This window comes from Azolla caroliniana, unplaced genomic scaffold, assembly GCF_043228905.1.
Source record: "Azolla caroliniana isolate FFs.n. ecotype wild unplaced genomic scaffold, voAzoCaro1.0.p SCAF_7, whole genome shotgun sequence".
Lineage (NCBI taxonomy): Eukaryota > Viridiplantae > Streptophyta > Polypodiopsida > Salviniales > Salviniaceae > Azolla > Azolla caroliniana.
The window spans coordinates 17,792,180-17,864,268 of NW_028230442.1; the positions used below are offsets into that span (position 1 = coordinate 17,792,180).

Below are 72,089 nucleotides of genomic sequence, written 5' to 3' on the forward strand. Positions count from 1 at the left end.
TGCTTCATGATTCATAACATTAAAGTTTGTAAAGTTGGGTTTTTGCATGTATGGCCAGGTTCTAATGGGTGGAATAAGCCCTACATAGGCAAGGAAAGAATTACCCTTTGATGAATTAGGGGATTTAAGGCCCAAAACTAGATATGAAGGATACTTCATGTATAATCCTAAATTAGTTGAATATTTGTGCATTTCTTTGGTGTTGTAATGTACATAAAATGCAAATCTATCTAGATGTATAATTTATTTTTATTTGGTTAACCTATCAATTGGGTATAACACCAGAATATCCATTTCCTAACATTACTTTGATTTTCGTCACTATTAGTACACATTTACCCCTTATATCTATGGATTTGCTAGTGATTCTAGAATAGATCTTGATTCTTTTATTTAATCATGATTAATATCATTAGTGCAATGCATAAAGGAATAGATAAATGTTTTCTTTAAAGAATCTCATGACTATCTTTGTTAATAAGCCACACTCTTTCTTTATACCAATGCAAGTAATGGCTTATCTCTTTTTTCATGAAGGTATTCAAACTCAAAATTTTAGGTACAAAAATGATTTATCTTGATTTGGCCCATTACGATTGTCACTTGATGTGTGAGGTACAAAAACTACCATAACAAAAAAATTATTATTTGAATCAACTACAAAATTTAGAGGAATGTTTCTATGCAATGCCAACCATCAACTAACAATTTATGTAGATTTAAAAGTGCATGGATCTATACTCTTATCAAGATATGGCAAAAAGGATAATAGATTGAACTAAGTGATTATGAAATTTTTATTGATGGGTAGTTCAAGCCCAATGATGCTAATGTATGGCCTTTTTCCTTATCATATGGATTCTCTAGCGAACACATCTTCAATTTAATAGAATAGTTTATTAACTCTTGCTAAACTTGATGCTTGATGTTTTCGCAATCCATATATTTCTTGGGTTATTTGTTGCGACGATGGGTTTGAAGTTCTCTCTCATTTCATTCCAACAATGGACTCCCAAAGCCATTATTTGTAGCTCCATAAGAAGTTATCGATAATTAGTTTAATGAATTGAGATAAAAAGTTTCAGTTTTGTTTTAATAAAATTACTTGGTGTCACAAACGGGTGGTTGAGGCTAAATACTAAGAGAGAGCGAGAGCATAAGCAAGAGAACAAGACTGTCACGAACAAGTAGACGAGGCTCAATACTAAGACAAGAGAGAGCATAGACAAGAGAACAAGCAAGAGAGAGAGAAAATAGATAAAACAACAAGAACTAAATTATATGCTTTCATAACTAGTGTTGTTCACCTTGATTGTAATCAAGGTGCACCCGAGTATTTATACAAGAATGTGGAGGTATGCATGAAAGCTAGAAAACTTCTAGAGAGTGCATGAAGATGCATTCTCTAGAAGGTTCTTTGAAAGTTCTCGTGATGAATCTACAATGTAATAAGTTGAATCTTATACAATACAATAAGGCATAGATGGATGTAGCTTAATTGGTAAGGTTGCCCAATAAGACGAGAAGGTCATGGGTTTAACCCCCACAATTCCATGTGGCATACTGTCTATGACACCTAGTATCAAATATTTGCACTTCCTCGCTTAAATATTTTTCCAACACAAACTCATGTTCCAAATTCAAGCTCATGCATCATAGTTCCCGATTAACAATGAGAAAGATTTTGGACTTAGTATTGTATGTGGTTTATGAATTTGACTTTTTAGTCATAATGTCACTAGGCACCATATATGATTCTAAGGATGATCCGATTTTATTATAGTTAGCATGCCATGTGATATGTAGAAATGTTCAAACCTTCCATGTATTGCACTTCAACATCTCCAATTTCTTGTCCCCATAGATATTCCCTCGATGAAAGGGAGTTAGGAGAAATGATACAATGGAACCTATGCACGAAATAATGAGGAGACATGGAGTTAGATTGAGGATTGATCACATGCCATTCAAGAATCCCCTTGGGAAGTTCTATGTTTGAGTTCGAGTTGGAAAGAGAGCCATGGGTATGGGAGACATCCTCTTGGGGAGCTCAATGTTTGTGTTTGTGTTTGTTTGTGTGTGTGTGTGTGTGTGTGTGTGTGTGTGTGTGTGTGTGTGTGTGTGTGTGAGAGAGAGAGAGAGAGAGAGAGAGAGCATTTTTACAAGTGGCTACTAATCTCTAATTAAGGATTATGGTAGATTTTGATACATAATTGACATTCTAAATTGCCACTTGTAATAAAGGTCTTCAATGGGAAAGCATTGATTGGGGTTTGCCTTAGGGATTAGCTTTAAAATGACAGGGAATAGCAATAGGAAATTGTTTCATTTGCATTGTTCAAGTGGAAGATATTACTCATCCTTCCATACAATGCTTGATTGCTCGTTAGATCTGGATTGATATTTTTCAAATTTGGCAAGTTTTTCAGGTTGTTATTTGATGCGAAGTCGGTGGGTATTTGCAGAATTCACACAAGTTGACCCAAAATTAGAGATGGTGATTGTTTTCCTATTTTTGAGATATTGGGGATTGTGTCATATTTGGGATATGTGGAATACTTTTGTATTTGATGGTAGTTATGGATGGAGTCAGAGAATATCTACTAAAGTTAAAGGGAGTATTGATGTGGCAATTTTCTTTATTAGAGCAAGTAAATTTTATGTTATTACAACATTTAGAAGAGAATTTAGTTCTAAAACACATTCTTTTGGTACTATTCTCGTGAACTTTTTCATCAATCAAAGTTTGTGATGAGATTTTCGTAATCTCTTAAGGTAAGGTATTGAAGTAATAGAAAGTGAAGAAGCACACAAAAGGACAAAAGGCAAATTGATGATATCATCCAAGAGCCAAATCAATAGGTTTAGGCTCGCCGTTCTCCTGGTAATTACAAACATTTCTTAGTTATTGAATCACGATATGATTGGTGACAATTGAGAGTGAAGGATCCCACAATGTGTGTGTGTGTGTGTAACAAACTATACTCATAACCCACGCATGTTCAACCTCAAAACAAGAATTTAAACTCATGAGCCAATTTTAAGTATCATGAGTCAAACAAACACATTAGCCACACCTAGACAACGAGAAATGTTAAATGTGAAATCATGTTTGGGTTGATGTGCTCAAATTTAAATCTTGGACAAATTAACAAGTTCACAAAAGGACATTTCCTATCATTAAGGTGTTGGCTAGACCATACAAAACACAACGGGTATGGTTGACATTGGGATGGGAGTTGAACTAGACCTAATCCAAGGCAAAGGCATAAACCAACTTACCTCAACAAGCATCACTATGACCCCTATATACAACACTCAAAACATAAATGCAAACCTCAGCTTGTTAGGACACAATAGACATGCCATCCCATTAGAGACAAAAACTGTAGAAAAAGGGATAGACCTCTTGTCTATAATGGGAAGAGTTAGAACTAGAAGCTATACTACTTGAAACAAAACTAAGAACATAACTTTGTAACATACAACGTCCTATGTAAGTTGGAGTCAAGTAAACGTGAGTTGACCAAAGTAATGGGACACCAAACACCTAGGAGGTTTGTTACTAGCGAAGATTCATAACTAGGTACAAGAACTTTGATACAACATGCTCCATTAAAGTTTACCCTTCTAGACATTGTCAATCCAATCCACTCCCCCCATACACATTCCTCTCACGTTCATAACATGCACTTCCGATTGCAACATTTGTCAATAAAATTCTTGAATGCTAAGAGTCGCTACTCAATTCCACACTTACTATGTAAAAGTTATTCAATGTTAGTAGAGTCCCATATGTTATATTTGATCTATGAGCCTCGAGGAGTCCAATAATAAAATCGCGTTTCCATACGAGCTTATGGCCAATGCGGCGCTGGTGGCTAGCAATGGGCCAGAGTTCGGTTTCGGTTTCGGTTCGGTTCAAGCCAGAGTTTAGGAGGCACATCAGCTTTTTGATCACCTTCCATGCCGCACTATTTGTGTCATGGACTGCACTCATAGCTGGGTATGCTTGACAATGGGTTTCATGCTGAAGCCCTAGAATGCTTCCGACGGATGGAGGAGGATCCGAGATTGATCTCCCCCAGTGCTGGTAACATATGGCTCTGGTTTAAAAGCTTTGTGCTCACATAGGCTCTCTTGAGGTTGGAGACAAAAATCCATGCCAAGGTAAGAAGAGATCAATGATTATTGAACCCTAATTTGGTGCTTGGCATAGCATATAATTTGATATGTAAGCCAAATGTGGTGCTCTTGAAACTGCACATCATGTGTTTAATGAGCTTCCACATAGAAATGTTTTTTGCTGGAGCGCGCTTATATCTGGATATGCCAAGGAAGGGCTTGGTTATGAAGCTCTCGAATGCTTTAGACAGATGGTCGATGAGGGAGTATCTCCTAATTGTTGTTTGTTACATATGCGTGCATTCTGAAAGCTTGTGCTGCCATAGGGTCTCTTGAGATTGGGGAAGATGTACATGCCAAGGTGAGAGAGCAAGGATTACCAAAGGACAGCATTATCCTTGGCACCACATTGATCGATATGTATGCCAAATGTGGTGCACTTCAAAGAGCATGTGAAGTATTCGATGAGCTTCTAAAACAAGATGTTGTGGCATGGAGCGTTCTTATATCTGGATATGTGGAGTATGGTTTTTGTGATAAAGCCATCAAATGCTTCAGACAGATGGAGGTGGAAGGAGTTCCTCCAGACACGGTGACATGTCTGCATTTTAAAAACTTCTGCTGCGATAAGATCTCTTGAGATTGGGGAAGAAATACATGCCAAGATGAGGGAACAAGCATCGTAGTTGGAAATGCAGTAATTGATATGTATGCCAAATGTGGTGCACTTCAGAGAGCATGTGAAGTATTTGACGAGCTTCCACAGCGGGATGTTGTCTCATGAACTGCCCTTATAGCCGGATATGCTAACCATGGGCTTGGTTGTCAGGCTGTTAAAATTTTTAAACAGATGGAGGATGAGAGAATCTCACCAAATGCATGGACATATGTTTGCATTTTAAATGCATGTGCGGCTATAGGTTCCCTTGATATTGGGGAAACAATCCATGACAAATTGAGACAGCAATGGTGATTGAAAGACAACATTGTTCTTGGAAATGCATTGATTGACATGTATACCAAATGTGGCGTGCTTCAAAAGGCACAAAAAGTATTTGATGAGCTTCCACAACGAGATATTGTGTCATGGAATGTGCTTATAGCTGGTTATGTTGAGCACGGGCTTGGTGACCAAGCTATTAAATGCTTCAGGCTGATGGATGATGAGGGAATCATCTCAGATGACATCACATATACTTGCATTCTAGATGCTTGTGCTGCAATAATGTCTCTTGAGATAGGGGAAGAAATGTATGCCAAGGTGAGCAAGCAAGGATTATTAAAGGAAAATGTCGTGCTTGGAACGGCATTTATCAATATGTACGCAAAATGTTTGGCCCTTGAAAGAGCGTGCAAAGTGTTTGATGAGCTTCCAGAACGAGATACTGTAACATGGAGTGCACTTAATAGCTGGATATGTTGAGAATGGGCTTAGTGATCAAGCTATTGAATGCTTCAAAAGGATGGAGGATGAAGGGGTCTCCCCTGATGTGCTGGCATATGTTTCCACTTTAAAGGCTTGTGCTAGCATAGGATCTCTTGAGGTTGGGGAAGAACTTCACGCTAAGGTTAGTGAGCAAGGAATATTAAAGAAGAATATTGTTGTTGCCACTGCATTAATTGATATGTATGCCAAATGTGGTGCACTGCAAAGAGCATGGAAAGTGTTTGATGGGCTTCCACAGAGAGATATTGTTTCATGGAATGTGCTTATAGCTGGATATGTGCAAGCAGGTCAAGTGGATATGGCTTTCAGTACATTCAGAAGAATGAGGATAGAGTGTATCCAACCAAACCTTGTTACATTTCTCGCATTGCTGAATGCATGCTGTCATTCTGCTCTATTGAATCAAGGAGAACAGTTATTTCATGAAATGATTGTATTGTATAACCTCAAACCTATAATAGAACACTATACCTGCATGGTTGATCTATTTAGCCGTGCAGGAGAATTTGAAAAGGCAAAACATTATTTGGTTGATGATGTGTCAACGTCATTGGCTTTTCTAGGTGCTTGTCACAAATTGGAAAATTTTGATCTTGGGAGATTAGCATTCAAGAAAATTGTGCAATTAGATGAGAAGTGTGCCGCCGCATATGTCTGTATGGCAAATATATATGCTTCAGCTTCCATGCATATGGAGGCACACAATTATTCAAGCTTTGATAGTGAAAAATAGAAGCATGGAATGTACCAGCAAATGCGAGTGGGAGCATGCATTCATCTGTAGTAGTTAACGAAACCCATTCTCAAAGTATGATACCATTCAAAGCTCAAGGGACTTGGCAAATATGTTGGCGCTGGAAGGTTATTCCCCAACCTTTCTTTGATTTTAGAAGTGATTCCAGAGAATGGGAATGCAAAGATTTTGTGCGGGCATAGTCAAAAGCTGGCTGTCATATCTGGGCTGATCAACAAACCTAAAGGTGAGGCTTTGTGTGTTACCAAAACGAGTATATTTTTGAACACTACCATTTTTCCATATCAATAATGACAAGATTCAAGTAGTGGATGCAAACAATGTTCATACTTTTAGGATGGAGGATGGAAGATGTGCAAGTAAGTAGTTTTGAAGCTGAACATACCAAAAAATTGTTATCGCCTGACAAACTAACAGGCAGCATCATCATTTCCTGATATCTGCAGCAACAAATGGAATGTACAAGCCTTGCTGAAGTTCTCTCACAAATGATGAATATTGGTGTATATGTTTCCTATGAAGCTGATAGACGAGGTCCTATGGATGTATATGTGCATATATCATGTTATTTGCCCCTTGACTGCAGATGCAATTGTGTATGATGCTCATCAGGTAATGGTAGGGATCATTATTGAGGTGGTGGACCTGTAGAAAAGTTGATCTGCCTGAGGAAAGAAGAAAGTAGGGTGAGGGAAGTGATAAGATATCAGTAATAGGTGGATGGGAGAGATATATATTCCCCTCACTGGAAAGTTTGCATCAAGGAGGAGCAGAAAAGTTATCAGAAATTGAGTTGGTGAAGATGGCTGAATTGTTCTTCATTGAATATGCTTGCATCTTTGACAGAAGCTCTCTACTCAGTTTTTTTTAAAGGAAACATAACATCACATTGGTAGAAGCATCCTACTCTTCTTCGGATTATGTGTTTGAATAATGTTTTTGGTGGTATATACTCGTAAAATATATCGAGATTATGTATGCTTAGAATTGCCATTGTCCACATTATCTTTTTCTAAAATATAAGACTTTCAGTCTTTATTATAGCATTCAGAGGCAATTATTTTGAGGAGTTTTGAGACATGCCTTGATGATGTCAAGTTTTATGCTTGGGGTTTAGTGCTTTATTGAGTGATAATGTTTAGTGTTTTAGTGCCTCGAGTGCATTACTAATCTGCCACGACAAAAGATTGTATATTTCCACTCACTTTTGCCAACCAGTCAAAAAACATCATCATATTTTCTATGATGTACTGAAAAATCTTCAAACTATTCTGCCTTTGTATGGCACCGAATGTATTACTCAGAAATAAATAACACATGGAAAGTTCCAATAATTGATTTGAGATGCTCTCCAAATCTAGTACTATTTTGATGTATACTGAAAGTTACTACTCAACATGTCAAACTCTCCAAGCACATCCAACAACAAAACAAACCAACATTGCATCTTCTAATCCGTGGGTATTAGTTTAAGCTATTTAATTACTTATCGATAATGAACAATTAATTTAAAAAAACTTAGTAAACACTTAATTTAGCTATGTACCAAATCACTAATAAAAGAATCGTAATACCGTCACAAATAGAAAAAGAATGGGAGTAGTCATAATTCAAAGGTGCAAATCAAGTAACCTGTTTGCTTTTGATACCAACTATTTGAGCACTTTTAGCCAATTTACTCAAAAGTTACTGACATATATATATATATATATATATATAAATTTTCCATAACTAGCTAGATAAGGCAGATTTCCATATTGGGCTCAAACGAACATCACTTTTCATTAGATTTGGATTACATGAAAATGGCGATCCATCACCATTCTCTTTATGTCCACTTTGCTTATTAATGAATGAATGTTGTGCTTTTATGTACAACTAGGTAGATGTTCGTATAGAATGTATGTAAATGGTCATTACATTCCCGCACAATAAGTGAGCCCTGTTACTATCCTGCACCAAGAAGACTTGATCCTCAAATCCTAATGCTTTCTTTTAGCCCAAGGAGTGATGACTGTCTTCTGATCTTGATGTTGATGCCTCCACCATCGGAACCTAAATCTCGATGCATAGATATTTGTTTTCATCAAATCCACAGACACATGTGTCTCAACCTTAGTTGATATGGAATCTGGAGAATTTGACGAGGACAACTGAACATCAGAAGAATCAAGTATCTGGAAATCAGCTTCGTGCGTATCATCATCACCAATAATATTTTTTGGTGTCACTGCTGGACATGGCTGTTCACCCTTCGGAATCACCATTGTTGATCCTAAGCATTGATCTTGTGTTGGTTGATGAATTAAAATATTCCCTGCATGCACTTCTGCACAGCACGAGATGTAAACCAAGAATTGGACCTGAAATAAATAAAAAGAGATTCTTCATAAATACACTTGATTAAAAATAAATCCAACAAAAATACAAGCTTTGCACAACTTACACTCTTCAAAGAATGAATTGTAAATTCCTACCACAATTTAAACATTTTAAAGTTGAAATTATGCTTACCACAGGATGAAATGTCACGGCATTTTCACGAATTACTTCAGTAAGCTTCAGCTGCATGGCACACAATGCTTTGTTGCATAGAGATTTTGATATCGCCACCAGTTTATTCCTCAAATGAACCTTCTTCTGGTCCAAAGATTTTGAATGCTTACAGAAGAAGGGCTCTATGTACGTTTCATAGATATAGTCTGTACCCTGAGAACAATGATATTGTAACAGTTAATACTATGAAACATCTAACACTTTTTGTGCCCACAGTGACCAAATTTGAGATTATGCTTGCCTAAAAAACATCCCAACATAATCTGAAGTTGAAACCCAGGAAAACACCATCATATACCATAGCGTTATATATATTTGTATGCCTAAACATGTGACTTCCAACAACTATGACTAACAGAAACATGTATTACAGAACTGGCTTGGATCAGTTTGCTGTTTTTTTACTAGCATATAAAATCACTCGAACTCATCTATACATCTCAGAGGGAAAAAATGATTTATTCCGACGCACCCTTGGAAAGCATTACAGTCTGACAAAATTTGTCAACATTTTCTTAAAGGGAAGAGAAGACTCAGAAACAAGCAACGTTGAAATTTAAGGCACAAAACGGAATCTCTATCCTTGTGAGAAATATGATAATCGATTCTAAATTATATTCCTTGCTTCCAAAAGTAGTGAAGAATCCATTACGAGATATAAACTCTTTGATCATGGCAAAACATTTGTCTCATCCACAGTTTAGTGTAATGACTATATACATACTATGTTTGTGACTGATCATACCTTTGTATTTGGGAGCCATAGATAAACTATCAGAGCTAGTTTAGTTCCACTATAGAATGGTACCCTGCAAAGGCAATATACAGAGATTAATGGATGTCCATAACCACCTTGCTCCTATAGAATTCTGAAGAATAAATACCATGATATAAACGTGTCTGCTACTCTCTCGACTCCAGTGAAAATGGCCATGATCATCCTACAAGTAAAAAACGACCATCATCATATATTTAGAGAGAGCAAGAGGGAAAGACTTGAAAACAGAATCAAATACGAAAAACAAATCAAAATAGCAGGCTTCCTGGAGATATACCACAAAAGCTACACACATAAAACATAGTCACACCTAATCATCAAAACTTAGGTCTCACCTAACATGCCTAGATGATCTAAGAAAACAGAGATGCAATGAAACAAAGTAGGTGCTTAATACTCCATGAATTTTGAGATTCGAGGATAAATGATAGATCAAGAAGAAACAAATATTCCGTAATATAGACAGGACAACTCTTCTCCTTTACATGATACGAATCAAGAGATTTATTTCATACCAATATCGACACCATGTCCGCAGCTGCTCGAATTTTGGCTTGCTAGAGTTAAGCACCGAGAAGCACATGTAAGCTGGATACAGGTATCCAAAATATATACTGAGAAAAAACACAAATAATCAACATACGAAATAGTTTCTGAAGGCGCGCAAATTCTAGTCGAAGAACAAAGATCTAAATTCATAGTTCCCTAATGTTTGTTCATAACAACAATAAATTATATAATAAGAGGAAATGTAACTTGTACATAGAATTCTCAATAACAAGAAAATTAGAGTAAAGTGGAGGGAACGTTAGAACAACTCATACAAAATCATGAGAACATGACTTCCATCACCTTAAAAATCAGAATTCCTATTCATTCTTCATAAATTGGGAAATTTCTGCTCATTGTCTCACAGATTCATACGAAGAAGAAATGTTGGAGTGAGAACGGCTTGCACCAAATGGAAAAACACATTTCCATATCGTTTCTTGAGTAGATTTAACTAAGGGAAGTTACTGTGTTCTGAAAGGGAATTCTAAGAAAAAAGTCCATTAGATTCACTAAAGCTTATGAGTAAGAATGAGAGAGGGATTTTTATGGTTTGAAGATGAACGATTTGTTATCATTTCTTCATTGAACGAACGAAAATTGTGACAGATGAAAAGGAGATGAGTAAAAGGGGGGAAGAGAGAAAGAGAGAATTATATCAGTTCCAATTCACATTTCATGAAAAAACGGATTGATTTAAATGAAGCTGTGATCAACATAGAATTATGATAAAGAAGTTCATCAGATTGGCTGAAACGAAGGAGAAGCGGATCAATTGAAACGAATCCCATCAGGTGAATAAGATGGACATAGAATTCTGAAGGAGAAGCCCCTCAGTTGAAACTCGAGTGATGTCAAATTATAACACAAAAGACTGTGAACAAGAAGTCCATCAGATTGGCTAAAACGAAGGAGAAGCGGATCAATTGAAACGAATCCCATCAGGTGAATAAGATGGACATAGAAATTCTGAACAAGAAGTCCATCAGGTGAAACTCATGTGATGTCAATGACATAAAAGGCTCTGAACTTACATGAAAATTCTGAACAAGAAGTCCATCAGCTGAAACCGCAGGCAATATCTTTGCAGGAAAGAAACGGATGAAAGGAGAGACAATTGAATGAAGCACTAGAGAAATCCTGCAGAGAGAAACTGTAGACATATCATTCATGATGATGATGATGATGATGATGATGAAGGCGACGATGATGATGATTGAGCGTCGATGATGATGATGATGATGATGAAGGCGATGATGATATGATTTAAATGTCGATGATGATGATGATGATGAGAGAGATGATGAAGAAGTGGAAGAAGAAGGCGTATGATAATGGCGATGGCGATGGCGATGGCGATGGGGATGGTGATAAAGAAGGAAAAGAAGAGAAGAAGGCAGGCAGGCGCACAAACCCTAATTTCCCCTAGTGCTTTTGGTCGCTGTTCAGAAACAAGAAGGCAGGCAGGCAGGCGCACAAACCCTAATTTCCTTGTGTGCTTTGCGTTGCGTTGGGGCGTTCAGCTCTTTGGAATACAAGAAGGAAGAAGAAGAAGATGAAGAAGAAGAAGAAGAAGAAGAAGAAATGGAAGGAAATGAACAGGAATTTCCCTCTCTTTCTCTTACATATTGATATAATATGTATACGTAAGTTATTTTGAAAATACGAAGCTAATTAATTAAGGCTTAATCAATCGTCTCTTCCAAAAACGCAATTATGTATGTATGCATGCATACATGTATGTTTATGTACATATGTATGTGTGTGTGTGTGTGTGTGTGTATGTATATGTTTATGTACATATGTGTGTGTGTGTGTATGTCAAAAAAACAAACAATGGGGTCACCTTTGAATTTGTGGCCTTCTTAGAGAGAGAGAGAGAGAGAGAGAGTATGTACGTAATGTCTGTCTGTCTGTCTAAATCGTGGAGAGGGACGGTGTAGGTCGCACCGCTAATGGCGCATTCGATCTCAACGGTCCAAGATGAATAAAAAGCTGACAGCGTTTGTCACCAGGAGCCCGACTTTGTGAAAAGGAGCTCGACTCTCTGACATCCTCTATGAAAAGGAGCCCGACTCTGTCAAAAGGAGCCCCGTTGTTAGACAACCTCTCTACGCAGGAGCCCCACTGTCTGACAACATCAGTAAGAAGGAGCCCGACTCTGTCAAAAGGAGCCCCGTTGTTTGACAACCGCTGTCATCAGGAGCCTGATCGACTCAGGGAAGGAGCCTGACTTAAAAACAAACATCAAAAACTCCAAAAAATGGTAAGTGTACAACAAATATTTGCCATGAAAATGATCATAAAATTTCTCAAAAAATCAAATAACAAGTCTTACATAAAATATTAAAACGTCAAATGTTGACAACCCTAAAATGAAATATGAATATACACGTTACATATTAAGATTATGGCTCATGTCGGGATGATTGCAAGATGCAACCACAATTTTTACATGTAACATTCGAGTCCCTTGAAGTCAAGGTCAAGTCATCACAACGCAAACACCAAACCTTCTCATGGTCACCTATTGGCAATCGCCTCCTAGCCCGACTTGCACCTCTTTGTAGTTTTCCGGAGTGGGATTTGGAAGTGTTTGGGGAACTGCCAATAAGTTCTTGCAAGATGTCTATTGTTGCACTTCTTTTGGCACCGATTTGTTGGTTGCGACTTGTTGATCTGCCATCTTCTTCATTGGTTGATTTTGGTGCACCAATGCGATACACCTTCTCAGCCACATCTTCCAATGTTTGTATACCTTCGACAATAGTTGCACGGTCGAAGGTTCCTAACCCTTGCTCGAGACATTGAAGTGCTTTCACGACCGTTTGTATTTTGGACTTGAATGATTCAAGCTCGGATGTTGTGGGGTTTGTCTCCTCGACTCGTTCTACCTCTGCCTCCACTTCTATTTATGTATTATGGTCCATTCGCATTTGGGTCGCGTGATCTATAAAAGGCAACGAGCCACTATGCCTCTCAATAATCATTCGGATACTGAGTAAATGCTTACATTTACTCACAATGTCCTGGCAATCACAATATGAACATTGGAGTGAGACATTATACCATAGAGCGGGAGTCGTCATGCTCATGATTCTAAACCAATATCGAGCCTCGTCGACAATTTCCATTGTGGAAGTATCGTCGACATACCTTTCCAATATTCTCTCCGCTTCTTTAAGTCGAGACCTTTGATCCCTACAATTTGCACGGGGTGCAAACCGACCACTCTCACATATTTCTTGTCATTGCTTGTACCAATCTATTACCGTTCCTCCTATGCAAGTGCCAGTTTCATTGTCCCCGATTAAGACATGCAGAAGGTCGGTAATTGATCGGTTTATTCTTCCTTTCAAGGCAGTATACTTGATAAACGGCCAATGTCTTTCCACAATATTGGTAGTGTCAACGTTGTCGTGAAGATTTTCGTCCATAGGCGGAAACTAGGGTGGAATAGGCAAATCGGTGGTGTGCACCATGTGCACATGTATACTAGGAAATGGTGTATAGAAATAAGAGGGGGAATTTTATCCCACATTGTAAGGTCCCTCCCTCCTTGGGCTATAAAAGGAAGGGAGGGGTCACTTATGAAGGGGTTGCCTATTTTGAGGAAGAGAGGCATACCACTTAGGTCGAAGGTTTCCTATTTGGTTTTAGGGTTTCGGTTAGGGTTTTCTTCTTGGGTTTTCCTTTAGGGTTTTCTGATAGTCGTTTGGTGCGGCCATGGCGGCCACCATTGTAAAGCGTTTATGTTTCCGTAAGCTAACTTGTTGAGCATCTTGCCCCGTCTATTCTATGTTATTGTCTTATTCTTTCTCACCTCCTCTTGAGCTAAGCTTCCATTTTGTGTCTTATTCTTTCTCCTCTACTCCCTAGTCCAAGACCCCCGTGGTCCTGCCCCTTCTACACACATGCGCGTAACAACGCGACATCTTTGGTGAACCCGACGTGAAGGGCGGCAAGGGAGCATGGAGATGGAAGAAGACTTCGACTTCAAGGAGATGATGGCAAAGATCGTGATGGAAGCCGGACGGAAGATGGTGAAGCGAGATGCGGCTCAACAAGTCGTCGAAAGGGTGGTCGATTGAGTCGGCTGGTTCAATGGGAATGAGGTCCTAAAAATTTTGGGAGCCTACAAGGCCGATATGGCGAAAGGGGGCGTAGACGAGGCAATGCGGCTAGAGTATTTTCCTCGAGTGGCGGTCGTATCGATGACCAAGGAGGTCAAGGAGCTACGAGAAGCTCATGAGTCGTGGGTGTCCTTTGAGGGAGCCCTATTGGAGGCGTACGGGTACACCGAACCGGAAGGAAGAGGTCGACATGAGTTCGATCGGTGGGTGTGCCGGCAACATGATGCGAGGCGGTTGGCCACAACACGGCCCGCGAGCGACGGAGAAGAGAGAACGGCGAGTGAGTACGCACTACCGCCGGAAGAGAGCTCAACGCAAAACGGTTTGGAGGAGCTCGACCTAGAGGTGCTAATACGGGAGGCATGCGAGCTTGTGAAGGCGAAAATCGGAACCGAAGAAGGGCTTATTATGGAGTCGGGCCGGAGGCGATCGAAGGATGCGGAGGAAGAAGCCTCCCTAAGCGTAGAAGACAGGGCCTATACGGAAGTCGGAAGAGCGTACGACGGCGACATAGGAGAGGGTGCGGAGCAAGCGACCCTCTTGCCTTGCGGTGAAGGGACGGCCATGGAGGCTGGTAACTACAGATTCGGGACATGGCGGCCAGAAACATCGAGTGGGGAGGAGACAAGCGGCGGTGCCACGACCTTACACACATCGGTCCTAGAGGCTCCGGCGGTTGGCCCGAGTGCTGGCGTGAGACCTAGAGCGACGGGCGGTGGCGGCGGCAAGGCGGGAAACCGAGACGTTGACATGGAAGAGACGGCGACAAGCGTAATCGAGGCTTGCGCGATCAGAGGTGGGGTGGCCGCAGACAACTATGTCCGGACGGAGGCGGCTACGGACACAACAAGCGGTGGTGCCGGGTCCTTACCCACACTGGTCATAGAGGCTCCGGCGGTCGGCCCGAGTGTCAGCGTGTCCTAGAGCGACGGGTGGTGGCGACGGCAAGGCGGGCGACTGAGACGAGGACAAGGACGAGGAGGTAGCAAGCATAACCGAGGCTTGCGTAACCGGGGACGAGATAGCCACGGACCACGGCGTCCGAACGAAGGTGGCTACAAACATGACATCGTCGAGTGATGGTACCGAGACTTTTCCCGCACCTATTCTAGAGACTTCGACGGTCGGCCCCGAGAGCCCACGTGAGACCGGAGAGACGGAAGGTGGCGACGGCAAAGCGGACGATCGAAACGACGACGACGAAGGTCATAGCGGACGGAGGAGAGACTCCTCGACACCAGGGCCGGAGACTAACGGCGGTTGCATTCGAATGCCAACATAAGACCGGAGAGAAGGGCAGTGGTTGTGAGGAGGCGTGGCTCGGAGCGAACACGTACGAAGATGAGGATGCGAGGCCCGGAACAGGCATGTACAAGAGGACCGACAGAGAGGCCGAGAGCGGAAAAGAGGAGAGAGTCGGGAACCGACCCGACCGAAAGATGAACCGGTCGATAATCCGACACGATCGGAAGACGACGTGGAAGAAGATTGGAGCGGGGTCCGGTCAACCGGGCCCGAACCGAAGAAGAGCCGGCAAGGCCGGATTTGTTTGGACAAACATGTACCGGCCGGTTACGATTACGGAAGGGAGCCGACCAAACCGGAACTCGATCGGCCGAGACCGATCCGGGCGAAGGCTAAGTTGGCATGATTGGAGGTCGAGGTGAATGGGCCACAACACCCGGTGGGAGCCGGTGAGCGCGAGAAGGAAGCTAACCGGGCACGGTGATTACGGCTTGGCGGAAGACCGAGAGCAAGAGGAACCCTCCACACCTATTCTTGAGACTTCGGCGGTTGCGGATCAACATAAGACCGAAGAGACAGCGGGTGGCGGCGAGGAGTCAGAGACCGGAACGGACGAGGCTACTGGAACGGGTACCCGGTGCGTGAAGACGGACGAGCACAGCCCAGACGGCAAGCCGGAGTCGGAAGGGGCTACGGCAACAAAAGACGAAGAGATCGACGCAGAGGTCGGGTCTACAGCGGATGAGGCGCGTAATACGAAGTATGCACTACGACGTAAAACGGAGCATGCAGTACGGCCGGCAAAGGGCCAAGAAGTAAGCATGCACCCGGAAGAGCGGCAATGAGTGACCGACAACGACGGACCGGTCGAGCCTTTGAGAGGCAAGCATGCGGCGAGAGACGAAGCCGTAAGGTGCCGGGATTGGCGGATGGGTGGCGAGAGCGAAGGATGGTGCGCGGAGAACAACGGGGTACACACTGGGAAGAGAAAACGCGGCGGCTTCCCAGAGGGCATGCAAGGCCAAGCGGGCCAAGAGAGCGCAAGTCGAGGCGAGGCGGTAACGAGAGCCTCGAGGGACACTGACACGGAAGTCAGGATGACGGTACGCTCTACGGCGAGAGAGTACGACGGGCAAAGGAGAGGCAAGGAACGCGGAATGGGGTCGCCTAAGGGCCAAAGAATGAGCGCATATTCAGGGGACAACATTGGTGCACGAGAAGAGCCTATGGAAGGCAAGCGCGGAGTAGGAAGAGTCGACACGCCGAGGTGTTCGGCATGTAGAGACGATAAAACCAAAGGAGGAACATACGTGCCATGAAAAGGGCGGAATCCAGAGTGCGATCGGAGAGATCGGGAGCACACCCGGAGGACATACGAGCCTTTGCGAGGAATGCACGCAGCGAGAGATAGAGCGGTGAGGTGCCGGTATCGGCGAATGATCGGCGAGCATGGAAGGCTATGTCTTGAGAACTGGAGGAGGTTTGTGGAGAGCAACGGGCTACGCGCTGGGAAGAGGAAGCGCAACGTCCCGGAAGGCATGCGAGGCCAAGCGGGCCAAGAGGACGAGAGTCGGGATGAAGCGGTAACGGGAGTCGCGAAGGACACAAGCATGGTGGTCAGGATGACGGTATGCTCTACGACGAGAGAGCATGGCGAGCAAAGGAGAAGCGAGGAGCGCGTAATGAGGTTGCCGAGGGACCGAAGAACGAGCGCATGTTCAGGAGACAACAAGGGCACACGGAAAGAGCCTACGGAAGGTGAGTGCGGAATGGAGGGAATCGGCACGAGGTGTTCGAGACGAAGAGAGGATCGAGCCGGAGATAGAACACAAGCGGTACGCGAGGGGTGGAATCCGACGAGCAAACGGGGTGACCGAGGGCCTAATCGGAGGACCTACGTGGCGGACAAAGAAAGAGTGACCGGATCGGCAATGGCGTTCGGGAGGACCGACCGGGGAGGAAGGCGCGTGCGGTGGATATGGCGGTTCGGATGGAGTCTATGTTTCGGGGACACACGGTGGACGTGGTGGATCGGTTGGAGCCGTCGACTCGAGGACGTGCGATGGATACGGTGGAACAGGATGCTACGACGGTTCATGTGGAAGGGACGGGCATGCTCGAAATGGAAAACGAACCCGAGCAAGGCCAACGAGGACACGACGGACCTCTGTTTTATCACCATGGCCGAAAAATCTCACCTCTTCTCCTTTCTTGGCACATACCGGTGGATGTGCGGTTTCGTGGGGGCGGATGTCGTGAAGATTTTCGTCCATAGGCGGAAACTAGGGTGGAATAGGCAAATCGGTGGTGTGCACCATGTGCACATGTATACTAGGAAATGGTGTATAGAAATAAGAGGGGGAATTTTATCCCACATTGTAAGGTCCCTCCCTCCTTGGGCTATAAAAGGAAGGGAGGGGTCACTTATGAAGGGGTTGCCTATTTTGAGGAAGAGAGGCATACCACTTAGGTCGAAGGTTTCCTATTTGGTTTTAGGGTTTCGGTTAGGGTTTTCTTCTTGGGTTTTCCTTTAGGGTTTTCTGATAGTCGTTTGGTGCGGCCATGGCGGCCACCATTGTAAAGCGTTTATGTTTCCGTAAGCTAACTTGTTGAGCATCTTGCCCCGTCTATTCTATGTTATTGTCTTATTCTTTCTCACCTCCTCTTGAGCTAAGCTTCCATTTTGTGTCTTATTCTTTCTCCTCTACTCCCTAGTCCAAGACCCCCGTGGTCCTGCCCCTTCCACACGCACGTGCGTAACAACGCGACATCTTTGGTGAACCCTAGTTGAACATTCTACCAAACTTGGGCTAGAGTTTCCTCCACACACATGTTAAACCACACCATCCTCCTTCTATATATTGCCAAACACTGGGTTTGTCTGCATGTTCTACCTTTAACTCCTCACATATCACATTGAATGCGGATTCAATAATGCATTGCATCAATTGGCATATTCGTTGATAAATATGGCTTCTCTGAGTTGCACTTACTTTTGGCAACAAGTTGTCTACCCATGACTTTTTGGCGTGAAACTGACACAACAAAAGTTGACAATGTCTTTGCAATCATTGCCCATTTACAACAATCCAAGATTGACGGTCTGTTGCAACCACATTAGTTATGGCATTATATGATGTCCAACATTTATCAATCACTATTGCATTTGGCCTCACCGTGGGCATCCTTGCGAATATGACTCTCAAACAAGTTTCTAATGCAACTTGCTCATGTTTTGACCCCTTATTAGAACTACAAAGCATGTACCATAATGGGATCCCAATTTCCATGGCGTTAGGGGTAACTGTTGCATATAATGGTTGCCCGAATTGGTTTGTTTTAAATGTCGAGTCAATTGCCCAAGAGTTGTTTAGGGTCAACCACTCACACATTTCCAACATCCGTTGATCTTAAAGTATCAAGATAAATGGTTGTTTGGCGGGAGATCCTTGTTCACCAGCCAGGAAGGGTTGAACATGAGCCACTTTCCCAAGATCTCAAAGTGCACAGGCATCTTGCATCATCAAAGCCCAATCAACTTTAGTCATGGCACTCCCGAATTTAAACCTATTTGCCATGTTATGGGCCTCCTTTGGTATCATAAAGAATTGATAGCTAACAAGCTCTAATGAACTAGCCTTGGACTTATGATATGCTTCCTTACGCATGCTCATTCGTGCCACATGCCTTGCACACCCAACATCAAATAGGTCATCTTCGCAACAACTTATGACATTGGGGTGTACTGGCAAATGGTACACATCCAACCCACTACATGGTACATGACCATTATGAGGTCCATATATTGAAATGGTAAGTGTCTCATTGTCAACACCGTCATTCATTCTAACGTCCACATGGAATGTGCACCAACATCGGGGTGTGCACCTGCGTCGTCGAGTGGAATTAGATGCAAGTCGAGATGTCCCAGCACGATGGCAACTATACCTAGTCACGCGCATACCCTTCTTGACTCCTTTCCTTAAACGTGTGTGGTACTTGGTTTGCAAATCTGTGAATGCATCATCTAATTGGTGGGTTTCTACCTTGATCACTTCTATGGGTAGGGTCTTGTTATATTTGTCCATGCTTGATCCCAAACCTTCTATCGGTCTGACCTTCAATACCATTTGGAAACCACAACTTGTAATGAGTGCTTTTACGCACTCCGATGGGATGCCATAATCACGTACATCAGTCGCATAAACTAGCTTAAACTCTTTAAGAGTCTTTGAAAACGTGTGGTGGGATGTGTCACCATATGACGCTCATACTACTTCCCTCCATTTCTTGATGTATAATACTTGAAGATTAGGTGATACTTTAAGGTAAATTGCACTCTCATTCCCGAGTATGAGACGACTCTTCATGCGCTTCCATGCATGAAGTGAAAGAGGTGCTCCCCTCGCGACATCACGTAATGCTTCCAATGTTACCTTAACTTGTCCCAATAAATCTTTAACCATCAAATTATGCATACCTCTTGAAAATGCAAAATACCTAGGGGAACAATACATGAAGGGATCGACCGCCTCATCCTCGTGATCGGAATTTGATGACTGAAAAGGAATCTCCAATTCATCCTTAGATACAAATGATGCATTGGACGACCATGACGTTGTCGCGGAAATCCACGCGTGCTTGTCGGATAGGATGGGACCACAGGGGTCTTGGACTAGGGATTAAGAGGAGGGAGAGAAGCTTGGGAGTTCAATCGAGAAGGAAGAGAAAGGTTAAGATTCAAGAGATTAAGATTCAAGAGAATAAGATCTAAACAAGACAAGATACATTATGGAAAGCACCACACCAATTACAGCCGTGGCCGTGTAGGTCGAATGTAAACCCTCTAGATGAAACCCTAAGCGGATAGGGGAAAAGAAGAAGAAGAAGAAGATGATGAAGATGAAGAAGAAGAAGATGAAGATGAAGACGAAGAAGAAGAAGATGAAGATGAAGAGGAAGAAGATGAAGATGAAGAAGAAGAAGAAGAAGAAGAAGAAGAAGAATGAAACCCCTAAAACAAGATCCTAAAACCCAAAATTCTGAAACCCTAATGGCAACCCAAAGAAACCCCAAAAGTGGAAGCCCCTCCTCACTCAAAATAGGTAACCCCTTCACAAGAGACCCCTCACTCCCTTTTATATAGTAGTAAGGGGTGAGGCACATTACAAAAGGAGAGGTTAAATCCCCTTCTTTCAATGGGGAATATTTTTCCTTGATCTTAAATCAGTGGGCCTTTAACTCTCTCCCCTCTCACATTCACACTCAATGCCCACTGTCATAACTAGACTCGAACCCATAACCTTTTGTTACACGGGTCGAGACTTTACCATTAGGTTATAAATTGTAATTTGAAGGATATTATTTTCATTTAGGTTTTATTGGGAAATTGATGTATATTCCAGATTTCTCTGGAACATTCTAGAAACTTCAGGAGTATTCCTGAAGACACTATAAAAGGAGGCGCAAGGCATTAGTTCGAACCAAATCGGTTCAACGCCAGTCTTAAGCCTTCTAACTACTGTTGTATATCTTCCTTCATATAATACATATACCTTTCGCATCATCATTCTCTCTCTCTCTCTCTCTCTCTCTCTCTCTCTCTCTCTCTCTCTCTCTCACTCACCCATTCCTTCTCTCAAAGTTCGACACCTCTCATAGTACTAATCCTTCTCTGTCTTAGTACTATTCCCCGACAATAGTACTAATCCTTCTTTTAGTACTAATTCCTTCTCTGCCTTAATAGAGTTCCTGACAGTTTGAACCGATTTTCCTCGGTGCCTGTCTGGTCTTTTCTCTCCCTCTTCCTTCTGTCTCCCTCCTTTCCTATTAGTCTCTTATTTTCCTTTTCCTTCATCCCATGGCCACCGTTAGCGCTGAAGAGTATCAATCCGTTTTCTCGGAATTTCAATGCTTGAAAGAGAAGTTTCATGCTTTGGAACAAGAAAATCAACGCTTGTTGGGGGATCTTCAGCAAATTTCCTTAGAAAAGCAGCAAACGCAACAACAGCATGGGGAACTTGCGTTACGCGTGCAACAACTCGAAGCAACCATCGTAGCAATGCAACAACAAGGGCACGGAGCACAAGGGATTCATAAAGAACCCAAGATTGGCCTTCCCACGAAGTTTGATGGAACGCGATCGCAGTTTAGAGGGTTTCTTAACCAGGTACGGTTAGTTATTCAAATGCATCCGTCCCGATATCCCACCGATGCATCACGAGTGGGTTTAGTAGGCACGTTGTTAAATGGCTCAGCATTAGCATGGTTCGCTCCGCTACTAGAAAAGGAATCTCCAGTACTAAATAATTTTGAAGAATTCATAAATGAGTTTAAAGCATGTTTTGGAGATACTGACAGCATAAGGACTGCAATCAACAAAATCCGGCGATTACGCCAAGGTGACCGTCCAGCCTCCGCATATGCTGCAGATTTCCGCCTACTCGCCGCCGATATCCCCTGGGATGATCAAGCATTGATGGAGCAGTTCCGCTATGGTCTACGCAACGATGTCAAGGATTTACTCTTGACTTTCCCTGAAGAGCCAAAATCATTAACAGAAGCAATCAGTCGAGCGGTCAGATGTGACAACCGCCTCTTCGAGCGACGTTCGGAACGACAATTTCAGATGCCGAGGGCAAGATCCGAGCCTACCTATGCCTCAGTGGTAGCAAAACCTTTTCAAAGGGAGTCACATAATGCGCCTCCAGTAAGTACTCCAACTCCAATGGAAATTGACACTACACGTCGTCGTGGGCCGCTATCGGAGGAGGAAAAGCAATGACGCCGAACAAACCGATTATGCCTTTATTGCGGTGGACCAGGGCATATCGCGATAAACTGTCCCCATAGACCAAGAAGGCAGGTAAACCAAGTCGTTGTTAGTTCTGACTATACTAAACCCGAGTCTATTTCAGTAGGAATCTCTGATAGTCCTCATAGTCATAATAGTCCTAATAGTACTAATAGTCCGAATCTCGCAAACAAATTTGATGTCCTTAGCCAATTAGAAGAAGAGTTAAACGACTAAGTCCAGCCAAAATAGGAGCCGTTTGGTTGGACAGCCCTAGATCTGTGCAGCCCATTAGTGGTTCCATTCCCTCTAAGCAAGTTAGTGATGTGTTCGTAGCCCAAGTAGCAGTTAGTACTAAAAGTACCCCTCCAGTACATACCTTAGCCCTTCTAGATTCCGGAGCTAATTCTTGCTTCATGGATAGGAATTTTGCCCGAGCTCATCAGATATCTCTCAGAAAGCTCCCATGTCCAGCCTCAGTAGTAGTCATTGATGGTCGTCCCATTGCTTCTGGTAATATCATAGAAGAGTCGGAACCCGTTAATATTGTCCTAGATAACTTAACATGTGTAGTATCATTTAATATTATTAGTATTCCAGAACATCCCATAGTTTTAGGATTACCATGGTTCGAGTTACATAACCCAGACATAGATTGGAGGACAAGGGAAATCCGGTTGCGACAAACCCAAGGATCTACCCAGAAGGTTGCAACCATTTCGCTACGTCAGTTGCGTGAGGAAGGGCGCAAGGAGGAAATGTTTCTCTTCGCAATATCAGTACAACCCTCCAGTACCACCAAAGAGGAGTCCACCGTTCAACTTCCCGAGAAGTATCGTCAGTATGCTGATGTGTTCGATAAAGTACAAGCCAACACACTTCCTCATCATCGGCCGTACGATTGCGCCATCGACTTACAACCGGGAAAAGAGCCGCCATGGGGGCCGATCTACAATTTGTCACCAACCGAGCTAGAAGTCCTTCGAGCCTATATAGAGGAGAATTTGGAGAACGGTTTCATTCGGCATTCGAAATCTCCAGCCGGCGCACCCATTTTCTTCGTCAAGAAAAAAGATGGCTCGCTTCGACTCGTTGTAGATTACCGTGGCTTGAATAAGGTCACAGTAAGAAATAGGTATGCTCTTCCCCTTATCTCAAGTCTTTTAGAACGGATCAACGGTGCCAGGTTCTTCACGAAGATCGACTTACGAGGAGCCTATAACCTCGTACGGATCCGACCAGGAGATGAATGGAAGACCGCGTTTCGCACCAGATATGGGCACTTCGAGTATACGGTCATGCCGTTCGGACTCACTAATGCGCCGGCAGTCTTCCAGCACATGGCGAATGATATATTTCGAGATCTCTTGGATGATTTTTTGATCATCTACTTGGATGATCTACTGGTTTATTCAAAGACCCAAGAAGAACATGATTCTCATGTACTATTAGTACTAAAACGACTTCGAGAACATGGTCTGTATGCAAAGTTAGAGAAATGTAGTTTCGGGTGCAACCAAGTGGAGTTTCTCGGCTATGTCATCTCCTCAGAAGGCATATCTATGGACCCAGCCAAGGTCAAAACGGTGATAGAATGGCACACTCCGCGTTCGGTGCGGGATGTGCAATGCTTCCTAGGCTTTGCAAATTTTTACCGGAAGTTCATACAAAATTACTCAAAAATTGTGCTGCCTCTCACACAGCTCACCAGGAAGGGACAATCATTCCTTTGGTCTAAAGAGACGGACATGGCTTTCGAGAGTCTTAAGAAGGCGTTTACATCAGCTCCAATTTTAGGTCATGTGGATCCGGAAAAACCATTCATTATCGAAGCTGACGCATCGGATTTCGCATTGGGGAGCATTCTGTCACAACAGGGTAACGACGAGAAGCTACATCCTGTGGCTTTCCACTCCCGTAAGTTTGACGCCGCCGAAATCAACTACGAAATTCATGATAAAGAGCTATTAGCAATAGTTGATTCTTTTATGCAATGGAGGCATTTCCTGGAGGGATCTCCTCATCAGGTCACTGTATTCAGTGACCACAAGAACCTTGCCTACTTTCAAGATGCTCGTGTACTGAATCGACGTCAAGCTCGGTGGGCCCACTTCCTCACACGCTTCGACTTCAAAATTACATATCGTCCGGGGAAGCACCAAGGGAAGGCAGATGCATTATCACGGCGTTCGTATCTAACACCACGTCCCGGTGAGCCAGCTTTCGATAACCAGAAGCAAGTAATCTTGGGTCTAGCACGACTGCAAGCAGCACAGGTCTTTGACATGCCCGTGGATTCCGACATTACCAATACTATACGTGAGGACTTGAAGACTGACGCTTTCGCCCAAGCTATACTAGCACAAATTGACCCCTCTCGAGCGTCATGTTCACAATCACAATCACCAGGTACGGATTATCGGCAATTCAAATACTGTGATGGATTACTCTTCTTTAAAGAACTTTTGTATGTTCCTAATGGTTCTTGCCGCCTTCGAGTAGTACAAAACTGCCATGACACATATACAGCAGGACATTTTGGTAGTACTAAAACATTAGATTTAGTACAACGATCATTCTGGTGGCCCCGTATGCGACAATTTGTCGAAGATTTTGTTCGGACTTGCGATACATGCTGCAGAGCGAAAATGCCAAGACATCATCCATATGGTTTATTAGAACCATTACCAATTCCAAGCAAGCCATGGCAATCCATTGCTCTTGACTTCATTACAGATCTTCCAGTCTCTAAGGGATTCAGTGCGATTCTCACAGTGGTGGATCGATATACAAAGATGGCTCATTTCTTACCATGTACTAAAGAAATATCTAGTGAAGACACCGCCGCAATTGTCATGCGGGAAGTATGTCGGCATCATGGACTCCCTGATAATATCATCAGCGATCGTGGACCTCAGTTTGTGTCAAAATTCTGGAAGCACCTTTTTAAAATGCTGAAGGTCACTTGTCACCTCTCCTCCGGCTACCACCCACAAACCGACGGTCAAGCTGAACGAACAAATCAAACACTGGAGCAGTATCTGCGGTGCTTTCTCAACTATCATCAGAATGACTGGGCAGATATTCTTCAGTTCGCCGAATTTGCCTATAATAACGCTATCCACGCATCGACTAAAGTCACGCCATTCTACGCTTATACAGGATATCATCCCCGGTGGTGTGTCCTTGAAACCCCAGAAGTGTCCACAAATCCTTGCGCGGAGGATCGTTTGGAGCGGTTACGCAAGATACAAGCGGATTTATCTACTCAACTCCAGCAAGCTCAACAATCACACAAGGACTACGCAGATCGTCATCGACTTCCATCCAGTTTTAACATTGGAGATCGGGTGTGGCTGCTACGACGACACATCAAGACTACTCGCCCATGTGAGAAGTTGGATTATCGGCGATTAGGTCCTTTCCGTATTATCGGGAAGATTAATGATGTCGCTTTTCGTCTCGAGCTACCTCCGCAACTTCGGATACATCCGGTGTTTCATAGTTCTCTCCTCGAACCCTATCACGAGAGCACTATCCCAGGACGTACTATACAACCACCACCTCCTATCGAGCTCGAAGATGGACCTGAGTATGAGGTCGCTGCCATCCTCGATTCCAAGATTGTTCGCAACAAGCTCTACTATCTAGTCGATTGGCTAGGATATAGTCCCAGCGAGCGTACTTGGGAACCGATCGAGAATGTGACCAATGCTCGTGCTCTTCTAGAAGACTTCCATCAACGATATCCCGAGAAACCGGGTCCTCAATCCAAAACGACTCGTGGAACTCGTCGTTTTAAAGGGGGGATAGTGTCATAACTAGACTCGAACCCATAACCTTTTGTTACACGGGTCGAGACTTTACCATTAGGTTATAAATTGTAATTTGAAGGATATTATTTTCATTTAGGTTTTATTGGGAAATTGATGTATATTCCAGATTTCTCTGGAACATTCTAGAAACTTCAGGAGTATTCCTGAAGACACTATAAAAGGAGGCGCAAGGCATTAGTTCGAACCAAATCGGTTCAACGCCAGTCTTAAGCCTTCTAACTACTGTTGTATATCTTCCTTCATATAATACATATACCTTTCGCATCATCATTCTCTCTCTCTCTCTCTCTCTCTCTCTCTCTCTCTCTCTCTCTCTCTCTCACTCACCCATTCCTTCTCTCAAAGTTCGACACCTCTCATAGTACTAATCCTTCTCTGTCTTAGTACTATTCCCCGACAATAGTACTAATCCTTCTTTTAGTACTAATTCCTTCTCTGCCTTAATAGAGTTCCTGACACCCACTACTCCCTATGTCACCCATTCTTCATGTACTTTCCTGTAGTCTACAAAGTGCACATTACCATTATGCCTCTACGAACCTCGTGGTGCACCTTTAGCACCTTAGATTATTACCCTTCCCCTTACATTTTGTTATCTTATTCTCATTATACAAATTTACAAGTGCATCTGCAATGTTGCACATCCCCATTTTATTTGTCTCACCCGAGTTTCTCACCATAGCCGGAAATCTTCACGACAACGTATCCTCCAATTCATCTTCCAACATGGCGAAGACACCATGATGCATTGTGCTCTCCATAACAAATACAATATGATCGAGAATGCCAGTGATTGAGGTGAATTAAGTGAATGTGAGAGATATGCGAATGAATGAAGTGAATGAATTCAAATGAATTCAAATAATTCAAATAATTCAACTCTTCTTCAATGATTTAGTTCGAGAATGTTTAGGGCTATTAGTGCACGATCGAGAATGAGGGTGAATGAAATGAGTGCGAGTGATTAATAGACTGTTAAGGAAGGGAATGAGTTCAGTCCTTTAGTGATTGAGTCTACCTCTTAGTGCATGCTATTGAATTTGGTGAATCAATTTGTTGTAGTTGTTAGTATGATCATTGAAACGCCATCATTACACGTAGTTGGGCAATTGACTATTAATGAGTTGGGCTCCTCGTTAATCAGTCGGGCTTCCTACACCAAAATTTTTGTACATTGCTTTGTCTACCTTCTCCATTATTGACTAGTATTGCATTATTGTACATTGCTTTGTCGACAATCTCTATTATTGACTAGTATTGCATTTACTAGTTTTGCATTATTGTACATTGCTTTTGATACCTTCTCCATTATTGACTAGCATTGCATTATTGTACATTGCTTTTGAATAAGATTCACATTGAGTCATACACTAACTAGAATGAGATTCAAATTGAGTCATATACAAACAGAATGAGATTCAAATAATAAGACTCACAACCAGAATGTACATCAAATTGAGTCATATACAACCAAAATGAGATTCAACTATTGATTTGATATTACAAAAAAGTTGGGAATTTGCATGAGTAGTACATCGAGATCATATGTTTGATGTTACAAAGTACAACATGCTAGTGATTAAAATAACCCTATGCCCAGAGTCCTTTGTGTCCATTTTGCCATGATTTTCCGAAGGAGCTCCACGTCTTCAAATCCAAACCATTGCTCCTTACCCTACACCACAATATGCCATCAACCTAAGCCCTTACAAAAACAAATGCGCAAATTCAATTCTCATAAATACTTACAAATTGATCGGTCTCAAATCCTTGAATGAACTCCTCGACCAACATTTGAATGGTTTACATCATGTAATACCCACAATCATTCCCATTAGGTTGGGTTGGGATATGCAATACCTGGAACCGCTCGTTGTTGATGATCCAATGGTCATGTGTGGCGCTAGAGATATATCAGACAACCAAATCACCCAATGTCTTCATGCCGGTAGTTGGATGATTATTTAGTGGATCGCAAAAAACAATTGGATTTGGATTTTAGGCCTCCTTGGCTGTCAGGTTGTCGATTCTGACAGTTGGTCTTGACCACCATTGATCTCGACATGTGCCTCATCTTCTGGCATGGGAATTCCATGATTCTTACACTAAAATTCATACATAAGATTCACACATAATCATTCACACACTAGATTTAGACTCACATAAGATGCACACATAATCATAAACCATACTTACATAAGCTTCAGACGTAGCCGCAATCTTCAACTTCAATTTTGCCATCCTATGCTCCTTTCCCCCGTCATACCTAGCCATCTATTGGCTGACGAATTGGGCAATGAAATAGGCCTCCTTGGATGTTCGAAGTGTGTCCGGAGTGGCTTTGAAGATCTTAATCTCTCTTGTCCTCAACTTCCTCATGTGTGATTGGCGTGATCTATTGTACTTTAGCTTCGTATCCAAAAAACGCTTTATTGATCGTTTTCTTTCGTAGTGGCTGAAGAATGACGTGGTTGTACTCCTCATGGAGGTCGATTGATCTTCTTCTTCTATCTTTAGCCACCGAGGCAGTATTACTGTCATAACTAAACTCGAACCCATAACCTTTTGTTACACGGGTCGAGACTTTACCATTAGGTTATAAATTGTAATTTGAAGGATATTATTTTCATTTAGGTTTTATTGGGAAATTGATGTATATTCCAGATTTCTCTGGAACATTCTAGAAACTTCAGGAGTATTCCTGAAGACACTATAAAAGGAGGCGCAAGGCATTAGTTCGAACCAAATCGGTTCAACGCCAGTCTTAAGCCTTCTAACTACTGTTGTATATCTTCCTTCATATAATACATATACCTTTCGCATCATCATTCTCTCTCTCTCTCTCTCACTCACCCATTCCTTCTCTCAAAGTTCGACACCTCTCATAGTACTAATCCTTCTCTGTCTTAGTACTATTCCCCGACAATAGTACTAATCCTTCTTTTAGTACTAATTCCTTCTCTGCCTTAATAGAGTTCCTGACAATTACACGGATGCCATGTGCCTTTTGTAAGTGAGCTTCCATGTCAGCTTTTTTGCGAAACCATCGTACCTCTTTTCTACATGAATCTCCAACGATACATGTGCGACATTTGATACTTGTCGAGTCTCTTCCCGCCTTGAAGAGGGACATAGGGTCCACTACAACAATGGTGTGACATTTGCATTAGAAAAACCCAATATATACTTACTTCAATAATGATTATAAGAATGTACATCAACTCACCATTTAGTTTTATATCTTCAACACCTGGCCCCACGTCATGTATGGGGTTCGTATCCATGTTTGAGTCTTTAGATGTTTTCTAGCATCCATATCGTTGGATTTGGGGCACCTAGCACCCTTTCTTACAAAAACCCTAAACCATCATTCAAGTTAGCACACAAAGATCACTATTTATACACAATATATAGTTGAGAAATGATTCAGGCCATACCTCCCTTCATAGGGTATTGTTTCACCCCAATCCGCATCAAAGTCTATGAAGGTCTTGGACTGACTAGCCATGTGTACTATACAGATGCCATCTTCAAAAACCACCAATGGATCTACGATCATATTTGGACATCTAAAAATAACTTAGAATTACTACTAATTGTATCAATCTTTTTTTCTTCTTTTTTTTAACAAAAGATACACCCTGGTATTATAAAATCAGAAGAAATACAAAAGTTGATGGTTGTTTCAGTGAGAAGAAGAACCCCACCAAAACAAAGCTAATGCTAACCATAAATTCATCCATCCATTCATGAAGAGAAAGGGACCTAAAAACATTTTTTATTCATGGATATTTGCAGTCTCCATGCCGTTGAGAGATGGCTGAAATAATACTTTGGACATCGGAATCGTTGTACACCTGTAGTTATCTCTCCATTCCACAATATATAACATTTCAGCTTGACAACTTTCCGAGCAGTTTTTGTGGTTTGAAAGGAGCACCACATTTAACATACATGTTGATCAAAACAATTGCTACATATGAGCTTTTCCCAACAACCCTCACAAAGACTAGAACCCTCAAAAAGATCCTTCCACCAAGCACAATATATGCATCATAGCCGATTTGTTGAGCATCGTCAGCAATAGCAGCAACTTTCCAGAGCCATTCCTCATAGTCGATTTGATGTGTATATGCAAGAACAACACATATTTGTACACCATATCTCCAAGATTTTTATCGTCTAGTCCTCCCAAACTGCAATTGAGCATTCAATGTAACCTATAGCACCCAAAATCTATAGCAACAGAATGTCCATAAACAAAGTTAGTAGACATTGTTTCCCAAAATGACGGGAACAGTATACATCCAAATTATGTGATCTCCATCTTCCCTAAAAATGAACATAGAGGTCCATATCCTTTTAAAATGCATTTGCTTCCTGAAAATGGCATCAACATTTCTTGTGAAACTTTCATACTGACCACGTAATGTATGAACAAATAATAACCAGAATTCAGTGATTATAACAACAGCATCCTGAGTGACATTATCAAATATTGATGCGCATCGCGCTTTCCAAATTACCCACATCAGAATAGATGAAATTTTCTTCCATACAATATCATCCCTAAATTGCAAACTGTCACTTATAAAAGGTTGAACGATTTGTATATGAGGAGGAACTATGTGAAAAGCTTCCACTATATCCTCCTTTTCATATAACTAGAGATGACCCTCTAGAATGCCCCACCTAACCACACCCCAAGTGACCACACAATTAGCAGGTATCAATATCAACCTTAATACTCTTTGCCATATTTGCATACTTTTAGGACAAGACCACAATACATGCTTAATTGATTCTACCATACATCCACAACCAAAACCACATGACTTACTATCTAATTGTCGCAACTAAGCCCGAACTGGTCGTGCATAATGGATCAATAACCAACGAAAAAGGACAATCTTCCTAGGAATCTGCATACTCCATAACCATTTCCAATATTTAGATGCATCCATTAAAGAGGCTCCATTCACCAACCACACTTTCATAGCAGATGGCGGATGGAATTTCCTACTTAAGAGCAACTTTCATCCCAACTTCATAGAATATTGGAAAAATTGAAAAAATTTAGTATGAGACGAAGGATTTGTATGTTTCCAAAGATAATCTGATGAATCCCAATGCAAGTCCAACAATGACTTTTAAAAAAAAACCCATAGTTGGCAAAATAACATACTATCAGAAGGAGAAGGATCTAAAATCCATTTTTTACCGTTTGCCAAATTGACGATTCCACATCAGTCTGCCATAATCTTCCTTCCTCAGACACATCAAAATAGTAATAATCTCCTTGAGATGTTGTTCCTTTTACTCCTATAATAACACCAACCAGAGTAAAATATCCAAACCAAACATGCTCAAAAGAAGGTGACCAATTAGAGAGAAAATTCCCTAAAGATGATTGAATTTCATCAAACATAACTCTAAAACCTCTACACATGGTAGCATCTAGCTATGAATTATTCAGATGAAGAACATAATTTTCCCAAGAGGCAATCGTGGCAGCTATAGCATTATCCAACATAGCCCACTATAATCACGGTCTACTGCCAAGCAATACACTCCCTTTTATCAGAAAAAATAAAATTCTAAATCAAAGGTTCCCACAATAGTTCTTCATTCGAAGAGGGGCATCTACGAATCAAAAAAACCTTAACAGCTTCCCATGCTTTACAAATGCCAACCATAAAACCATCTATCAGACCATGTATCAGTCTCATCTTAAAATTTGACAAGAATGCCCATCTTAGAGATGGTTTCCAAAACCCCCCGGTAGACGGTTTAACATCAAACAATCGATTTAAAAACAATTCTAACCATATACCTTGAGCAGGCGACATAGCCCTAACAACAAAGTTTGCCAAAAGAGCCTTACATTGGCTGTCTAGGTCTACCAACCCTAAACCACCATTTGAAAATTGCGTCGTAAGTGTCGACCAAGCTACCTTTGCACGAGCATCATTATTACTTCGTCCTATCCAAATAAAGTTTTGAACCATTCGTTGAATGTGTAACAAACAGGATCTAGAGAACAAACATGTAGATGCTATATACCACATCGATGAAAGTAGAACTTGATTAGCTATCATTACTCTGCCTGCTAAAGACAACTCTGTAGTGTCCCAAATCAACACTTTTTTCCTAAGTGATAACATTAGAGGAGCTAACAATCGCTCATTATTCATATTTATACCAACTTGACATCCTAAGTAACGAACTGAAACTCCTTGAATCCAACAAAAAAACTCAGATGGTCTCCATGATGGCAATGGCCGCTTCGAAACCCAAAAACCCACTGATTTACACCAATTAACTTTTGCACCAGAGGCAACAAAAAATGTTTCCAATGCAGCTTGTGCTTTATACAAATTACCTTCTTCAGTGCGCAAGTATAGTGTTGTATCATCTGCAAACTCCACATCTAGAATCATCTTGTTAGAGATCAGTGCGACCAACCCTTGAATCCCAGCACTTGTTGAATTTAAAATTGCTAAAAATACCTCCGTAACAATAAGAAATAAAAAAGGGGCTAATGGACACCCTTGGCGAACAGATCGTGACATTTGAAAGCTTCGTCGTCTACCTCCTGCTACTAAGATAGAACTATAAGCTAATCTATATAAAGCTGACACTGCAATAATCCAAGCTTCTGGAAACCCTAATCTTCTCATCGCCTCTTCTAAAAAGTCCCAATTCACTCTATCATAGGCCTTTTCAAAATCTAACAATAAAATTACTAAGTCCTCTTTCTTTGCCATAGCTGACGCGGACAACTCCCAAAACAAAAAAATATTATCAAATATAGTCCTATCTTGCATGAAACCTATCTGAGAAGTATGAATAATATCAGGCAATAAAGGTTGCAAACGCAGTGCCAATACCTTAGCATAAATTTTGTATACTGTATTGAGTAATGTGATTGGTCGCCATGCCCTAATGTCCTCTGAGGCTCCATTCCCTTTAGGGATAAGAAAAATCAGCCCCTCCTTCCATTCCTCTTGCATAACTCTTGAATAAAAAATGATCTCAAAAGCACTAGTTAAATCATCAGCTATAATTGTATCATTCTTACTTTATAAGACATCCCAAACTAACTTGAATGGTTTTTATAAATCAATTGATGCAAAAGATTGACCCCTTCATTTGTAAGGATAATAGTCACATCACTTTCATTGCTTCCAATCGTTAAGCTTTTCAAACATTAAGAATGCAACCAAATGTAGAGACAAGAATAATTTATAAAGGGGCTTCAGGACCATGATTATGCTATGCCCGTAGAGAAGCTCATTGTGGTTGCTTTAGTGGACAACGTAAACACTTAACCTATCATACTTCAAATTATGCAAGACAACAATTACATGACTATGCCATGCTCATAGAGAATCTCATCATCATATTTTACGAACAATCTAAACGCTTCAGATTATGTGAGAGAACAATTTCATCATGATCCTATCCTTCAACGTATTATGATATTGAGGAGTTTATGGACCATTAAATGGACTCTATGTTTTGTTTAGGTTTTTCCTTATTACCTAAGTTTGTCAAGAGTATGTCACCAACTTGAGAAGGAAGTATTGCAACATGGCCAAAACTGGAGAAGACTAATTTTGTCTGGGTTGATTGAATACAAAATGGAGTAGGATACACCATAAGAACATTATTGTTATCTCATGGAGGTCTTTAAGTAACATAGCTGCTGTCACATTAGCATGCATAGTCTTCTAATTAGTTCCTCATTCATCAAAAAACCGAGTACATAGCAACGTTGTGAATTGGCTTAACGGCTAGAAAGACTCGTTTAGGATAGATATCATATAAAAAAATTTCTCCAACAATTCCAAGAGAAAAATACACGAGCATGTCATCTTCAGTAAATAGGATGAGATTTCTGAGCTTTCACAAATTGAACACACAAATCTTAATCAATTCATAAATAGACAAGAAATATGATACATACCTCTAGACAACAGGTGCTCACGGACAGCAGGATAGTAGGTGGTGCGCCTCAGTGAAGAACCCTAAACCCTAAACCTCTGGCTTCTTGTTTGTAAACATGCAAAAATGACAAGTATGGGTTTTTATACTCAATCACAAACTAATGAGTCGGGCTCCCTTTCACAGAGTCAGGCTCCTTCTTTAATCAGACGGGCTCCCCAAAAATTGGACTTTTGATGGTGCAATTTTTCTTCATCCACATTGGACGGTGCAGATCGCACGCGCCCTCATCTAGCGACCTGCACCGTCCCGCTCCATGATTCCCGCACTTGCCCTCATAAATATTTGGTGGTAGTTAGACACCACGATGGATGTGTATGTTTATGTACATATGTATGTGTGTGTGTGTGTTTATGTATGTATGTACGTACGTAATGTCTGTCTCGTCGGTATCTGTGTGTGTTTACGTATGTATGTTTGTATGTATGTATGTATGAACAAGAAATTTAGTGTTAGAAAATAGAACATATTATCATCTAGCAAAATCGTAACCATTTCGTAATAAACGAGAGTTGGCCATGACTTGGATTGGTTAAGAAGGGAGTTAGAGCTTATCTACGAAAGGTGAAGGGAACACGATGGTGTACCAATTTCGTTTCTCATAACAAGTCTAAATTCTTTCCTCTACAAAGTATTCATCTTGCCTATTGGCAATCGAGTATGTCCCATATACCCATGTAGTGGTGGCCCCACTTAATTGTATCACTAATGAAGTGTTTTTCACTCACATTCATCGCATTTATTGATGTAATTCCTCGAGGCACAGAATGTGATTTATAGGATGAGATTTACCCCAATGGTGAGGATTGAACTTCGTTTCTCTCAAAATTATGACTTTAATGCTATGGTGTATGGTTAACTTCCATTTCTCCAACTCGTTGCCCCCCCCTTCCCCTAGATCTACTCTTGAGAGATTGTTGTGTGACAAGCGCATAAGATCCAGTCGATTGTGCATGAATTTTATCATCAACTTGATGGATCAATTTCATTGTATAGGCCTTTCCAATCGTAACTGGTTGCTCAAAAGGATCGTCGTTCGTCCGTCAAACAATCGACTCTTTCCGGGATGTTTACTAGGTTCAAACAACCAAGGATTATGTGTCTCTGTACTCGCCCTGCAAAGTTCCGAAAAGATAGCTTTTCTAGAAGCCTCCTGCTCATATCTCTCATCAAAAGGGACTATTAGATAATGAGTTTTGAGGAACTCTTGAAGAGAACCCTCAGTATATACATAGTACTTTTAGTCCCGAGTTACAAAATTCTCGTCGATTGTGAGAAACTAAGATCAATACAAGTCACTTCGATTGACTTAACCAATTAGAAATCAAGTGATTGATTCCAGGCAATCTTGCGACCCAGGCTTTTGCGGCTTTTCAGATATCATCTTGGACCTCCCACTCGACTACCTTTGTCTGGTTGTGGGTGGTAACTTGTTGGACCTCTGCGGTGATCGTATTGACCGTTGGTCCCTTCTGTCATGTGTATATAAAACCCAATAAGCTTTTTTATAGTGATTTGAACCCATGACCTCCTCATCGAAGGAGGCACATAACCCCAACCATTAGGATACATCATATTGTATATATTAAATTATAAATTCTATTATATCAATAGGAAATATATATTAATAATATTATTATTGAAATATCACCACCTTGCATAGGCTAATGCATGATGCCAAGTGGCGATCATGTGTGCCTATGAGGTGGCAAGCATGCATGTATCCAAACCATGCTATATAAACATGTATTTGAGTATTGATGAACCATTCTGGTTCAACGCTAGTCTTCAACATATTCTCCTCCTCTCTCTCTCTCTCTCTCTCTTTTGAAGCAATTTTGCTATAGAGTCACAAGTAAAAATTGTAGAAGAATTGTGTGATGAGTATGTGTAGTAGACCCATGGGGAATGTGTGTAGACTACGGCACAGTCCGTGAGGGCCTGCCATATCGGGTCCTCGTTCGTCACAGCTTTATCCATTAGTGATGACGATGCTTCGACTATTCCTTCCTGGTGCATTCGTTCGATATTTGTTTCATTGGCTTTTTCGACCCAAGCTTTTGCGGCTTTTCGGATATCATCTCGAACCTCCCACTTGACTACCTTTGTCTAGTTGTGGGTGGTAACTTGTTGGACCTCCGCCGTGATCGTATTGACCGTTGGTTCCTTTTGTCATGTGTATATAAAACCCAATAAGCTTTCCTATGGTGATTCGAACCCATGACATCCTCAAAGGAGGCACATAACCCCAACCATTAGGATCCATCATATTTTATATATTAAATTATAAATTCTATTATATCAATAGGAGATATATATTAATAATAATATTATTGAAATGTCACCACCTTGCATAGGCTAATGCATGATGCCAAATGGCATGCTTGCATGAATGCCAAGTGGTGATCATGCGTGCCTATGAGGTGGCAAGCATGCATGTATCCAAACCATGCTATATAAACATGTATTTGAGTATTGATGAACCATTCTGGTTCAACGCCAGTCTTCAGCATATTCTCTTCCACTCTCTCTCTCTCTCTCTCTCTCTCTCTCTCTCTCTCTCTACTACTTCACACTCGATCTCACAAGTTAGGTATTGAAGTTGCATCATGGTATCAAAATGTAAAGAATTTGAAGACATGTAAAGTATGCAATGAAGGCATGGTAGAGGATGAATGTCACTTTCTCTTCACATGCTCGACATATAGTGCAATTCGTTCAAGATATGTTGACATACTAAGAGGGAGTGATAACTTAAGATCCATACTTAAGACACCACCTAGAAGGTTGAGCTCATATGTGTATGCTTTATTAACACATAGACACTTTGTGCTTCAACATATGAATACCCCTTCTTAGGAAGGAGACATATATCAAGAACACATGTATACTTTGGTCCCATAGGTCAAAATTGGCCTCTTTATGGATGATAAAAATTCTAATTCTAATTCTAATTCTCTCTCTCTCTCTCTCTCTCTCTCTCTCTCTCTCTCTCTCTCTCTTTCCTTCCTTCCTTCTCCTTGAGAATCTTGCCAAACGTTATCCTCACCATGGAGTCAGTATGCAAGCAAGAGTATGTTCGAGTTGTCTCTGAACTAGAGCATCTCTCGTCTTTGGAGCAAATAAGTTTGTGGCATTAGAACAAGAGAATCAATGATTGCTTGGAAATTTGCAGTTACAAGTAAGCATAGAAAAGGTACAACAGTATGATGAGTTATCAACACGTGTATTGCAACTCGAAACAACATTGTGGTCTCTTCATCAACAAGCTTCAATGCAACAAACCTCTCCCAAAGAACTGAAGATTTGTTTGCATGGGGATATATAGTCTACTTTTTGTTCTTCTTTCTTAATAAAATCGTTGTCGGGGTTGCTACGCCCCTGCGTGCAGAAAGGAGGAGGGACCACGGGGGTCTTGGACCGAAGAGCAAGAGAGAGAGAGGAGAAGGAGAGGGAGACCCGATTACACAGAACCGAAGTTTGCACAGGGACACGGCCCAACAAACAGAGATCACAAATAAACGCCGACGCAGATGGACGCAACCACGAAAGATATGTACTTATGAATGCAAGAAAATAACAGGCTAAAGTGTTACAACCCACGGCGGGGCACGAAATAGATACTAACGAAAACGAACAGGGCGGCGAACAGATGCCGACCCCTGTATGTCGCGACGCACGGAAAGGGGAAAACAGGTCGGAGGTGCTGCAGGACGCACTCGGGGCGTTCCACGGAACAGCGCAAGCCTCCTCGAAACCTGCACAGGTACGCGATGGAGCAGAAGACAGAGAAAGCAGGAGTGAGAGAGGAGCTTCGAAATCGGTTCGGCAGCACTTCGTCCTCTCCGCGCGAGATCCCCCATCTCTATTCTTCCTCTTCCTTTTATATCCCGTCAAGAGGCCGTTTGGCATTAACTGCATACCAACCGAATCTACCCACCTAGGATCCTCGTATGTACCTACTTCGTCCTTAGGTACTTCTTGGCGCGCGTGTGCGTGTAGAGCCGTTTCCCCCCCACGCCTTGTTCCTCCGATTCCCCTTGTGGGCGGTTTTCTTCACGACATCCGCCCCCACCTAACCGCGCATCCACCGGCATGCGCCAAATTAAGTTGGCACGGAGAAAACCGGCCCGCCTTTACTCTTCGCCTGCCGGCCCTTCCTCGGCCTCGGATCGGTCGTCGCTGCTGTCCAGGAGAATCGGGTCGGGTTCGTCGTCGTGCCGCTTCTTGAAAGCTTTGATCCTCTTCCCGGCCACGGGTATCGCTATTCTCGTACCGTCGAGTTCCGCCAGATGATACGTCCCGTTGTCGTTGGCGCTCTGTACCGTGTACGGCCCGAACCATCTCCGTGCGAACTTCCGCGTCGCTCGGTGCTGGTTGTCGAGGCTGCTGTCGTAGACGAGCACCCAGTCACCTTGTTCGATCTTCTTCGGTCGGAGTCGGTGCGTTCGGTCGAACCTGGCCTTGTTCTTTATCCTCGCCACTCGGAGCCTTTCTGCAGCCGTCTCCACGTCCTCCGGTCTCCGTTCGAGTTGTCGTATACGCGCTGCCAACAAGTCCTCCCGGCTCATCTCGTCCCTCCAGTCGACCGTTGCCCATGAGGAGATTGTTCGTTCCATCGGCATGATCGGCTTCTGGCCGAACATGAGCTCTGTCGGCATGTACCCGGTTACCGAACTGTGCGTAGTCCGGTCGGCCCACAAAGCATAAGGTAGAAGTCGCGGCCAGTTACCGATTTGGCCCCCGCATGCCCGAACCAGCGCTTTAACGATCGGTCCGTGTCCGCGCTCCACCTTTCCATTCGCCTCCGGGTTGTACGCAGTGGTGAGCGAGAGTTTGACTCCCAGCCGATCAAACAGCTCCGCGGCTTCCTCGGTGTCCAACTCCCCTCGGTCAGCCACGATCTTCCCGACGCACCCGTACCGGCATATCACGTCTTCGATCAGGAACCGACACACGGCCGCGGTCGTCTTATTCTGAAGGGCTCGGCCTTCCACCTGGTTCATCAGGTCTTCCCGCGCTAGGACCAGATACCGCATCTGTCCTACCCCCATCGGCATCGTCACTAGATCTACCATCCATTTGAAGTGGATAGTCGGAGGGTACGTAGGGCGAAGCCCGTCCCGGTGTCGGACTATCGAGTGCATCTGACAACTCTCGCAAGTTGACATGAACCGATGCACGTCCCGGTACAATCCCGGCCACCAGTACTTCCCCTTCAGCTTCTCAAATGTCGCCCACGTTCCACGGTGTCCAGCCCAAGGGCTGTCGTGGTAGGCCGCCAGTAGCTCCTCCTGTTCTTCCTTCATCGCCACCACCCGGAGCGGGACGCCGTTCCTCTTCTTCGGGTGCTTCCACAAATGCCCATCTCGGAGAAAGAATCGATATGCTTTCTTCCGGATCCGGTTGGCCTCGTCCTTCGTCCACGACGCATCGGGCGTCATTGTCTTCAAAAACCCGCCGATCTGCAGCCACTCCCCGTCGTACTTGCTCGCGTCGAACTCGTTAAGCGCCGGAGTGCTCATCCCGTCGGTCGTCATGTATGCCGCCTCGAAGAAATCCACGCCGACTTCTTCGTCTTCCGAAACCATGCCGCCCTCGTCGTCGAACCTCGCTCTTGAAAGCATGTCGGCCATGGCGTTGTCTTTCCCGGAAATGTGTCGTATTTCCGGGTCCAGGGACTTGATGTACGCTATCCACCTGAGCATCGCCAGGTCCGGAGTCGCGCATCCGGAAACCATACCGAGAATCGGCAGGCAATCCGTCTCGATGATCACTTCTGTCCCTATCAGGTAGTCTTTGTCGGCCTTAACCGCCGAAACAATACCCCAGAGTTCGCGTTTAACCTGGGCGTATCCTCGCTGCCGTTCACTGAGGACTTTCGCGCCGAATCGGATCGGAAACCGATTGCCGTCCTCGTCTTCCTGGTTCACGACCCATCCGATCCCGGTCGGACTGGTATCCACCGTTATGAATACCGGGGTACCCTTCCCGTATACCGCCTTCCGAAGTGCCGGTGCCGCTGCAAGAGCCTCTTTCAGCTTCCGGACCGATTCCGCGTGCTCGTCTAGCCATTCGAACCTTCGCCCCTTTTTCAGCAACCCGTACAGAGGCTCCGCGACGTGTGCGTAATGCGGGATCCATATGTGGTAGAACGCGCATGCCCCCAGGAATCTCCGTACTTCCGTGACCGAGCTGCAGTCGGGCTTCATCGCGGAGATGGCTTCTATCTTTGCCGGAGACGGTTTCCGGCCATATGGTCCGCACAGGTGTCCGACCACCATGATTTCTGACTGCCCGAAGGCCGACTTCTCCCCGGAGAAGGTGAGTCTCGCATCCTCTAGCCTTTGCAGCACCTTCTCGCAGTCGTCGATGTGCGTCGCCACGAATCGCCGGCATCCGTCCGGCCCGATCGTCTCGTCCCTTTCTTCCACCGGGCATCCCTTGATCGGGATGTCGTCCAGAAACGGCATGGTGATGTCCGGGATACAGTCCCTTAGAACCTTGTTCATCGCATTCACCATGTGGGCCACCGAGTTGGTCCCTCCTTGCGGCAGTGTACACATCCGAACTAGGCCGAGGGGAGTTCGCATCGTCGTAATGTCTTTGCTCTCCACGGCTAGCTGGAACTGGTCGTACCCTGAGTATAGATCCCCGACCGAGTAAATTGACCTCCCGGCGAAGGCCTCCGCGAACTCGTCTATGGTCGGTCCGATCCCTGCGTTCCGAATGGTCACTCGATTGACCGGCTGCAGGTCCTGGATGAAGCGCAACGAACCGTTTTTCTTCGGTACGGTAAACCATCGATTCGAATATGGGGCGCTCGACGGCTCGAGAATTCCCATATCAACTTTCTGCCTCAGCAGCTCCATCAACTTCGGGATGTGAGCTCTCGGAACCGGGATTGGCTTGAGATTCCATGGTACATGCGGTACCGTGAATATCACCATCGGCTCCACGATCGTCGGGTCAACGCACCCGATTTCCTCCGGCGAGAATGCGAAGGCTTTCCCGTGCCTTCCGAGCATTCTCCGAAACCGGTCTTCCTCCGCCGGCAGTAGGAACCCGCCCCCACCGATTTTGAGCTCTCGGAGCGTCTCGTCGGCGAAGGTGTGTCCTATGCAGGCCGGATCTCGTAGACTAGGGTCCGATGCAACCCCTTTGATTCTCGACGCGCTGTCCTCCGGTAAGGGTGCCGCGACCGGCCTTACCTTCCGGTCCACAGTCTTGTACTTGGTGCTTACGTGGGCCATCCGAACTGACTCGAGCCCTCGACCGAAGTCCGCGATGACTCCGTACATCTTCTCGGAACACACCGGTATCGTCCGGTCTTCGTTAAGGCCTTCTTCAACTACCTTTCCCAGCATTCCCAAGGTGTCGTCGAATGAGACCACCTCCACGGCTCCGTTGATTTCCTCGTCAGGGCCGAGAACTCCGCACGCTCGAAGTCTCCCCTCCGCCTTTGTCTTCTCTCGGCCGCCGATGCCGACTATCGTACACGCTCCGCTGTCGGAGAACAAAAATTCCCTACCTATGGTACAAGGTTTCTTCGGTTTTATCGTACAGGTGTGGGGTTTTCCCGGGGTGTCCGGACTGTCGCGGCCCCACGCCTTGGCAGCCCTCTCTAAAAATCCTCTCGGTTGTCGGAACCGAGGGAGTCGCGGTTACGCTCGTGGTTCGGCCTAACCGTCAAAAACTGGACCGAATGGCGCCCGTCCTGGCTCTTGACCCGCGCATAGGCCGAACCGTTGTCCAGCACCTTGGTCTCCATTCGCGCCGCCGTGATGTACGGCTCTCCCAGTATGACCGGATGCGAAGACGTCTCCTGCACGAAGAAGTGCTGGTCAATCTCGACGTCGCCGATCTTGACTCGCACATTCGGACAGGCCCCGTGCAGTTCCTCGGTGGCGCGCGTTGCTGCCCTTATTTTCCACCCGTGCTTGGTGTTGATCGGCCATTTGCCCTTCTTATAGAAGTCCATGGACATCAAATTGATCTCCGATCCGTGGTCCACCAAAGCTATCACCGGTTCCTGGACATCGCCGATCTTCACCGGGGTTTCCGTGGTCGCTCGGGCCCAGTGTGGTCTCGAATAGTGGCTTTCCGCCCACTCGTCTCCCAGCGCCATGTCGTCTAGGTGCGTCGCCCGCACTTCCACCGGTCTTTCCGGTTCTGTCTCCGTCGACAGCCTCTTCCGTTTCACCAAGTCCACGATGGAGTCGTGGAACTCCTTCTTGGCGATTCCCAGCACCTCTCGTAACGACAGCTCCACCTTGCTGTCGAGGATCCGTTCCTCCAGGACCTTTCGTAAGTCCGTGGTCCTTTCTATCTCCGTCCCCAGACGGTACCCGCCCTTCTGGGGTTTATCTTGCGTACCGGCCCCGCCGGCTTCGTCCCGTCGTGGCCCGGACCGGGTCTCATATCGTTGTGAGGGCCCGGTCGTCCCGGGTCTCCCCACCCGCTTCTCTTCTACCAGAGCCTCGTAGTTCTGGCAAGCAGCTTCCACGAAGCCCGTCCTTCCCTCGACCGGGTCGCTCCACCCGGTCATCTCCCGTACCCGTTTCTCCGCACGGTCCGATTCCTCCCTCTTCATCCTCGTATCGGCAAGGCCTTCCAGCACCGTTGGCCAGAATCCGGCTTTGCTTTCCCTCCGGGCCTCGCCGCCCCCGACTCGAATGCCGGCCGACGCCGAGTAGTGGACGGTTTCCGCGTGTCGGGCCGCCGCCTCTTCCATCACCCTTTTCATACCGCCTTTTCCGTCGTTTCGGCTCAGGGCCCTTCGGGTGTCGCTGGCATGCACCCGTCCTTCCCACAGGTACACCACCCTGTTCCTCAGCGCCTCCGCGAAGTCGCCGCAGTCCTTCCGAATGTGGCCGACTTCATCGCACCACATGCACCTGTTTCCTGCCGCCGGCCGTCGGTCACGAGCCGGTTCGCCTCCTTCCCTTCGGGCCTGCGCGATTTGGAGGTCCTTTATCGCCTTCGTCAATTCCTCCAGCGCCGCTCCTCCGGTTGAGCCTCTGACTACGCCGGTCGAAACCGAGCCGGTTTCCAACCATTCCCGGGTCTCTTCCCTGCGCACCTGTGGCGCTGGTTCGAGCTTCCATGCTGCGACCGAGCCCGACCCGGTCGCCCCGTTATCCGCCCATTCTCGCCGTTTGTCGAAACGGCCACAGACCTTCTTGACAGCCGCCCAGTCGGTAGTGAGCCCGTCTTCGGTTTCCAGCAAGAGGCCCACGTGCTCCCGATCCCGCTCGTCGACCGACCTGACAAACAGCAAGACCCGGCTCGTGTCCAGGATGGTTCGGTCGAGCGCCGAAAGGCGCGCAAAGTTTCCCTCGAACTCCCGGAGGAGCGCCGACGCGTTTCTTCCCTTCCCCGGGGACTCCACCCATTCCATGAACCTTCGCTTCGAAAGCCGGAGCGCGTCGTCCAGCCCGTATTTCTCCAGGAGCCGACCTTCGAACTCCTCCCAGGTACGGCTCTCCGTCCGCACCTCGAGCACCTCCGCATGGATGCTCGGCATCGCTACTCGGGGAAATCCGGCAAGACGCCTTTCTTCCGGAATGTCCCGCATCAGCATCTCTGCACCGTAGGACGCCAAATACTTCGTGGCATCCTTCCCATCGAACCGGCCAATCGTGCCGACGACCGCCTCAATAGCTCTGTCGAGGGCACCGGTGCTCTCGCGCGCGTTTACAATCCGATCCACGGCCGAAGCCATGGCCTCTGCGAGATCCGACCCCCTCATTTCCTGCTCTTCTGCCGCCTCCTTCACGTCGGGTTCACCAAAGATGTCGGGGTTGCTACGCCCCTGCGTGCAGAAAGGAGGAGGGACCACGGGGGTCTTGGACCGAAGAGCAAGAGAGAGAGAGGAGAAGGAGAGGGAGACCCGATTACACAGAACCGAAGTTTGCACAGGGACACGGCCCAACAAACAGAGATCACAAATAAACGCCGACGCAGATGGACGCAACCACGAAAGATATGTACTTATGAATGCAAGAAAATAACAGGCTAAAGTGTTACAACCCACGGCGGGGCACGAAATAGATACTAACGAAAACGAACAGGGCGGCGAACAGATGCCGACCCCTGTATGTCGCGACGCACGGAAAGGGGAAAACAGGTCGGAGGTGCTGCAGGACGCACTCGGGGCGTTCCACGGAACAGCGCAAGCCTCCTCGAAACCTGCACAGGTACGCGATGGAGCAGAAGACAGAGAAAGCAGGAGTGAGAGAGGAGCTTCGAAATCGGTTCGGCAGCACTTCGTCCTCTCCGCGCGAGATCCCCCATCTCTATTCTTCCTCTTCCTTTTATATCCCGTCAAGAGGCCGTTTGGCATTAACTGCATACCAACCGAATCTACCCACCTAGGATCCTCGTATGTACCTACTTCGTCCTTAGGTACTTCTTGGCGCGCGTGTGCGTGTAGAGCCGTTTCCCCCCCACGCCTTGTTCCTCCGATTCCCCTTGTGGGCGGTTTTCTTCACGACATCGTGTCTTCTTCTTTTTTTCCAGGAAAATATCCTTTCATTAGTTATGAACAATTATTACAATAAAGTTGAGCTACCATCAAGCTACCACTGATATGTTGCATTCTTCCTTAGGTCCCATCCCTCAAGGATAAATAGTATGAACACTCCACCAGTCCTTAACCAAGTTATGTGATTGGTGTTGGGAACAACCATACTGGTGGTGCTAAGCACCATTTGGGTCTTGAATTTTGTAATGTGAGAAAAGGGGCATTCTTCCAATAGGCAATAAATTCAAGGCATTGCAACACTACAACATCTATCTCACCTTTAATATCCTCATGCCGCCCTTTCAAGGTATGCACAATCTCTATCTAGACATTCCGTACATTTTCCACTGGTTGAACAGTAGTATTACCAAACACCTTAGAACACCTAACAATCCAAATAAACCACATTGTGGTGGTGCATAGTAGCTCCCATACTTCTTGCATTGCCTTTAACATGTAAGGAGATTCAATATGACTTCGTTGCACCACCAATATCATTCCTCTTTGAATTCTAATAATCGTGTCATTTGGACATGCCTCATATAGCCACATCATTTGTGTCACTGTAGCCCAGACTACCATACCCCACAAAAACTGCAATCCCTAGACATAAAGGCTAGAACTCGAAACACTCGTCTCCAAACTTGTTGTGCAACATGACATTCCCACAAGCAATGTTTCAATGTCTGCATCTGTTGAGCGGCAAGCTCAATTGGAGCCGGATCGGCTGGATCAAGGTTGTTAGGTACATTAGGTACGGTACGGATACCATACGTATTTAACGTATTAATACCCGTATAGTACCTCCCAATTTAAAAATACGTTAAATACGTTTTCTTAATATGTTAAATACTTATAAAATACGTAAAATACGTATTTTACGTATAGTACGTTAAATACTTCTAGAATTTGAAAATTATTTACCTTTCTAAAAGAAATCTATAATATTGTAAAAAACATCTATGTTTACACAATTTTGTGATATACAATATAGTTCTACATCCTAAAATGCATATAAGACATTTGAACATTTTACATCCTAAAATACTTGTAGTAATATGGATGTCGACATTCCCTTATTCTATAAATCAGTGTAAGTGTGTATCAAATTGTAATTATTTACAATTATGCCTTCATAGATTGAGGAATCGTTTACGATTATCACGCTCATGATAGGTTTCTCTTTTCTTCGTCTTCTTCATCTTCTATCTTTTGCGATTATCACACTCAAGACAGGTTTATGTCTTCTTTTCTCCCTTCTTCTTCTTCTTCTTCTTCACCTTCTTCATCGTCATCTCTTCTACTCTTCTTTCTTCCTTCCTTTGGCTTCTTTTTCACTAAAATCTTTTTTTTCTTTTGCTTTTTGTTAGGGTTTTACTTACATTTTCTTTATAAGTACGTATTATACCTGTTTTTTTATAAAAACATTAAATACCATATTGGACAAACGTATATGATATTTGACTGAACAACATTGAGGTATAGTACGTACTATACAAATGATGAGGTACTATACGTATTTAAACGTTAAATACGGGTATGTAAACAACCATGGGCTGGATAAGCCTGAGCCGGTGAGCACCCGGTGAGCAAAAGAGCCGGTGAGTTGGGGAGCCGGTTAGCCGGATCCATCAATAACCGGAAGCCTAGTAGCAGCTAGACTACTAGGGAGTTATTACTCTCGTAGTTAGTGTCAGACGCTCGAGTGAGCATTGAAGTACACCATACTTTTGTCAGTCTGTATGGACTTGTATAAAAGTGTTCGCTAAACACATACGATGTACAGAGCATTGAGATAATTTTTGGAATAGAGATTCTTGCTCTCTCTGTCTCTCCCGTGTACTGTTAAGCTCTCCATTAAACCTGTTCTCTGTTTTTTGTTTCTTATTGCTTCCACACGCTATTTGTTTTTACATGGTATCAGAGCTTGTTGAGCGGCAAGCTCAATTGGAGTCGGATCGGCTGGATAAGCCTGAGCCGGTGAGCCGGTGAGCCGGTGAGTTGGGGAGCCGGTTAGCTGGATCCATCAGTAACCGGAAGCCTAGTAGCAGTTAGACTACTAGGGAGTTATTACTCTCGTAGTTAGTGTCAGACGCTCGAGTGAGCATTGAAGTACACCGTACTTCTGTCAGTCCGTATGGACTTGTATAAAAGTGTTCACTGAACACATACGATGTACAAAGCGTTGAGATAATTTTTGGACTAGAGATTCTTGCTCTCTCTGTCTCTCCCGCGTACTATTAAGCTCTCCATTAAACTTGTTCTCTGTTTTTTGTTTCTTATTGCTTCCGCACGCTATTTGTTTTTATACCATCTAACAATGACAATAGATGCATGCGTTCGGTCGAGCTGATTGTTGTAGCCACTGGCCAACTGGTAATGCTCTATGTATTACTAGCCATTGGAAGACATTTATTTTCATATCTTGCTTCCTTTTCCATAATTTTCTCCAAAACTTTGCTAGGAATTCAGATGTGATCCCTTGATGGGTTCAAAATTAACTAGCTCGTGGTGTAGTCCTACGTTGAGCTGCCAAAATGTGTCGTCCAATCATAACTGAGTACTGAAAAAAACCACACCTTTTTTCCGCACGATCAAATGGATCTTTCCACCAAAATTCTCTCGGATCCATTTGCAACCTTATCAAAGGTTTCTTTTAAAAAGTTCTCAGTTTCCAATGCTCCTTGATTGCATCAACTTGTGGGTTGATGATCCACTTAGATCCGTCATAAGCAAGGATCATTATTTTAGAGAATGTAGCATATTGCAAGATCTCTGGTTGTATCGTTGCTCTACATATACTACCATCTTCCTCCACATCATAGTCTTGACATCGTCCGCAAGACAAATGTCCCCTTACCCCCACTAGCACTTGAAGCCTCACAAATGCCCCTTCCCACTTGGGAGGATTAAAGGACCATATCGTAGAGGCTGAGTGCCCCAAAACCGACTGCACCTGGTCCCCCATAATCCGCCCCCCTCTCAAGGACATCCCTGGAGGACAGACCGAGTAATGTTAAACCGAGGTCCTACTCCACCTGCCAACAACACCTGACTATAAGCGTTTCTATAAAGACAAGAAACACCCTTAATACATGCCGTGTTGAAGCCCAAGTGATGCATAGTACCTTCCAAAAAATCACAGTCAACCCTATCATACGCTTTCTCAAAATCTAAAAGCAACACAACTAGGTTTTGTTTGTTTTTAACCGCTATCGCAGTGGCCTCCCAAAATGTAAAAACATTATCCATAATACTCCTTTCCCTCATAAAACCATTTTGCGATACATGAATTATCTTTGGTAGTATGTCTTGTAATCGAGAACTAAGCAACTTAACAAATATTTTATAACTAGTCCCGGGGGTTTCACTGTCAAAACTTGTATGATAGCAAGTGAGTTCATCAAAAGGGGTTTAAATTAGTCACTGAGATACAGAATGTATATATATATAAGGGTATTAATAAATATTTTGAAAATATATTTACATAAGGGTATTATCAATTATGCTTGAAATTTTTTTTTATATAAGCCCATGAAATATTAGATATGTCAATGAGATAGTAAAGAATACATTATGCATACATATTTACCTACATTCAAAGATTACATCCATGAATATATATGTACATACATTACACCCATTTATACATGCATATTGACTAAACATAGATATATGTACAAATATATATTACCATATGTAAATATGTACATACACATATATACATACATTACATACTACATACATATTAGAATTAGCCATATATATTGACATACATATATACATAATGCATACATAAAAATGACATATTACATATATACATACACATTCTTCCAAACATATTTTATATATTATATATTACACACATATATTGTTATACACAATTTATACAAATGCATATATACATTCCAACACAAAAAAATAAATTACATATTATATACATACACATACACAGACATAAATTAATACATGAGATTACTTATTACATGTACATACAAACACGTTACACATATATGCACATAAATAAATTAGATATTGCATATCATATAATCCATATTTATTACACAATATACAAATTTACAGACATAATTTACATATATAAATTTACATATATATAATTTACATATATATAGATACATATGTATAGATATATTACATATATACATACATACACACACATTAGATATATGTATACTTACACATACATCGGATATATACATGCATATTATGTACATATTAGAAACATACATCCATATATGAGCCATGTACATACAAAACATGAAAAATATCCCAAAAATATACATACATAAATACATTATATATATACACATCCATACATTCGTACACGTACATACATATCACCATATACACACACATATAGATACACATACATTAGATATATACATATGTATTATGCACATATTAGAAAGACATCCATGCACATTGAATCATGAATATTGACATATACATATATGCATACACATACATACATATCACCATATATATACGTACATATGCCTACAATGTTATAAGTTTTACAAACATACATCCATACACATATATACATACATTACATACACATACATATGTTACATATGTATATTACATAGACATACATATCATCACAAACTACAATGTACATATATACATACATATTACGAACAAACATCCACACACACACACGTATGCATGCATGTATGCATACACATACAAACATACATACATTACATATTACACATACACACATATGTACATTCATACATGTACTTACATATATTCATACACACTACAATAGTACGTATATGCATACACATACATACATAAATATGCATACATACATATACACACACACGTGCACACAAACATACATTACATATGCATATACATATGTACATTCGTACATGGACATAAACATACATACATTAGATATACATATATACATGCATGCATGCATACATTAGATATATACATACATATTACAAACAAACATCCATACACACATGTATGCATATAGGCATACACATACAAACATACATACATTACATATTACATATATACACATATGTACATACATATATTCATTCACATGTGCACATGTATAAAATACCTAAAACATCCTATTACATTCTATCATCCATTTACCTAGAAAACATCTCCAGGAATCCATTTCAATTGGAGATGTATCTTTACAATTGTCCCTTACTTCACATCTGTATGTATTGTGTTGTATATATGTGCACGTGGATGATCGAATGTAATATTTCTATACATATGCACATGTATAGTACACACACATATAACATGTAGATACGTACACACACATAATACGTACGCACATGCCATACATACAAATTTACAATACATACACATGCACATATATAGAACATACACACACACACATAACACATAGATACATTATACATACTCACATGCCATACATACAATATATACAACACATGCAATTCAATACATACATACATATACACATGCCATACATACAATATATACAACACATGCAATTCAATACATACATACATATACACATGCCATACATACAATGCATATATACAATAATGCATTTAATACAATACAATACAATGCAATACAATATGTACATACATGCATACACACATCCATATGTAGACACAACACATACATATATATGCATGCAATACAATACATGTGCATATATATAGAACACATACGCACATGATATACATACAGTGCATACTTAAGCACATGTATAGAATATAAACACACACACACACATAACACATACATACAACCACGCAATACAAAACATACATATATATGCACATATATAGGACATACACACAAGCACATAACACATACCCTACATATTCACATGCCATACAATATGTACATACATACACACATGCCATACATACTGATACAATATATACAATACAATATGTACATGCATACATACATACAACACATACATATATATACACATGCACATATATACAACATACACACATGCCATAAATATAATACATACATATGCAATTGTATAGAGCATACACATACACACACACAAAGAACATACATACATATCCATATGCATAAACACACACACACTTGTATAGAACATACATACATAGTACATACACAAGCTATAACGCTCTTTTTAAAATGCTAATTGTTTTAAAAAATGGGGGAAGAAAGGGGGGGAGATTACATATGCGTTGTGTTTTAGCAAAAAAAAGTGGGGGGGGGGGGGGGAAAGAAGAAACTGAGAGAGAGAGAGAGAGAGAGAGAGAGAGAGAGAGAGAGATGCCATCCTTCCCATTTCTCTCCCCACGAAAAGGAAGCTATGGCTGAAGGAGGAGAAGATGTTCTTGCTGAGGTTGCTGCAGCCACATAATCAACACCTGTAGTCGGAGAGCCAATGGATATCCTAACTGGGCTACAACTTGTGCTTAAGAAGGCTCTAACACATGACAGTATTGCAAGAGGGCTACATGAGGCAACAAATGCTATTGAAAAACATGCAGCTGAGCTTTGTGTATTGGCTGAAGATTGCAACCAGCCTGATTACATGAAACTTGTACAAGCACTTTTGTTCAGAGCATAATGTTAACTTGATCTCTGTTCCTAGTGCCCGGAAGCTCGGTGAATGGGCTGGGCTTTGCAAGATTGATTCAGCGGGGAATGCCAGGAAGGTTGTTGGTTGCTCATGTGTAGTTGTGAAGGATTATGGCGAGGAGACAGAGGGTCTCAATGTGGTCTAGGAGTATTTGAAAAGTCAGTGATTTTGAGGCTGAATGGCTTTCATCGGTGGTTTAGGGTTTCCTACGTCATGCCCATGCTCTTGGTACGCATCAAAATCCGCGGGTCCCTTCGGTAGTTCCTGTTTTTCGGGTTTTTGTTTGGAGAGAACTGGACTATAGTGATGAGTTAGAGGAGGATGATGATGATGCAATGGATTCTTTTCTTCCTTTTATGAAATACTAGATTCCTTCTGCTTAGTTTGGTTCACTTTAATGCATATACTTAAAACTAAAAGGTTATATTTTTATGGATCTTTTGATTCCTTTTGAAACTTAACATTAACACTCTTGTTGTTGTTTCACAATGAGATAATCTAATGTCAACCATTCATCATCAAGAGAGAGAGAGAGAGAGAGAGAGAGAAGGCTACATGAGGTGATCGACCTCTTCAAAGTGGCCTTCGACTAGCAAACAAGGATGTGCAAGATGAGCTACAATAAGGCGGGAGTTTGTTTTCATCAGGATCTAGAACACTTTCTGAGGGTTCTTGGTTAAGTACCACATATATAATTATAAGTTTTTAACCCTGTTCGTATGTGTATTTGCATATGTATGGTTGTGTTTGTATGCATATATGAATGCATGCACACATGCATTTGCAATATTCCCTCTCTTAATTTGTGTATTTGCTATTGTCATTTCACAAGCAAGAAGAGCTCTTTTGGTCTTGCATAGCCTCATGCGGCTTCAAGAAGTGATTGACAACAGAGGGCAGATATTCCAATGACAATCGAACAAGAGTTTGTTGTGATCTTTTGTTTGCAACTATCGTTCTGATCTTCTTATTTTATTCGTACAACATATTAACCTTTGGTTTCATATTGTTACTATATAGGTGCTCAACTTACTGAATGAGGGTGCTCGACAAAGAAGAGGTAAAAAATGTGTTTTCATGTGTGTAGGTTTGCAAATGTCAGACTAGGTGTTCTTGAATTGAAAGCTTTGCGGATTCTACAGCTTACTTACTCTATTTCTGTTGTAGAGAGATTAATGGCTATGGCTATGGAAGAGAAGATGTTTTATAGGTTAAAAGTATGATGTGTGAGTGGTTGTATTGTAGCAACTTAGGGCTCATGTTTCTTAGAGAAAAACTCAGTGTGTTGTTTCTAACATTGCAGTAACTTTATGTAGTAAGTTCTTGCTCAAGTTAAATGTTGTGAATTATTCTTGGATATCATATGATATTCTTGTTATGATATATGCTCTTTTAGATATATCGTTTTGCACTTCCATGAAGCTACAATATAAGCATTGTTATATAGACATGTTATAGAAGATGGAATGGAATGAAGATCGCCTTTAATGCTTAGTGCTTAGATGGTGATCCTTCTTTGGAATGAAGATGGTGTGAAGACACATGCTCCACACTAACATACAAACAATTTTTTTAAAACAGAAATAAGAAAATATATTAAAAAAGTAGAAGCAAAAATTAATGTGTTGCAATTCAACTCATATATAAATAAACATGAAGTACAATACAATACATATGTACGTAGATTGACCCATGCGTAATATACGTGGTATTCGACATCTGTAATATTTGCGATATTCAAGAATATAAAATGGCCTCAAGAATATTATAAAACCATTCGTTTACATATACATGTACACACATACATATATGATATATATATATATCCATACATACATATATGATATATACATATCCATACATACATATATGATATATACATATACACACATACATATATGTGTATACACACAAATATCACTCATATATGTATATACACACATACATTAATAATTAATTAACTCACTAATATAATAATTAATTAATTCACTTAAACATTAATTGATTCACTATACATTAATTAATTTACTAATACATATCTTAATTCATCAAAAAATTAATTAATTAATTGAAAAACATTAGTTAATTAGGGCTTAAACATTAGTTAATTAATTAATTAGGGCTTTTACTAAACTTAGCTAAACTTAGGGTTTCAATGAAAGCTTGAGTTTGTAGTAGAGAACAAGATGTAGGATTAGAATAGAGCATGAGAGGGAGTCAAGGACGCAAGTTGAAAAGAAAAAAATATTGTCAAAATTAGGATTATGATAGAAATTAGGGTTTTTGGCCAAAACCCTAATTTCTTGGCCAAGAATAAGATGCAGAGGGAAGCGAGGGCAACATGCATAGGGAGTAGGGTGAGGCTTCCTCGCTCGTTGCTCGCTATTCGTTCACTCGCTCATAGGGAAAAAATAGTTTTTTATTTTTTATTTTTTTATAAAATATTCAAAAAAAAGAAGAAAACGAATACATTTACATGCATTCGTATTCCTATTCGTATGAATTCGTGGAGCAGGCCCCACAAATGCAAATATGTCAATCTATGCATATATACATACATATATTCACATGAAATACAATACATATATGTGAACATACATCCACATGCACATATGAACATACATGCACATACACACATCACACATATATACACACAACCCATACATAAAATATATACAACGTAAGCAATACAATACAATACATATATACATACATACATACACATTTAAAATATACGTGTGTTTTCTATGTAAGGGCATTTAAAATGAGTTGTTATAAAAATATATATTAACACTAAGGGATATTTTTATTAACCCTTTTTTTATAAAAGGGTATCTAAAATAGTACAAAACATATGTATAAGGGGTTTATAAAAGATGTCGTGAACGCACGTGATACGACCTCTTTAAATATAATGAAGCCCCCGGGTAACTAGTATTCAAGTGGGTGATTGGTCTCCACTTACGAATATCTTCTGAAACCCCTTATGTTTTAGGTATAAGATAAATAAGCCCCTCAGATAACGACATGGGCATCTCTCCACTTTCAAACATATGTTGGTAAGCATCCTTTAAGTCTTTGTTCAGTATCCCCCAATATTTCTTAAAGAATTTAGGTGTAAGTCCATTCACTCGAAGACAACTATTGTCCGATAAAGAGTGTCGCGCTTGTTCCAATTCCAATTCTGTAATAGGTGACGTCAATGAATCTTGTGTTGCTTGAGTAACCTTGGGTTGAATTTCCGCCCATACCTTCCTTCCATTTTGTCTGATATCCTCAGAAATAAGCTCTTCTAACAAAAGGGTAGCATAGAATTTCGTGGCAATTTCCTTCACAACATTCGGGTCCATTTCAAGTTCGCCATTTTCATTCCACAGGCAACAAGTTACATCAAAGACTCTCTTGGGACCTTTAATATTAAAAAATTGGCTAGTACATCTATCCCCAATTTGTGTCCATCTTGAAGCAGAATTGTGATACCGAAATTGACTACGACATTCTTCCATATGTTCAACTTGTTTTCGAGCTTCTTCAAGATGCGAAGCTACCCATGCACACTCTGACCGACCTTGTTGCAATCTTTGCAAAGATATCAACCTTGGCCTCATCCTTCTTTCCTTCTTCTAATATTCCATATATTTAGATCTTGATTTTAACGCAAAATATTGTGATATCTCCTTCAAAGCACAAGCCACTTTGATTGTAATGGGAACATCCATATTATCTTTGTTCCGCCAAGTATCTGTCACTTGATTATACCATCTATCGTCTAACAATACTTTTTCGGGTATCCTAAATCATATGGACTCCCTTTTTGATTGACCAAAGGTTCTCAATATAATAGGAGCACGATCAAAGAAAGTTGTTCATAGCATAATAGTGATATTTCCCCCATTTAAGACAAAGGCCTCCCCCACATAAAATGTATCCAATCTTGAAAGATTGGTTCCAGCAATTCTCCTATCAAAACGTGAGAAACTTAAGGAATCCTAAGATCTATAAACATTCAGCATATGCCATGCATCCAAAATACTCAATTTCAAACACATTTGTTCCCAGACTGCTAGTTCCTCCCCATGAATTGTTGCCACACTCCCTCCTTTCCTATCCTCCGGGTCCTCAAGCATATTAAAATCCCCTGCAACACACCAATGAGACACATTCGGTAATGCATTTGTAATTTCACACCAAAAGTGTTTCCTAGCCGATGCATGATTTGACGTGTAAATATTCAAGTAACCCCAAGTTGTATGCAAATCTTGTAATACAATATATTGTGCTCTTCTTGGCACAATGATCTCTTTGCATATAATACTTGATTTCCAATGATGTGCTATTGCCATACACACCCCGCCTTGTGTACCACTAGTGCCAATAGTCGGGGACCAAAACATCTCCCAACTACCATGTAATATAGTGCCAAAGTTCCTTATTCTTTGCTCGTTCAAATGATGTTCTTGAAAAATCATAATATCCAAGGACCCATTCGTAAGACACTTTTGCAATGCTTGCCTTACCCTACCTCTATATCTTCGGTACAAGGGGTCTCCCAAGCCCTGAACATTCCACTTGAGGAGCCTCATTAACAATTGTTAGAGGCCCAACCAGACCCGAGCCTACGAGTCTTAGAGGATGGTTCCATGGAGATTACCCCCCCCCATCTCCCATAATCACCATTTGGCCATTAAGTATGTCACAACCTTGTTTAATGAATTGCCAATGATGATGGGCCCAAGCCTTGGCTTGGCTTTCTGGCACCTCATCTTCATGAATATAAACATATCCAAAATCAAACAATATATCCGAAGATACATCCAATACAACATGCTTGCGGTTCATTGCATCCAAATATGGAACCATTGAACAACTTGCATTCTCTAACCCCCTCAATATTGTTTCCCCCAATTGAGGGTTTTACACGTATTTGGCAAAATACAAAACCTCTCCTCTCATGGCCAACATAACATTCGGTTGATTCCATATGTCATTTCTCTCATAACCACATAATGGAAAGGAATAACCGACAAATGGGCTTTCCACTTGTTTTTGTCTAAATAAAACATGAACCCTTATTGCATTGGGTTCATGAACATCTTTAACACCCAAATGTTTTGTGAAATCATGCCCAAAGGGAGCTGCATTATCAAGTATTGAAAAACCACCATTTCCGGTATCCTCCTTCAACATCCCACATGTTCTTATCGTGACCGCATTATCCAATTTTTGTGAACGTAACATTCTTTTCGAACGAAATGATCTAGACTTGACACATCCATCATTTGGTTGGATGGTACTAGCATTTTTCTCCCTTATCTCAGTAGTGGGTGTTGGTTGTTCTTGTATATCAGTTTCTATGTCCAATGCATTGTACGCATTAGGGGTGAGGCATGTCTCTTGCATAGGCACCGTATGTGTCTTGCATCCATGCTTAGCCTTTACATTTATCCATTGATTATCTCCCATTTCCCCTTGTGCCCGTACACCCATACAATCTGAGGCTAGTTTCTCTTGGCATTTATCTACCTCATGCCCCTCTTGTTTACAATATTTCGCCCAATTTAGCATTTCTCCTTGGGCAATTCTTGGCTAAATGTCCCATTTGCCAACAATAGAAACATTGTCCAGGGAGTTCGGAAAACTCCACCTTTTGTTCTATAAAATCTCCTTCTTCATTTGGTAGCATTACCTTTGTAGGTAAGTTTTCGAGTGATCCTACCATGATTTGGGCTGACGGAAATTCTGACATTTTAGTTATTCGCACAACCATATTTTCTTGGACTCTCATCACGGCTCTGATCCTCGAAGCTATTGCTCCAAGCATCGGTAAATACTCCTTGCATAATCCCGGGAAGACAATCGTTAACGGAAATATCCGATCTCCTTTTCGTATTGCCTCCATAGGATTAAAACCTTGTTTCCAAAGCATCACAAATGCACGGGCACCTCTTACATCAAGAGGACTACGTTCCAACATTATGCCCACTGATTCAATTGTATCGAATTCCACATGATACAATCCTACCAATTAATCCACGCATAGAGGCTTGTAATAAATCTTTGCACTCACCTCTATTCGGCCAAGCTCCCACCACTCTACAGATCACGGAGAGTTGAGTTAGTCGTTGAACCTCTTATTTGAATTCAGCCTTTTCTTCTGTAGAGAATATGATCAGTAGAGGCAGCTCCTCAGATTCTATTGGCGGGAATGCTTCTTTAGAGTTCCCCTGTTGTGTCGTTGAGGCGGCTCTCTGCTGCGCTCTCTCTCTTCCCTGTTCCTCCATCGTTCGTTTCCGTGTGTCATTTTTATATACAATCTTCTTTTTAAAAAAATAGTTTAATAGTATCGTTTAGGGTTCTTCATTCTGATATACAAATTTACTCAAGTGAACCGTGTACAAGTTAAAATAGTTTGCATAATTCTAAGAAAAAGCAATAGCATGAAATCAGGAATCTTGAACCAACACTTCAAATTACACAGTAGATAAGTTACTCAAAACAAGCAATTTTATTCCTCATTGATTAATCTGTCATCAAATTACATATTTATAATGCACCATTGGTAATGTCTACAAATCGCCTATAAACAACCAAGCTCTTGTTGGTAAGGGGAACTTCTCTACATATATTATCTGCATTATTACCAAGCTCGGTATGGAGTCCACAACCATGTAGTTAGTTGGCAACTCAATGTTTTCACCAAGTAGTTATTAGGCATTTCCTCGGGTAGAATGAGACAGCATCTGCGAAGGTTGAAGTAATGCCGGAAATGTTCTGTATCCAGTATCAATGTATTGTCGGCATTATATTCGGGCCAAGTATCCCAAAAATTAAAAAGTCTTTTGAATCTTGCAACATCCTTCTGCTCACATTTTTCTCGTGTCCACTGGCCCTTGAAATGTTGTCGCCACTTCGGGAAGAATCTTTCTACACACTTCCACACATTTGTGCGTGGTTTTTCACTCCAAATAAACAAATCAAAGCGGATTATGTGCATCCCCAAAATTTGTTTCGCCGGACCCATATCTTTCATTGCGAATGACCGGCTCAAGGCCTTCTTCAACATCCTGATCTTGATATGGCCTCATCCGATGATCAACATGTTGCCCACATACAGGAGGAGTATTAGGAAGTCTCCTTCGTCAAACTTCTTCACGAACACGTAGTGGTCGACCTGTTCTTGTGGTATCCTTGGTCGGTCATGAAGGAGTCAAACTTCTAGTACCATTGCCTAGGGGTGTGCTTTAGTCCATACAGGCCCTTCTTTAACCATCACACTAGGTTCTCCTTCCCTTTCTTGACGAATCCCTCTGACTGCTGCATATAGATCTCCTCCTTGAGGTACCCATGAAGGAACACCGTCTTAACATTGAGTTGTTTGACCTCGAGGTTCATGCTCGCCGCTATGCTCAACACCGTCCGGATGGATGTCATCTTGAGTACCAGGCCAAAGATCTCGTTGAAATCCTCTCCTTTCTTCTGTTGGAACCCCTTCACCATGATCTGGGCTTTGTACCTCGGTGTATTTCTGGCATCTCCTGGTTTCAGCTTGTACACCCACTTGTTTCGAAGCACTCTCTTTCCTTTTGGCAGCTCCGTCAATTCATATGTATAGTTCTCATGCATGCAATCCATCTCATCCTACATGGCATTCAACCACTTGTGGCTGTGGATGTCTTTCTTTGCTTCTTTGAAGCTTTATGGCTCCCCCTCGTAGGTCAACAATACACGTTCTGCATACGGAAATCTCCGTGGGGCTCTTCTCTCTCTAAGAGGGTATCTCCGTCCTTGGTTCTCAACCACTGGTTCCTTTGTCTGTTCTTCATCCGAATCCGATTCGGGTTCTTGTCTGGTTCCGGTGTGTTGAGCGGCAAGCTCAATTGGAGCCGGATTGGATGGATAAGCTTGAGCCAGTGAGCAAGACGGATCGGTGAGCCGGTGAGCACCCGGTGAGCAAAGAGCCAGTGAGCTGGGGAGCCGGTCAACCGGATCCATCAGTAACCGGAAGCCTAGTAGCAGCTAGACTACTAGGGAGTTATTACTCTCGTAGTTAGTGTCAGGCGCTCGAGTGAGCATTGAAGTACACCGTACTTCTGTCAGTCCGTATGGACTTGTATAAAAGTGTTCGCTGAACACATACTATGTACAGAGCGTTGATATAATTTTTGAATAGAGATTCTTGTTCTCTCTCTCTTTCTCTCTCTCTCTCTCTCTCTCTCTCTCTCTCTCTCTCTCCCGCGTATTGTTAAGCTCTCCATTAAATTTGTTCCGTGTTCTGTGTTCTATGTTTTCTGTTTTTATTGCTTCCGCACGCTATTTGTTTTCACATGGTATCAGAGCGCGAGGGTTGAGAACCTCTGCAACCGACATAGCTTGAAAGGAAAACTTTCGTAAAGAACAGGAAAAGAAAAATGGATAGAGGAATGGCTAGCTTGCTCCCGGTGGAGAAGCTCGACAGAACCAACTACCCATCTTGGTCTTACAAGATGCACCAGTACCTGTTTGGGCATGGGTATTGGAGCTATGTCGATGGAGCTAACGACACAACACCTGATGCGGCACACAAGGACTTCTCGGTGTGGGTACAATCGGCAAGCAGAGTGATGTACTGCTTTCCGTCCAGTGTCGGAGACCAGCTGCTAAGCCACATCTGAGATGCCGGGATGCCGAAAGAGGCTTGGGGAAACCTGAAGAAGGTGTTCGCCGCAACCACCACAACTCGGAAGGTGCAACTCCGACAGGAGTTGAGCAATGTCCGACAGAAGGACATGTCGGTGGTTGATTACACGGCCCGAATCAAACAGATCTGTGACTCGCTTGCCTCTATCAACGTCACGATAGAGGAAGACGAGATGGTACAGGTCTGTCTTGGGGGCTTGGTGTCTAAGTTCCGAGCTTTCCGGACAGCAGTATGTAAGAGGGAGAATACGTCGTCATTTTTCGACTTACAGTCGATGCTCCTTGTAGAGGAGAACCATGCCGGTGCGTCAACAAGTGCACCCACCGATAGCCGGATGTTGTACACGGAGACGGATCGGCCCCGTGGGCGTGGTGGATGAGGTGGGTCGGCATGCAATGGAGGCGGCTAGCAAGGGCAAGACCGACGGCACAGAGACCGTGCCGACAACAGTTCTGGGACTTCCAAAAGCAGGGGGAGTCAAGGCGGCGCCGGAAGCGGGCAAGAAAAATCCGCCACGAAATGCTGGTACTATGGTAAAAAGGGCCACAGAGAAAGCGAGTGCTGGAAGAAGCACGCCGATTCAAACAGATCTGGATCCGGCAAAATAGGTCGGGAGAACCGGCAAAGCTCGCACTATGCACAAGGATCAAGAGGATCCGGAACCGGGAAGACCGGTAAGGGGCCGGCCTTGATGATGAAGCATGAGGCAAACTCGATGAAGAAGACCACTTCCAAATCGGAGGAAGTGTGGTACGTTGATTCTGGTGCGTCAAATCACATGACGAGCCATAAAGAGTGGTTCTCCTTCTTGGAGAAACCGGAACAACCGGGAGTTGTCGAAACCGGAGATGACACTCATCACCCAATCGTGCATGTCGGAGAAGTTCCCTTGAGCCACGTCAGACAGAGGGGGAAGCTGATGAACGTATTACACGTTCCAACTATCACGAAGAACCTGGTATCAGTCGAACAGATCGTCGACCAGGGAATGTAGGTGCGGTTTACGCACTTCGGGTGCTTCATCGAGGAGGAGGGCCAGATTATCGCGCAAGGGCGCAAAGATGGGAGGATGTTCATCCTCGACACCAATGACGTCGGCACCGCCTTGTTTGCCAAAGGATAGAAGGTCGAATCGGACATCGACCTATGGCACAAGCGTATCGGCCACGTCAATTACCGGCAGCCTCAAGACTTGCAAACAAAACAAGTTGTTTTCAGTTTGCCGAAGTTTAGTGGCGGGAAAGCCCAAGTATGTGAAGCCTGCCAACTCGGGAAGCAACACCGGCTTCCATTCCCCACCGAACAAAACCGTAGTCGTAACAAGCTCGACCTTATTCATTCGGATGTATGGGGACCGACACAGAACGTGAGTCTTGGTGGGAGTCGATACTTCGTCTCCTTCATCGACGACTATAGCCGATACACATGGATCTACCTCATTGAGCGGAAGAGCGAAGTCTTTGACTATTTCCAGAACCTCCAGAGCATGGTGGAATGGGAGTCGGAGAGGAAGATCAAGTGCCTGAGGTTAGATGGTAGAAAAGCATATTTTTCCGGCCAATTCAACAGTTATCTGAACCGATCGCTTGTCGACGCGGCAAGGGCAATACTGGAAGAGAAGAGCATGCCCCATTTCTACTGGGCGGAGGCGGTCCGGACGGCCATCTACATCCAAAACCGGATCGGTGATAAGGTGCCCGCGCATGAGCTGTATTTCGGGCGCAAGCCAAATTTGAGACACCTTCGAATTTTTGGCAGCATAGCATATGTGCACGTGCCGGATGAGAAGCGGAGGAAGCTGGATGAAAATATCAGAGAAGTGCATCCTCGTCGGCTACTCACATGAGCAAAAGGGGTATAAGTGTTATAACCCCCAAACAAAGTAGGTCCGAGTTAGCTGCGATGTTGAGTTTGATGAGACGGCATCATGGTATGCGTTACTAGCTCTGACTTTTGACCCTGACCCGATACCAGAAGATGAGGCTAGTGAGCCTGAACCGGTCTAGTTAGAAGATGATGAATCCAGGACTCAAGAAGAGAGTTCGGAATCGTTTCGGTTGAGTGGGCCGAACGAGAGACTGGGTCAATCCGACCAGTCAGAAGAAGAACCGGCGAGTAGTGAAGACTCTGTTGTGCTCTCCCGCGTAAGGAACCAAGGAGACGGTTCACGCGCAAAGAGAAGGGGAAGAAGAAGATGTTGGATTATGGAACCGGTATTGATGAGTCGGATCGGAGCGGATCCGACTCCGGAAAGGAAAATGACGGTTCTTCGGCACTGAAGACCGAACCGGCCAAGAAGGCCCTCAGACCGGATAACGGTGGCTTACGCCGGTCAACCCGCCAAAAGGAACCTGTTAAGCGGTATGGGTACAATGAGTACATGGCGCATCACTATGCGTACATGACCAAGGTGGCAGAAGTGCGTTAGCCGGAGAGCTACGTAGAAGCGGCAAAGGACGCACATTGGCGTGCCGCTATGGAAGAAGAGATGCGGGCACTTGATGCCAACGATACATGGGACCTGGTTGACCCTCCCCGTCATAGTAAACCGATCGGATGCAAGTGGGTGTACAAGGTAAAGTACAACGTCGACGGTTCAGTTAACCGGTACAAGGCCCGGTTAGTGGCGAAGGGATATGCACAGACCCACAGAATGGACTATGATGAGACCTTCGCTCCAGTAGCGAAGATGACAATGGTTCGTGTAGTGCTGGCGGTTGCAGCGGCAAGGGGGTGGCATCTTCACCAGATGGATGTGAAGAATTCATTTCTTCAAGGAGATCTTGAAGAAGAGGTCTTTATGATACAACCCCCCGGTTTCTAGACGGAGATGAACAAGTCGGTAGTATGCCGGCTGAAGAAGTCACTTTATGGCCTGAAGCAAGCCCCCCGAGCTTGGAATGCGAAGATCACGCATCGGTTGCGTAAGATGGGGTTTGCGGCCTCCAAGTCCGACTCTTCGTTTTTCATCCGGCAAGGTCCGGACAATCTGGTTTGCATATTGTTGTACGTTGATGATCTGATCATCACCGGACCCGGACTCGATGAAATCAGCCGAGTCAAGTCCTAGTTGGCGGATGCATTTGAAATGAAGGACCTGGGGGACCTTCATTATTTTCTTGGGATCGAGGTGATCCGAACCCCCGACGGCATATTGCTCTCACAAAGTCACTATGTGTTGAATATGTTGTACAAGTTCGGCATGACCGAATGCCGACCTATCTCTACTCCCTTGGACCGGAACCAGAAGCTCTGTCCCGACTCCAGACCAGCCTGTGATGAGAAACAGTTCTGACAAATTGTCGGAAGCCTTATATATTTGACCATCACCTGACCCGACATCAGCTATCCGGTCGGTGTGATTAGCCAATTCATGCAGAAGCTGACCGTAGAGCATCTTCAATGTGTGCACAGAATACTACGGTATGTGAGCAGCACGAAGGACCGAGGACTGTTATTCTGGCACAGTATAACCGAAGAGCTGGTCGGTTACATAGATGCCGACTGGGCCGGCGATGCATCAGATCGCCGATCAACCTCCGGTTATATGTCTTCCCTGGGTAGCGTGGCTATTGCGTGGAGTAGCAAAAAGCAGCCAACAGTTGCTCTGTCAAGCACTAAGGCTGAGTATTGGGGTGCTACCATTGCCACCTGTGAAGCCATTTGGCTTCGGCGACTGCTGCAAGACCTACGGATCGGGGTACGAACCCCGATTCTGATCTACTGCGACAACATAAGCAACATGTACATCGCGAAGAACCTCGTATTCCATGCTCACACAAACCACATCGAAGTGCACTATCACTTCGTGCGTGAGCATGTCCTAAGCGGTGAGGTCGAACTTCGGTATGTTCACACGGATCGGCAAGTTGCCGACATCTTCACCAAACCACTCGGATCGGACAAGTTGCAGCACTTCACCGAAATCCTTGGTATTCAGCATCTCGACGTGCCACACTTGAGGGGGAGAACGGGCAAAGACATCGGAACGGGCAAAGGAAAAGAGACTGCAGCTTGCGCCGGTGAGGGAAGAACCGACGAAGGGAGAGTCAAGAAGAAGAAAGGAGCTGAGTCGACAAAGGAAGTCGACACATCCGAACAAGTCGGAACAAGCGGCAACGGCGGTAGAGTCAAGAAGGACAGAGCCGACCGGAAGAAGAAGGCTAAGACCCGGACATGGTCCGATGTGAAGGGCCTAGAACGAGAACAGGAATTGGGAGCAACCGATTCGGACAAGAGCTGGAACTAATCGGAGACAGTCAATTCAGCTCAACAAACAAATTCGGAAGAACTAGATAAATTCAAGGCCAAGAGGACGAGAAGGCAGCGAAAGTCGACGCCAACACGAAGGAATCAGTGAACCGGCACGCGCCGAAGTCACAGCAGCGAGGGAGCTGAATTGGGCCTGTTGAGCAAACAAGTTGACCGAGAAGGTCGAGGTGTGCAGAACAAGAGGGGTCGTGGCAAACAAAACCGGATTGAACGAGGAGTGCGAGCAAGGCAGAGTGACGCCAGAAGGAGCCGGGCAGAAGGACCGGTTGCCACAGACGTTGACACTACGACCAGACCTCAAGTTGAGCTTGAGGGGGAGTGTTGAGCGGCAAGCTCAATTGGAGCCGGATCGGCTGGATAAGCCTGAGTCGGTGAGCGAGGCGGATCGATGAGCCGGTGAGTGAGGCGGATCGATGAGCCGGTGAGCACTCGGTGAGCAAAGAGCTGGTGAGCTGGGGAGCCGGTGAGCTGGATCCATCAGTAATCGGAAGCCTAGTAGCAGCTAGACTACTAGGGAATTATTACTCTCGTAGTTAGTGTCAGGCGTTTGAGTGAGGATTGAAGTACACCGTACTTCTGTTAGTCTGTATGGACTTGTATAAAAGTGTTCGCTGAACACATACTATGTACAGAGCATTGATATAAGTTTTTATCTCTCTCTCTCTCTATCTCTCCCGCGTACTATTAAGCTCTCCATTAAATCTGTTCTCTATTCTCTGTTCTCTGTTTTTTGTTTTTATTGCTTCCGCACGCTATTTGTTTTCACACGGTGTCTAATTCTTCTTCGGTCGGTTCAGTTCATTATCTGAATTCGGTTGGCTCATCGAGTGTCATCTACCTTCTACACGGATGGTTCCTTGTGTTTTCCAATTGATCTTGTCAGTCGATCCAGTGTCCGCGATCTTCTTCTCCGACTCCTAGTCGGCAATGGTCTTGTCTTCCATGAAGACTATGTCTGGACTCCAGAAGACCTTGTTGAGCAAGTCCCATACTCGGTAGCCGAACTCATCATCACCGTATCCAAGGAATATGCATGGTCGGGATTTCGGGTCCAATTTCTCTCTCTTATCGTTTGTGATATGCATATGATCAAGACATTTGAACACCTTCAGATGTCGATAAGACATGTCTTTACAAATCCATACTCTCTGCAATGTGTCTCCATCCAAGGGCGCTAAGGGTGATATGTTTATCACATAGGTCACTGTCATCAACGCCTCAACCTGAAACGTCTTGGACAACTTGGCATGTGCCAGCATAGTCCGGACTTTCTCCATCACGATACGGTTCATTCTCCCAGCTAGTTGTTCAGCTTCGGTGTCTTCGGCATGGCAAATTTGAGCCGGATTCCTTTCAACCAACAATATTCCTCGAACTGCCTTTGGTACTCTCCACTGTTTTCGGTTCCAACTACCTTCAGTTTTCGGCTAGTTTCTCTTTCAACTCTGGCATGGAACTCCTTGAAGACAATCAACACATGATCCTTAGTCTCTAGTGGCGAGACCCACAACTTCTAGCTGTGTTCATCTATGAACATCACGAAGAATTGCGATCCGGCATGAGACTTCGTGTCCACTTGGCATACATAAGTATGTACAAGCTCTTGTGGTTCTTTCCATCTCGTCAGTGGTCGGGTTCAGAAAGAGGTTTGGTTCTACTTGCCAACCAAACAGTCGGTGCACCTCTCAAGTTGTACGTCTTTCACCTCCGGAATGAGGTTATCCTCCACAAGTCTTATCATCCATTTCTGGCTCATGTGACACAACCTCTTGTGCCACAGCTCACTGGCAGGGTCTGATGCCATGTTCACTTCTTCCCAGCATATTCGGGCATGCATCAAGTACAATGTCTTGATCTTCTGGGCTCGAGCCATGATCAAGCTCCCTTTGCCGAACTTCATGACACCATTCTCGATGATACCCGTGTAGCCTTCATAATCCAACCGATCAGCTGATATTAGGTTCAATCGAACCTCCGGAACGTGACGGACATCCTTCAACAACAACTTGCACCCGGTTGACGTTGTCAACCACACGTCTCCTATGCCGACAATTTGGCATGCACCTTCATTTCCCATCCTTACACTATTGTGATCTCCAACTCTATAGGATGCGAAGCACTTCAAGTCGGGGGCTAGATGGAACGACACTCCGTAGTCAACCACCCACGTCGTTTCGTCACTGACAAGGTGTAGCTCTCTCTCCTCAGGGATGAGCAGCAGTTCTTCTTCGCTTGTCACAATTGTTGATGTTCCTCTCCGATTCGAATTATTCCAGTCCAAACTCTTCTTTGAGTCGGCACTGTCGGTTCCCCCTTTCTCCTTCCAAATGTGTCGGCAATTCTTTCTGGAAGTGCCCCAGCTTCCCACAGTAGAAGCAATTAGGCCTCCCCCTTGATTTCAACCTCGTCCTTGATTTGTCCTGGTTTTGGGGACTCCGATTCTGGCCTCTTCCTCATTGTGCGTCAGCTTCAGTGACTAAGGTTTTTGAGTCAGAGATCACTTCCTTGTCTTTCCGACGAGCCTCTTCATCTAGCAAGATCGACTTTACTCTTGCTAGGGAACTTGTGTTTGCCTTCCGATCCGGCATTGCCCAAAGTGACAACTAACGTCTCCCAACTATCCGGAAGGGAACCGAGCAACAATGACATGAGTACCTCATCGGCTAAAGGTACTTCCAACGAGGTTTTTTTATTTATAAGCCCCTAGAAGGCCTTCATGTGCTCCTCCATACTAGAGTTGTCTTGATATCTCAGTCTCACAATCTTTTGAAACACTGAGACTCGAATCATGACATTCTTTCTCTCTAGCATGGTGCCGATTTTTTCCCAGAATTCATGAGCCTTACTTTCTTCGTTGAAGTTGTTGTACAAGTTCATGTCGATGAAGCATCTTATGTATGTCGTTGGCTTCATGTGCATCACCTCCCAAGTTGCGACATCGATCTTGTCCGGTCTTTTGTCCCGAAACTGTACTAGCAGCTAGAGATCTTTGACCACTAACGTGTCCCTCATCTTCAACTTCCATACTGGGTAGTTGGAGCCGGTGAGCTTGAACATGCCATCGAATGACTTCCATTTTTTTGTTTGTTCTCTCTGATACCAGTTTGTTTGCTAATCACAATCGGCCACAACCGAGTCTGAATCACACAATGGAAGAACTCAAGTAGAAACAAAATATATTAATGCACACTTAAGCACAAAAGGAGATGACACAGGATGTAACCGTGGAAAACCTCGAAACAAGGCAAAACTACGGGAGCCCACAGACTCCAATAATCACTATCCAGGAGAGGTAAAACTAGATAATAGGCGGGAGCAGAAAATATAGGCAGAAGCACTAGCTTAGTCCATCGTAACTAGATAATCCTGTAAGGTCACCGGCCGTAGGCCGTGTTCTGTAATCCTTTTGGTGTTGCAGTAATATATCTGATTTGTGGCCATTTTGCTGCATGTGTCTGTGCTTTGGCTCATACTTATGATTTCAGCGCCGCCCACACCTATCAAGATCTCGCTAGTGTTTTATCTCTGATCATTTTCTCCTTCACGACGCCTCTGTTACGAGCCTTCACGTACCACACCCTTGGATACCGATAGCCGCAGGTCTATCGAAGGTGTTCACCCAAAGGAACGGGTAACACAATTTGGCATGCCCGGTTACAGTTGTGAGTGCACAACGAACTTCGTTGAAGGTAACCAGCAACTGCCGTTTCGGCGCCCCCTCGCACCACGAGGTCTCGGCCACCTGCTCGACGCCCTGAGCGAGTCGAAGGAACTTCCGACTCGGCGGTCACTGACCAATCCTTTCCCGAGAAATCGGAGGCTTCCCCAGTGCAATCCTCGCCACCGGACACTCGATCGCGAGTTGATTCACCACCAAAAACCCCGTCGAGCCCTTCGGAGGTCAATCAACCGGAACTAAACCCTTTCCGTGTGCTACCAGAAGACCCAGAGTACGACATCATGCCGTACCCTTACCCACGATACACCGACGGACCAAACGCGGAGTCACACATCCGTGCCTTCATATCCACGTGGCAGGCCAACCACTCAACGCACCGCCTCACGCCGGCCGAAATCGATGCCTCAAAGATTGCCGAGTTCACACTCTCCCTCGATGGACCGGCCACACGATGGTACTCTCGCCTCGAAATAGGAGAGGCCACCACTTTCCAAATCGTGCGCACAAAGTTCCTTGACTTTTTCATGGTGAGGTGCCTAAACGGGAACTGCTCCGGCAATTCTTCTCTATATGCCAAGAACCGCACAAGAAGGTCGCGCAGTTCACGATCTAGTTCCAGGATCTCTACAGACAAGTGGTCGATGATGTCTTGGCACAACATATACCGGACACTTTCCTGTCCAGTTTACGAGAGCCTCTCCAAACGACTCTCGCACTTACAAATTTCGCCAACCATACTATCGAACAAGTCATAGCGCGAGTTCTCGCCCTTGATCGGACCCAGCACGGCGCGGCCTTCTCGATGACATCCTTACAAAATGCTCTTCCCCAAGAGGACAATCGCTTTCGCCAAGCTCTCCAATGCCCGGCGTGTTCAGGATCAGGGCACCTGGCCCTCGAATGTCCCCACCGACCACAGTGTCCGATCTGTCAGTCTCGAGCTCACACTGTCGAGCAGTGCGAATATAATATGTTGAACCGCACAATGGCGGCACCGGTCTGCAAGATCGAGCCAAGAAATACATACTCTCGGCAAGACGAGCGATATGCCTACCGAGACCAGGATAACGACCGACCGCGATCCCCAGATCGACGGCGCCGAGACGACGACTACCGACGTGATGACCGTCGTGATCACTATCGTGATGACCGGCACAATGATTATGCTTGATATGATGACGATCGTGATGACCGGTATGACCGACGGAACTCACGCAGTGATCGGCGAAACGGCAACCACAACTCACGCAACAATAGAAGACATAACGACAACCGCCGACGGGATGCTCCTCAAAATGACTAGTGCAACTCCAACGCACCTCGGACCAACCCACTACCAAACGAGACTGGGAATCAACAGCAACAGCTTCCACTCACAGACCGAGAGGACACCAGCAGCTCGGCCAACGTTACGTGTTTTTAATGTATCCAACCAGGCCACTACACCACGCAATGTCCAACAACCGACCGTGGCAAGGCACCCGCGGTGAACAGTATCATGTCCGATGTTCAAACCGTCACTACCCGGAGTAAAGCGCAGACTACACAGTGGCAAATCCAGGATGAAGTCTGTCAAGCAGCAAAAGAATGGATCGACACGGCCAATAAAAATAATGTCGTGCGCATGCAAACTGACATGAGAGACGGGCCTAGTGGAGCACCACAAACCTCGGTACCATCCACGTCGTCAGAGGACGACCAGCTATGAGATGCTCTTACCAACTCCCACATCTCGCTGCCCCTACATAAGCTGTTACCACTCATGCCGAGATTTCGGGACACCCTGGCTGCACTACAGGCCAATACTAAGCCCATAACGCCACCGGTTCACCTCACCGAACCAGGCACAGGTCCACCACTCATGGATTCTCAAAACCCAGCCGTGAAAATCATCATTAAAGGACAAGACTTGCATGGATGCATCATAGACGGCGGATCTGGCATAAACGCTATTAGCGAAACAACTTGTCACAACCTCGGCCTAAATCAATTTGAACCGTGCCCCTTTTGGCTTCGGATGGCCGACACCCACTCCGTTCGCCCCATTGGTTTAATCCGCCACCTCGACTTCACACTCGGAGGCCACATGTTCACAATCTCGGCTGTCGTGCTAAGACTGGAGACCCAAGGCGCCTACCCAATGTTACTAGGTAGACCATGGTTGCGTACAACGAATATCAAGCAGCATTGGCAACGCAACATGATCTCGTTTCGACGAGGCAAGACAAAGGTCCGAATTATCACGGAAGAACGCGTCCCCGCGGTCCTCAACGCTTCGCCGTTATACGCAGAGGGGGTCGATATGCTTGACGGTTTGGCCGATGAGGAGGTCGATGACTTCCTAGATGATCATCCCTCTCTTCGAAATCAATGCCATACCAACCATCGAGCCACCTAAAGACGAGGAAGTCACAGAGGAATCACCACCCCAAGATGAACCAGATCCAACCACAGTTGCTGAGCTACGCCATGCTCGGGATGCTTTCGAACGAGAACTCGCCATTTCACAACGAGTCAAAGCATCAATCCTGGAAACAATAAACCTCGGCTCGGACGAGAATCCCCGTACGTTACAAATTGCCAATAATCTACCAACCGGAGAACGGGCATCCCTCGTACGATTGCTCACCGACTACCAGGATGTTTTCGCTTGGTCTTACACCGATATGAAGGGGCTGGATCCTCAATACTACCAACATCAAATCCACCTCTTACCCGACACTCGGCCGGTTCAGCAGAGGCGCTACAGGATGAACCCCAACTACGCCGCTAAAGTCAAAGAGGAAATCGACAAACTACTCCGAGTGGCCTTCATTCGTCCTGTTAAACGGGCCATGTGGTTGAGCCCGATCGTAGTAGTCCCAAAGAAGAACGGAAAAATCCGCGTCTGCGTTGACTATCGGAAGCTTAACGCGGCAACAGTCACTGACGATTTCCCTCTCCCCTTCACGGACAGCATCCTCGACACGGTAGTCGGCCACAAATGCTACAATTTCCTCGACGGGTTCAGCGGCTAAAACCAGATAAGAATGCACCCGGAGGATCAGGAGAAAACAGCTTTCGTCATGGAATGGGGTGTTTTTGTAGCAGAAGTAATGATGTTCGGTCTAAAAACGGCGCCGGCTACGTTCCAGCGCATCATCACCGAAATCTTTCATGACTACATCCCGGCGTTCATGCAAGTCTTTCTCGACGATTTCGTCGTGTATGGCCATCGACGGGAATACATGACCCAGTTACGACTCTGCCTGGACCGATGTCGCCAAGCTCGATTGAGCTTAAACCCGGTGAAATGCGCATTCTTAGTCACCAGCGGTAACCTTCTCGGCCACATTGTCAGTCAAGAAGGCATCACTATGGACCCGGATAAAGTAAAGGCCATCCTGACCGCCTCCGCACCCTCGAACGCTAAGGCACTAAGCCGATTTTTGGGACAGATCCGGTGGCACAGCCGAATGATACGACACCTGGCCGATTTCGCGACACCTTTACACGCGGCAATCCATCGCCTTCCCTTCCAATGGATGTCAATCGAGGACACGGCCTATCAGACCCTGAAACTAATGCTCTCACATGCCCCGGTGGTCCAGCCTCTGGTTTGGTCCGAACCGTTTCATGTCTTCGTAGATGCTTCGGACATCACCATCAGAAGTGCCCTGATGCAATGCACACCCCCGAATTGGTATAGGCCCGTGTACTACGCCAGCCGACGGCTCTCGACCGCGGAAAAGAATTACTCCACCACCGAGCGGGAGGCCCTCGGTATGATTTATAGCATCAATAAATTCCGGCATTACCTCTTGGGCCGGAAGTTTACCATTCACGTGGATCACTCGGCCCTTCTTTATTTGGTCAATAAACAAGCCCTCACCGGACGGTTGGCTCGGTGGATGCTCCTACTCCAAGAGTTTGATTTCCAGATCAGCATCGACCCGGGGTACAATACGCCGTCGCCGACTACTTGAGCCATCTTGAGTCAGGGGAACCGGCGAAAACAACGTACGACAAGCTACCGGACGCCAGCCTATTTAACCTGACCACGATGCCAGACGATAACGAAGATGAATGGATCACGGAGATGACCCATTTTCTCACTACCGGTT

General features: G+C 43.9%; 4 protein-coding genes and 1 long non-coding RNA gene across 5 annotated transcripts; 3 read left to right on the forward strand and 2 right to left on the reverse strand.

Moving 5' to 3' along the window:
* The first annotated feature begins 4,008 nt into the window (after window positions 1-4,008).
* On the forward strand, window positions 4,009-5,548 carry LOC147862130 (pentatricopeptide repeat-containing protein At1g31430-like). The gene is made up of 4 exons (XM_087323064.1): window positions 4,009-4,093; window positions 4,135-4,170; window positions 4,437-4,724; window positions 5,106-5,548. Exons 1-4 carry the CDS (start codon window positions 4,009-4,011, stop codon window positions 5,546-5,548), a joined length of 852 nt encoding a protein of 283 aa, XP_087179190.1.
* A 40-nt stretch (window positions 5,549-5,588) lies between these two features.
* Window positions 5,589-7,454, forward strand: LOC147862131 (pentatricopeptide repeat-containing protein At4g16835, mitochondrial-like). Its single transcript, XM_087323065.1, has 7 exons — window positions 5,589-6,228; window positions 6,324-6,380; window positions 6,463-6,552; window positions 6,663-6,685; window positions 6,773-6,860; window positions 6,913-6,938; window positions 7,371-7,454. Exons 1-7 carry the CDS (start codon window positions 5,589-5,591, stop codon window positions 7,452-7,454), a joined length of 1,008 nt encoding a protein of 335 aa, XP_087179191.1.
* Window positions 7,455-8,308: 854 nt separating this feature from the next.
* On the reverse strand, window positions 8,309-11,631 carry LOC147862132 (HVA22-like protein h). The gene is made up of 7 exons (XM_087323066.1): window positions 11,244-11,631; window positions 10,176-10,274; window positions 9,767-9,823; window positions 9,628-9,691; window positions 8,841-9,035; window positions 8,773-8,799; window positions 8,309-8,689 (listed from the first exon to the last, which is right to left on the reverse strand). The coding sequence occupies exons 1-7, from the start codon at window positions 11,267-11,269 to the stop codon at window positions 8,309-8,311; spliced, it is 849 nt and encodes a 282-aa protein (XP_087179192.1). The 5' UTR covers window positions 11,270-11,631.
* Window positions 11,632-28,221: 16,590 nt separating this feature from the next.
* LOC147862133 (uncharacterized) lies at window positions 28,222-28,500 on the reverse strand. The gene is made up of 2 exons (XR_015530051.1): window positions 28,413-28,500; window positions 28,222-28,321 (listed from the first exon to the last, which is right to left on the reverse strand). It is a non-coding gene; the product is annotated as an uncharacterized LOC147862133 (long non-coding RNA).
* A 22,551-nt stretch (window positions 28,501-51,051) lies between these two features.
* LOC147862134 (small ribosomal subunit protein eS12-like) lies at window positions 51,052-51,541 on the forward strand. Its single transcript, XM_087322924.1, is given in 2 exon segments — window positions 51,052-51,331; window positions 51,333-51,541. Coding segments are annotated over 2 exon segments (342 nt in total). The 5' UTR covers window positions 51,052-51,160; the 3' UTR covers window positions 51,504-51,541.
* The last annotated feature ends 20,548 nt before the right edge of the window (window positions 51,542-72,089 follow it).

Coding starts and splice junctions, on each gene's coding strand:
- LOC147862132 (XM_087323066.1), bottom strand. CDS start 11,269: ATGGACTTCTTGTTCAGAATTTTCAT. Junction 9,036..9,627: donor TATGGCTCCCAAATACAAAG/GTATGATCAGTC, acceptor CATTGTTCTCAG/GGTACAGACTATATCTATGA. Junction 8,690..8,772: donor CAATTCATTCTTTGAAGAGT/GTAAGTTGTGCA, acceptor TATTTATTTCAG/GTCCAATTCTTGGTTTACAT.
- LOC147862131 (XM_087323065.1), top strand. CDS start 5,589: ATGGAGGATGAAGGGGTCTCCCCTGATGTGCTGGCATATGTTTCCACT. Junction 6,861..6,912: donor CTATGAAGCTGATAGACGAG/GTCCTATGGATG, acceptor CCTTGACTGCAG/ATGCAATTGTGTATGATGCT. Junction 6,939..7,370: donor TTGTGTATGATGCTCATCAG/GTAATGGTAGGG, acceptor TCTTTATTATAG/CATTCAGAGGCAATTATTTT.
- LOC147862130 (XM_087323064.1), top strand. CDS start 4,009: ATGCTTGACAATGGGTTTCATGCTGAAGCCCTAGAATGCTTCCGACGG. Junction 4,171..4,436: donor AGACAAAAATCCATGCCAAG/GTAAGAAGAGAT, acceptor GCATTCTGAAAG/CTTGTGCTGCCATAGGGTCT. Junction 4,725..5,105: donor TCCTCCAGACACGGTGACAT/GTCTGCATTTTA, acceptor GGTGATTGAAAG/ACAACATTGTTCTTGGAAAT.